The 72,089-nt window shown below is 35.7% G+C and overlaps 3 protein-coding genes, 1 long non-coding RNA gene and 1 other non-coding gene across 9 annotated transcripts in view; 4 read left to right on the top strand and 1 right to left on the bottom strand.

Moving 5' to 3' along the window:
* Positions 1-26,802: 26,802 nt before the first annotated feature.
* On the bottom strand, positions 26,803-34,053 carry LOC104602115 (LOW PSII ACCUMULATION-like protein). Of its 2 annotated transcripts, XM_088899848.1 has the most exons (7): positions 33,689-34,053; positions 30,289-30,861; positions 30,168-30,218; positions 29,614-29,786; positions 27,400-27,451; positions 27,172-27,260; positions 26,894-27,075 (listed from the first exon to the last, which is right to left on the bottom strand). In XM_088899848.1, the coding sequence occupies exons 1-4, from the start codon at positions 33,901-33,903 to the stop codon at positions 29,645-29,647; spliced, it is 981 nt and encodes a 326-aa protein (XP_088755974.1). In that variant the 5' UTR covers positions 33,904-34,053; the 3' UTR covers positions 26,894-27,075; positions 27,172-27,260; positions 27,400-27,451; positions 29,614-29,644. The 2 variants fall into 2 exon arrangements, with proteins under 2 accessions (XP_010263988.1, XP_088755974.1); XM_010265686.3 differs by having other exon boundaries at positions 26,803-27,260.
* A 2,461-nt stretch (positions 34,054-36,514) lies between these two features.
* Positions 36,515-45,607, top strand: LOC109115014 (uncharacterized). 4 transcript variants are annotated; one of them, XR_016083592.1, is made up of 4 exons: positions 36,515-36,550; positions 41,395-41,903; positions 42,214-42,377; positions 44,232-45,596. It is a non-coding gene; the product is annotated as an uncharacterized LOC109115014 (long non-coding RNA). The 4 variants fall into 4 exon arrangements; XR_016083591.1 differs by lacking the exon at positions 36,515-36,550 and adding an exon at positions 37,145-37,531 and having other exon boundaries at positions 44,232-45,597; XR_016083593.1 differs by lacking the exons at positions 36,515-36,550; positions 41,395-41,903 and adding an exon at positions 37,143-37,531 and having other exon boundaries at positions 44,232-45,607.
* A 6,017-nt stretch (positions 45,608-51,624) lies between these two features.
* Positions 51,625-51,697, top strand: TRNAE-CUC (transfer RNA glutamic acid (anticodon CUC)). Its single transcript has one exon. It is a non-coding gene; the product is annotated as a tRNA-Glu (tRNA).
* Positions 51,698-65,272: 13,575 nt separating this feature from the next.
* On the top strand, positions 65,273-66,499 carry LOC104602114 (putative glutathione S-transferase). The gene is made up of 2 exons (XM_010265685.2): positions 65,273-65,612; positions 66,048-66,499. Exons 1-2 carry the CDS (start codon positions 65,304-65,306, stop codon positions 66,399-66,401), a joined length of 663 nt encoding a protein of 220 aa, XP_010263987.1. The 5' UTR covers positions 65,273-65,303; the 3' UTR covers positions 66,402-66,499.
* Positions 66,500-71,768: 5,269 nt separating this feature from the next.
* LOC104602213 (glutathione transferase GST 23-like) overlaps positions 71,769-72,089 on the top strand; it is an 841-nt gene continuing 520 nt past the window's right edge. Inside the window, exon 1 of the mRNA XM_010265826.3 lies at positions 71,769-72,089. This exon is cut by the window's right edge and continues 48 nt beyond it. Coding sequence (XP_010264128.1) covers positions 71,769-72,089 — 321 coding nt within the window.

Genomic DNA, 72,089 nt, shown 5'->3' with positions numbered 1-72,089 from the left:
TTCATGTGCATAAAAATAATTCTTATTTATGATACTTATTTTTTTTGTTTAATATGATGAATATACAATATTAGAGATGCAGCTAAATGTTTCTTTTGCAAAATTTATGTATTTTTTTAGTTTTTTTATTTTTTAAACTTTATTGTTTAGTTATGACATCAAACATTGGCACATTTGAATTAAAAGTTGAATTGTTGATTTGGACCAAATAGGAAATAAATTTCATCTTTTGGTTGGTTTTAAAATTTGTGTTTCATTCAATATAAACAATTCTTGTTTATGACACTTATTTTTGTTTATTATGGTTAATATAAAATATTAGAGAAATGACCCACATGGACTCATCCAATTGACCCTAGATGGTCAAATTGGGTTAGCCACCACTTGGATGGAAGAATGGTTTCACTTTCTTTTTCTTTGTTTTTGTTAATTTTAGAAAATGATAAATTTCGAAAACCTACCTTGAAGTTTTTGACTGTTGTAGAAATCTCCCATGAAGTTTGGTAATTGCAATTGCTTCCCTTGAACTTTCTAATATAATTGCAAGCAAACCCTCTCCATTAGAATCCTCTAACAAGAGGCACACAAATGTCTAAAATACCCATGCAGATATCACTGAGGCTAGTTTTTGCATAGCATAATGCAAACTTTATGCACAACAAAAAAATAAAGTTTAAAATTGCAACTTTTTGAGGGATTCATATGAAGGGAAAACTTATAAAATAAATCAATTTTGGAAAAGAGGTTGGAAGGGTTTGGGGTAGTGATTGATATGAAGGGAAAATTTGGAAAGTAAACATTTTAGTCAAAGTAACAAAATGGTTATTTTGGACATTTTTATGTCTCTTCTTAGAGGATTATAAGAGAACGGGTCTACTTGCAACTATGTTAAAAAGTTCAAAGGAGGTGGTTGCAATTACCAAATTTTAGAAGAAGTTTAAGCAATGGTTAGAAACTTTAAGGGGGGTTTTAGCATTTTATCCTTAAAAAACATGGGTTTCATATTGTTAAAAAAGTATTTGATAAAGATCTAATTATTATAATTTATTAAATAAAAAATACCTTATTAAATACAAAATTCAGTATGAGAGAATGTGAATTAGTTCAAATAAATTTAATGAAAAGAAACTAAAAGCAAAAATGCCATTTTTGCCCCTAGTAAAACATGGACAACCACTCTATTCTTCTCTATTCGAAAAACTTTGTTTTCTATGCAAAAATGTTAGGGGTACTTTTGGAATAAACAACCATGGATTTCTATTCGACAAATTTTGTTTTCCACTCAATTTAGGGGTGTTTTTGGAATAAACAACTATGGAACATTTTCTACTTAGTTTAGGTGACTATGTTACTATATTCAAATGGCAAAACAAATATTACTTAATGAAAGGTCGATTAAGTAAAAATGTTGCAAACTATAAGGGGTGTTTTAGTAAAATGCAAACTATAGCGTAGGTTTAAATAAATTTGTCAAACTATAGGGGGTGTTATAGTAAATGACCCTATAAAATAAAAAGTAAATATACACAAAAAATTTCAACTTCATGTGGATTGAACATGGAAATTTTAAATTACAATTATTATTATTATTATTATTATTATTATTATTATTATTATTATTATTATTATTATTGTTGTTGTTGTTGTTGTTGTTGTTGTTGTTGTTATTATTACTACTACTACTACTACTACTACTACTACTATAACCATTGGTTCATTTGAAAAGTTGGATCACTGACCCAGCATCTAGACAGGAAAATAGTTTTACTTTTAAATCGGTTTTAAATTATATATTTTATCTACATTATATAAATATTGTTTACTTATTACACTAAATTCTTGTTTGGTATAATTAATATATAACATTAGAGATTTATACATTTTTTATAATTTTTGTATTCCTATGATTATTTGTACTTCTTTTACTTTTTAAAGATTTATTATTTAACTATGACATCATTAGTTAATTCAGTTGACCTAAACCAATAACCCACCACCCAAAAAGGACAATAGTTTTCTTTTTTTTCGATAAAGAAAGAAAAATAGCTTGATGTTTAGGTTGACTTTAAATTTTATATTACATTTATATCATTGATAAAATTAATTTTTATATATAATATTTATTTTTGTTCAATATAATGAATGTATAATATTATAGATGTACCCAATATTTTATTTTTTTTATAAATATTTAACTTTAGCTTTGTTCCCAAAATTTTATCTAGTTTTTTAATTTTTGTGATTATTTTTATTTTCTATTAAAATGTATTATTTGACCATGACATCATTTCATTTATAGGTTGATTTTAGATTTGACATTCTATTTTCATCATTAATAAGAATACTTCTTATATTTCATACTTATTTTTGTTTAGTATAATGAATATACAATATTAGAGATATGCCTAATTCTTTTTGTTTTTTATATTTTATATTTAATTTAATTTAATTTTTTATTATTAAAGTATGACATTGTTGATTAACCCATTTAAACCCAAATGATAGAATTGCTTATCCACCACTAGGAGGGAATGAAAATGGTTTTGTTTTCAAATATTTATTTTTATAGTAATAAAGTGAATGTTGTGGATTTAATTAGTGAAATTTAATAATGAGAAAAATATATGTTCAATATATGATGTAATGAGAGAATATAACTTAGATATGAGATTTATAGGAAAATAGTTTTATTTCAAATTGGCTTTAAATTTTATATTCCATTTCCATCAATAAAAAATAATTATTATTTGCCATACTTATTATTGTTTAATATGTCAAATATATGATGTTAAAAGTGTTCCAAAATTTTCTTTAATTTATATTTTTTTTTTGCATTTTATCTATTTGTTGAATTTTATATTATTTAATTATGACAACATTATTTTTTGTATTTATGAGCATCGAGAAATGACTCACTTTGGGCCGGAAATGGAGTCATCACCCATCAGATACAAAATTGGTGGTGATGGGACCTCCGAGAATGATAATAAAATCATTTTGGTTAAATAGTGACTCCAATATCCCGAAGCACTAGCTAAACCAGCCTAGGTAAGACTCGGATGGGAGAGGGAAGGGGTTAGGCCCCCCTCTCCTAGGTCCAATAAGTGGAGCCCACATGGGAACTTAAACAAGCATGATCATAGGTATGCAATTAATCAAGCGATGCAAAAATAAAGCAAGTAAAACACAAGAATAAACTAACACCAAATAAATAAAACTTCCTACATTTTTATTATTTTATATATTTTTATTTTTTATTATTTACATTTCTTTTTTTTTTTAATTTTCCAACTTTTTATCTCCATTTTATTTATCCTTTTATTTATTATTATTATTTTTATTTTTTATTTTCACTTTCTCTTTTTTATTTTTATCGACTTTTTTTTGGTTATTATCTCATGAAACCCTATTTGTTTATTTGTTTTATTTTCACTATTCTACCAAAATCTCCAAAATTGGAAGATAACGAGGTGTCTAGGCTAAGCAGATCAATGTGCAAGAAATATACAAGAGACTTTCCTACTAAATTCAATTTCGAACATGACAGACAACAAACAAGGATTCAAAACATTCTCAGTCTCCTCATTTAAACAGAATTTAATCTTCAAGAACATAAAAGTAACAACTCTAAACCAGACACATATCGGCACTATTAGCAACATTGTTAGAAAAGAAACGAGGACAAACAATGAGACCGGTAATGTTTCATCCTTCACAAGACTTCGGAATACATGTATGTTCTCAAATATCACAGGAGGGATACAAGAAAATCAGGGGATGGGGATTAAAATGAGAAAACAGGGGAGCTCCCTAGATCTCCCTAGATCTCGTCAATCCCATGATAAAACAGGGGAAAAAAGACAAAGAAATGAAAATGAGAAAACCAAAGCAAGGGAGAGTAAGGTGGTAATGAGAATTACCTAAACTGGATTTAGCCTAAACTTGATCGATGCCTTAGAGAATGGGAGCTCTGCTTTGGTCCAAAACCGTATTCCGTTGATTCACTAAGAGGGTTCTTCTATTTCTATCACCACCAGGTAAGGTTCAAAGTATCGGCCGGTATGTGTCGTTCTAAGACCCCTCTGATACGCCCCTACAATGGGTGTATCGGGGTCTGACCGGTTCAGGGTGTGGAGGAGGCCTAAATCGGCTCCCCCGAACTAGTTGCAAAAAAAATAAAAAAAGTACCAAAAGCTATATCGATTCGCCCGATACGCCCATATTGGCATATTGGGCGTATCGATATTTTGAACCTTGCCACCAGGGAGCTTGCCGTTGCTAACGATTCTGGTTAGCCAATGACAAAAATAGAGAAGATAGAGAACACATTGTCCGGTGGTTGGGAAAAGCCACAGTATTGGAATCGCCGCCGCTCAGGTTCCACTCGAATGAAAGAGATGATGAATAGTAGTAGCCTTCAAAATTGCCTGAATGAGGAGCAAAGGGAGAGGGATGCGGTGAAGATAGAGATGATGAATACTCTACCGCGAGGGGCTTTGGTGCAATGAAGGGCTTTGATGCCATAAAAGACTTTAATGCCACAAGGGACTTTGATATTGGTATAATTCAAATGAGGATTTCATGATCTAAATAGATAATTTGCATATCTAATGTGCGTTAGACCATGAAACATTGATACTCTACCGTGAGGGGCTTTAGTGCCATGAACTGCCTCGAGGGGCTTTGGTGCCATGAAGGGCTTTACTACCATAACAGACTTTAATGTCACATGAGACTTTAATGCCGTGAGGAGCTTTGAAACAAATTTGACTTAGATGAATGATTTTTGACTGAAACTTGATGAGGTAATGATCTTTAACTGAAACAATGATGATTTCTATATTCAAGATGTGTTATGCCACAACTAAATTATCCATAAAACATTAATATTTCACCATGAGGGACTTTGGTGCCATGAAGGACTTTGATGCCACGAGGAGATTTGAAGCAAATATAATTCACGATCAAACACTAACTTCTATGTCATAGGGCGGGAAGTAATATGATTATCTGGAAGCTAGATAATTTAAAAAGCATGGTATGATTAATTAGAAAACGCAACTCATTATGTAATGAAATGACTTTCAAATGGAGTTTTTTACTAATTAATTGAGGAAACACAATGCTTTTTTCCTCATAAACAAAATGATGTATAATTAAAAGCCAAATACAATGGAGACGATATGCAAGATTCCATATTCAAATGATTTAAAGCAATGAATACTCAAACATAGCTGAATTGGGGAATTTTCCAGACTTGAAAAAGAGACAAAACTAGTCACATCCACCTCGGAACGGAATGATCATCACATTTCAAATTTGAAAGACATAAACATTGGATGTACAATGGTTGTTGACCAAAGATACATATCAAGAAACACACATTGGAAGGGGGGCTGCCCCAATTTAGACTAATTATGTAGGATAATTCACAAATGAGATAATTGCTAAATTTTACACAAAGAAGATTATGGTTCATTCGAAAGGGTGTTGATTGCAAGTTTTAAAAGAGGGATGAAACTGAATTTATGATCGATATTCTTGTCGCACTTCAAATGATTGATCACCTCACCTTCTTTGTCATCTAACTTTTGATGAAGAGATTTTTCTTTGAATCATTTTGCCTCTAGATTTAGAGGAACACTAGACTCAACTTTTCTCTTCTTCTGTTTTCCTTTTTTTGGCCAACTCATTCAGGTTTGTCTAATGTTAATTACCAATTGGTTGCCCTAGCTTTTCTTTAATGCTTCATTTTCTTTTTTCTCTTTTTTTTTTCAATTATGCACACTTGCCCCAAATTTTCTATTCATTTATTCTTCTCTTTTCCTTTTGTCCTTCCCAATAAACTTGTTGAGATTCACATGCACAATCGGACATATAACATCTACTTCCTAGGAGGGTTTATTTGAAGGAATGATTCCTGTAAAGGCTCAAAGGGATGACTAGCGAAATAAAGAGGGGTTGACAAAAGTAGATAAAGCAATCGACCAAAAGAGGGCCTCCCATCATATCTCCATTAAATACATAAGCCATAGGAAAGAACTACATGCCGAGCCCAATTTGAGTTCCACTAACTTAGGGGTATTTATGTCATTTGACATCTTTAAGACTAGAATATTCTAAGATTACTTAAATGAAAGTGATTATTTTTCCCTTCTTTTATATTCTTTCTTCTTTTTTTCTTCTTGTTTTTCTTAATTTTTTTCTAGCCCTTGGGAAAGAAGCATCCTAGGAATTTGGTTGGTTTAACAAAGAATGACTAATGAAATCAACTCAACGGGCTAACTAGCGGTATTAACAATGGTAAGGGGTTTAAGGTAAACAAAATGACCAATAATGGCCTCCAGTCCTTTTCTTAAGTAATCAGCAGAAGACTAGGTTAATATGATGTCTGCATTCTGTGTTGGCTTAGGAAACAGATCAAATGGAATGCATACCCATCGCAAAGATTTCAACCTTATGACTACCCCAGTTTGAGCTATCAATGATGGACTTATCTACGGACATGCCTGGGAATGGATACTGTTGTTTTGGATTGATAGGGTTACCCTCCTTTCCTTAGACATTTCTATCGATGGACCTTCAATTAACAATCATTTTTCATAGAGTTATGTCTTTGATGCCTATCTTGAGCTTGCAATCCAAGAAAATCATGCTCATGCAATCTTTTTAAGGGAAGCAACCACTTTATCTCTTTCCCATGCTGAAAATCCCCTTATTAGAACTCATTGTTTTATTCAAAGCAAAATGTCGAACAATAAAATGAAACAACTAAGTAAAAACTTTCATTAATACAAAATACGAGCTGCACAATGATCAAGTTCATTTTCAAACTATCAAAGAGTAAAAGAGAACTAGAGAGGAATAACTAAAAATAAGGTCCTAATGATCGGTTGCGTGAGCCACAATGAGCATTTCCATCATATTTCTTCAGATTGGGTTCTTGAGGTGGTCTCCATTTCAATGGTCGGAGATATCCCTTTGAAACAAGAAAAGATAACTAGGCATGAGAGCATGGTAGTTGGGTGAGTACCCTTCTTTCTTTCTTATGGGGTGGCTGGCCATTTTGAATGATTTGGGCCGGAGCAAGGGATAACGTGTGTGATGTCAGCTTAGGTAATGAAGATGCATGAGGCAAAGTTGTTGGAGGTGAGATCAATATGACTAATGGTTTCTTAGAAAATGTAGATTCATTAGGTGAGCATCCTTGAACGACTGGTTTGGAAGATGAGGATGCTAGTTGAGGTGGTGATTTAAAGGTTGTGGAAGTGGGTATGGATTATTGGAGATGTACATAGCGAAATTGACTGAGGTGGGATTGATAGGACAAATGGTTTCTTGGCCATTATGAGCGCATCAAATGAACATCCATGAATTGATGGTTTGTAAGATGAGGATGTTGGTTGAGATGGTGGTATAATGTTTGTGGGTGCATATGTGGATGTTATGAGGATTGGCAAGGATAAGGGTATACCATATGGGGGTATGTGACATGGGTTTGTCCCGGCTTGAGATAATAGCTGATCCATCTTGGAATACAAGGCATCCATCATTTGCTTGAGCTCTTCAAACTCTTAGCGAGTTACAAACCAATCGTTAGCAGGAGTGGATATTTTTCTGAACAAAACACCAGGCTAGAAAAGCTGAACTTATTATGAAAAATGCAAAATGGATGGAAAAGGAGATGGTGAAAAGATAATTTCATGATGAATCCTTCATTAAGCACAAACTGTGTAATTCAATAATTATGTCACTACTACAATTATCATTAGAGAGCATTGGCAGCATGTCCAAGACTTTTGTCTTAACCTCATTCGATTCTTTTCTTTCTTACATTCCCTTTCTTATTTTCATCCTAAGGAGCATCAGATCTCGAAGAATGGATACCACATGCATGAAAAACTATGAAGGGGAAACCTGTGTCTGTGTGTGTGTGTGTGTGTTCCACTGGTTAAGTGAATGAAATCTAAGATAACATTCTATGAATGATATGGCTGAGGTAGGGTAGCACCTATCAAGGGGGCAACCTAGGGTTGTTTAGCAGGTATGAAGAAATCTAAGATCGAAAGGTTAGATTAAAGGAAAGATGATTAATTGCCATTTTATTTGATTAAGAGACCTTATTTTTATTTTATTATCATGGTCGAACCCAAGCACCACTGCCTAGGCTGCCTACGTACCCCTCGTGAGGGATCAGACTAAATGTAGTTCAGGTTTTTTTACAACTTTGGTTATAAACAAGATGAAAATGAACACAAACCACATGATGAAAACCCACAATATGCCGCTAAAGCTAAAAGATGCCACTATCAATAAGATTCTGTATTGCAAGCCAAAGAGGTATACACTGATTAATAGGATGCCCTGGCATCTTATGATAATCATAAGTGGAACCAAACATCTTTCTTGTACCAACCATGGAAGTAACTAAGGAAGTGGCATCGAGAGCGGAATAAGCTTTCTCTTAACCCTTCTATCTAATTAGAAAGGAGAAGTAAGGCCCTTACAACCTGAAGGTTCAACTTGTTGGTAATTACCAATGGCAACTAGTACTTCATTCACTTCCTGGGATGGCAGCGGGTCTATAGTCGAACCACGGATTCTTGATCGAAATTCATGCTCAATTCTCTTCCCGATGGTGACTATGCCCTTAAAATTCTTGAAATCCTGATATTTCATGAATGTAGAGAAATGTGGCTCTAGGGTCCTTAGAAACAATTCGATCATTTCTTGCAAAGGGATGAGAGTCTTCAATTGAGCAGCAACAGATCTCCATCGATATGTGTATTCAATAAAACTTTCTTTAAGCGCTTTCTACATGCCTTTTATTGTCTCTCTTCTTGGAGCCAAGTCTATGCCATAACCAAACTGCTCTAGAAAAGCTGTAGCCACTTGGTTCCAAGTATTCTTCTTATCTACTTCAAGTGATGTAAATCATGCTAAAGTCTCACCCTTCAAACTCCATTGGAAAAGCTGAACAAGGACTCTCTCATCTACTTCAAGCTAAAACATCTCACCACAATATGTGCTTAGATGCACTTCTAGGACAACATTTTCCATCATACTTATCAAACTCTGGGATTTTAACACATTTTGGTTGCTCCAAATTTGGGAGTATGCACAACTCACTGAAATTTGGTGCAGGAGAGGGCTGAATGTTCTTTAATTTCTCCAGACCTTGCTTTAACTTGGCCATATCTTCACATATGGGAACTACACTTAGTAGCAACATTGTGCTCGCTGAATACTGGTATTGATCACCTGTCTCAATGTATGATTCTTTGGGATTATCTGATCTCAATAATAGAATATTCTCTGTGTTGGATGTCTTAACTCTCTTGGAACTGGATGCCATGGTCCTGAAGAAACTCTTTAATTCATAGATGTGATTGGCAGCTTTCCTTTCTATTTGTTTTTGCTCTTTTTTGTTTTTTAATAAAAATTGGACAACTAAAGGGGATGAGGAAACTGCTAAGGGGTACGTAGTGGGAGGTTTTGCCTAAGGCCACTAAGGTGGGACATGCATAATGCAAAATGTATGTGAAAAAGCATGCAATGATAACAAAATATCGAGAAAACAATGGTAAAACCAACCTGCCCTTATTTTGGAACCAGATGGAGTGAACACCAGGGCAGATAAAGAAATATGCATGAATCTGGGAGTGAACCGACCACCTATGTAGAGGGTAGACTATTATGAGTTGGCTGTCTAACCAAAGAGTCCAAGGATATTAATGGAAAGGTGGGTGCTAAGGATATAGATGTGATGGATGTTGGTTTATCAGGTTCTAGTTGCATTAGAATGGGAATGGGCAAAATAGGGATGGCGGCTCATTATTGCTCTATGACTGGAAAAGCCACTAATGCCCCTATAGCTGACTAGGCTGAAGGAAATGTAAAACGAAGCACGATGCAAATGAAATGGACCTCTATCATAAAAGGCATAAAAATTAGGGAAATATTTCCAAAACACACCAAAGAACTGAGGAAAAAACTAGTTTCAGATTAAAACACTTGTATTAAGCAGTTTATTTGGAAAAACTCAAATTATTATTATGATTATCATCATCATTATTATTATTATTATTGTTATTATTATTATTATTATTATTATTATTATTATTATTATTATTATTATTATTATTATTATTATTATTATTATTATTTTAAGAAGGAAAACAGTCATTCAACAACAACTAGCACACATATTTTACTTAAAATCCTATAACAACATATTTTAATTATTTTATTAATCTTTACTTCACCCTTTCATAATATCTTTCTTTGTCATTTTTCTCTTCTCTATCTTCTCTTTTTTTTCTTTCCTTTATTTTCTGTGTTCTTCATTTTTCTTGTCCTCACCTTCTTTTTTTATTTGATTTATTTATTTATTTTCTTTTGATTTTATTTTTATTTTGGGTTTTCTTGTTTCCTAATTAATTATCCAAAGGAAAATGGTTAACTTTTCCTATTTAGATAATTTGGTTTCTTTTTCTTCATTTTTCTTTGTTTTTTTTTTTCTTTTTTTTCTTTTGATCTTTTTTATTTTTTATTTGTTATGAATTTGTACAAGAGGCTTATTGTTATTTTTTGAATTTTTGAATTTTGATGATATATATGTTTTTTGCTTTTTATTTATTTGTGCTATGATTGATCATTCTTAATTATTCAAAAGAAATATGTAGACATTTTCTTAAATGATTATGTTTCTTTCATCTTCCTTTCCTTTTTTTTTTCTTCTTTTTTGTGTTTCTATTTTTTTCTGATTTTTGAATTTGTTATTTGTTATTTTTTATTTTTCATATATTTGTATTTTTTGTTTTCAGTTATAATTTTTTTGCTTTTTATTTTTTTATTTTTTGACACTTTTCTTCATTTTTAGATTTTTTAATTTTTTTTTCTTTACATTTTTTATATATTTATTCTTTTTTCCTTTTTTCTATTTAAAAGCTTCCCCTTTAATTTTCTCTCTTTGAATTTTTTTGGATTTATTATTATACTTTCTTTAATTTTTTTTGAGAATTTTGATTATTTTATATGTTTTATATTTGATTTTTTTCTTTCTCCTTGTTTTTTATTTATGATTTATATTGTTTTTTTACTTTTATTTGATTTTTATTTTTATTTTTGGATTTTGATTGTTTTACATAATTTATGTTTTATTTTTCTTTCTTTTTTTCTTTTGCTTTTGCTTTTCACCTATTTTCCTATTTTTCTTTTCTTTTCTATTTTTGTCATGTTTTTTTGTTGATTGATTTTTTTGTTTGTTTTTTTTTTGAATTTCCAATTTTGTTATTTTTTATTTTGATTTTCACATATTTTCTTTTCACCTCTTGGCATTTTATCTATTTTTGTTTTGTTTTTATAATTTTTTTACTTTATGTTATTATTTTGATGTGGGCCCACAAGGGGTATGCAAGCAAGCAAACAAAGCTGGGTGGCTAATATCCTAAATAACTAGGCTGACACATGGAGTATGATGCATGAGGGGTGGGTTTGATGCCTTGACTCAAAGCTCCAACAAGATCGCCAGCCTTTAAACCTCCACCCATTGGACAAATTGGTTTCTCTGGTTGGTAGTTGGTTTGAAAACTTTCAGCATAGTGTACGGGTACTTCGATCCCGAGGCATAGCCTACTAGTCTCTCCTAATAGGACATGGGGTTCTACAATTTAATGCAAATGGTGTGCAAAATGTGAGTATATCAAGCATGCAAAAAGTAAAGCATGGGAAGCAACAACATAGAATCATCACATACAAGTGTAAATAGCATGATTAACATGCATTGAATGTTAATACACTCACTAAAAACAAATTACACAAGAAAGATATTCACATGCATTGAACTTTCAATCTAGGAAAGTATACTTATTTGGAATGTGAAATTATTAAAAGCAAACCCCCCTTTTATTTCCTTATCATAAACATTTGCATTTATTTTTTTTTTCATTTTTTTGTTTCTTTATATTTCTCATTTTTGTTGTCTTTAATCTTGAATCTTGAACACATTTCAGCTTAAGACACTCCTTATTCAATTTCCAATAAGACCTAAATTGTTTACTCTAAGTGAGTTTTCAAGGCATCTCCATGGTTCACAAGATTACTTTCCTTCAAAGATTTTAAATCCTCTCCCCATTTTTAGCATTTGATCATATTTATCCTCAAAGAATATTATTGTAAATTCTCCCAAACATCTCCACAATAAGAAGATCAATGATTTAATCAACATCAAGAGAACTAAACCTACCCAAGAAGCTAGAAACTCATTCAAATTTCAGCATTCCAAGTCAATAAACATCAAAAGAACAATTCTGAAACCTCTTCTAATGTCTCCCAAGATAAACAAGTTTAAGAATCAAATATTTCAAAGAAGATACTTATCAAAACTAAATTAGCATATGTTTCTCTTTTACTGCTTATTATTAAGAAAAACAAGAATTAAACTACTACCCTAAAACTGATTTATTCTACCTCATAACACACAAAACCCAATGAATCTCATTTGTTGGTATTCTATTCATGATTAATCTAGGAACATCCTATTAAACCCCCACCTACCAACTTAAAGCTAAAAGACCCCACAACTCTTATCTTAACCCCCAACTTGCATACATTATTCAACACTCTTGGATTTAATATGTGTAGCTTATTTCATCACAAAAATCCCATCCTCAAAGTTTATTTCCTTCAAGCATTAATTCCATCAAAATCATATGAGAATATTCATTTCTAGACAAATTTCCTAAGGCAAAATTTCCATCATTTATCATCATGAATAGTAATTTCTCATTACAGGCTTCTCACCAAATACCATCATGCTTATCATATCCTTAATCTTCCAAAGCTCTTCATGAAGCATAACATTTCAGCATTTAGAACAAGTCTAGACCACAAATATCTATCACAAATAAGTTCAAGAAAAATCACATAGAACTCTTCTACTCCATCATAGATATGTTTCCAAAAACTTGTACCTTTCAAACATTATTAGAATTAAAGAGGACCCCGAACCCAGAAATTTCAGCATAGAGCATGCCTCTAAATCAAATACTCTTCACACACTTGAACCCAAAAGACCCCAAAACTCAAACATTTCTGCAATATGATGATTCCAAAAATATGCATTTTCCACAAAATGAGATCAAAAAGAGCCCAAGAAACCCCAGAAATTTCAGCAATGGAAGCTCTTTCAAAATCATCACCCCTTACACTCCTGAAACAATAAGAAACTAACACCCAAAAATTCAGTAATGATCTTGCATTTTTCACATATTGGGGGTCAAGAGAACCTAAAACCCAGAAATTTCTACAATAGGGATGCTTTTAAAATTCACATATTCCACATTCTTGAATCAACAAGAACCTAAAAACCCAAAAGTTTGGGCATTGAAAATGCTTTCAAAACTTCATTTTCACACTCTTGAAATAACAAAGAATCCAAAAACTCAGAAATTTCAGCAATGAGAAAATTTTCAAAACTTCTTTCTCACACTCCCGAATCAACAAGAACTTAAAAACCAAAGGTTTAAGTAATGAGAATTCTTTCAAAACATCATTTTCACACTCTTGAAACAACAAGAATCCAAACTTAGAAACTTGAGCAATGAGAATACTTTCAAAACTTCATTCTCATACTTTTGAAACAACAAGAATCCAAAACTCAAAAATTTAAGTAATGAGAATGCTTTCAAAACTTCGTTCTCACATGTTGAGGATCAAAGAAACATCCAAAATTTAGAAATTTCAGCAATAGAAATGCTTTCAAAACTATCAAATCCACATGTTAACAAGAAAAGCAACCTAAGATCCAAAATTTCAGCAATGACATGCTTATGAAAACAATCATCAAACCCATCATATGAAGACTAAAAACAACCCTATACCCAAAACCTCAACAATGGCATGCTTATAGAGAAACATCAAGATCCATCATGTGTTAAGTTACTAAACCACATGGAAACAAACGGTGTTTCAGCATGAACATGTTATTACAACCATCCAAAACCATTCCATACTAGAGTCAAGAACAATAAGTAATCTGAAATTTAAACATGCAAACAAGTATCCCATCATTCCCCATCATGTCATGGCTTTCAAGAATGTAAATTCACCCAAAATCCCAAACCATTTCATGCCAAATCAAAACTTGGAGGATCCTACATGCTATCAATTTGTATCATTCAAAGAAAATGAAGTGTGAGGAAGAATCTTATCATTTAGATAGCCTCCAACAAGCATTAAATAAAGAAATCCAAGAATACCAAACTGAAATGGAGTCTTTAAGATGTATTTCAGCACTTCCTAGCTCATTCGCATTGCAATTTCCCATGTTACCTTAAGAGCATAGGCATGAAAGCACCCTTGGATGGATAGTGAGATTTAATCCACACGAAAGAAATGTTTGAAGTACAATGTCCAAATCTATTATTTTGCTCCAACTTATTCTACTAACTAAGATTTCCTCCAAGAAACCAATATTAGAAATGAAGAGGAAATAGATTTTATTGGCAAAGGAGAACGAAAAGGAAGCAAACTAACAACTATTGTATGAGGGAAATAAGCATGCATCCATTCTAGCAATTATCCTAAAAACCTACAATTCTCAACCACCCATGAGAAGAATAACAACAACAATGTAGAATACATGAAAAAGAGGCTCAGTTTTTAAATCTACTTTTGTCGATTATATTAACAATCAAACCTTAAAGGGTAGTACCTTTGCTCATTACACACATCATATTCATCATTGTAAAGGTTTTTTTCTCTTTCATTTTTTCTCTTAGAAAAGGGTCCTACTCTTAAAGTAACAAGATATGGTTCAAGAATAAAGTTAGATTGAGGGTCTGTTTGGTTTGTAATCAAAATGGTATTCCCATAATTTGTTTGATTCAAAGGGAATGAGAATTGAAACCAACTAGAATAGAATTTCATTCACAAAGGAGGGAGAGGGAATGGCCAATCTCTCAAATGGGGGAATGCCATTCCACCAATAATGGGAATGAGATTCTGATTCCACCCAACCAAACTGTTGGAATTGGAATGGCCCATTCTAATTTCGATTCCAAATCCCCATATTCCTACAAACCAAACGGGCCCTGAGATACATGACATAAAATTAGCATTTTAATGTAATACAAATTCAAACTTCTAACTTAACAAGTCATATGTTGTGCTTACAATACATTACAAAAATATTATAAAAATCAAGGCTATCAATGGAGTTCTCTAATGTTCAATCCAACACCCAATCCCATTATTTTATATTTGGATTTTATCCATTTATATAATTGGATTCAATCCATTTATATAATTGGATTCAATCCATTTATATAATTGGATTTTATCCATTTATATCAATGGAGTTCTCTAATGTTCAATCCAACACCCAATCCCATTATTTTATATTTGGATTCAATCCATTTATATAATTGGATTGAATTTGAATTTTAGAACTTCTGTTCTTTTTAATAATGGAATTGGTTGCAAAGTTGGCTTGAGTCTAATTAAATTTTATCGTCATCATCATCCAAGCCTCATCCCAACCATATGGGTTGGTTACATGAATCTTCTTATATTCTATTTAATGCCATGTCCATCGTTAAATTATGGGTGTTTAAAATCGTTTCTTACCATTTTAACCCATGTCCTTTTTGGTCCACCCCTAACCATTCTATCCTTTACAATTTGCAATAGATCGCTTCTTCTTATAGGTGTTAAGTTGTTGATGGTCTTTTATGCACGTGATCAAACTCTTAATCTACTTTCTCTCACTTTATCACCTATTGAAGTTATGCTAGGTTCCTTTGAATGACTTCATTTTTTTATCTTATCATTTCTAATTTTTCCACTCACCCAACTTAGAGTATATATTTCTTCTAAACTCATTTTTTCGACATATTGCTTCTTGATTGCCCAACACTCTACTCCATACAACATATCTAGTTTTACAACCATTTTATAGAATTTTTTCTTTGTTTCTTAGTTGTTCACTTATCACATAAAACTTGGGATGCACCCCTTTCATTTTGCCCATTATACTCTAATTTTATGTGTGACATCCTCCTCAATCTCTCCCTTCTTATGAATTATTAACCGAGATACTATAAAAATGTTATATTGAGTTGTTGATAATATATATTATATTCATAATTAATAAATTATATATTAATTATATTCATAACTAATATATAATTATGTATATATATGAATTTTATAATTAATAAATTTAGTATTTTATATTTACATAAATTAATTTGTGAGTTCAGATCCAATCTGACTGGAAACCCCTAGATTAAATTATATGTCAAATCAAATTTAGATTTAAGTTTTTAATAATTGGATCAGATAGGATGTCATTGGATCCAATTAAAATATGTTTGAACCAACTAATCATGTCCTATTATTGTGCTCTATCAAGAACCATATTTTCTATAAAATTATAGTCTTGGAATCGTTTTTCACCACTTCAGACCATGCTTTCTTTAGTTATGGAAGATATAATCCACGAAATCATAAATCTCTTAGGAAGAAACCTCAAAAAAATATAGTCTTGTCATTTCCTCAAAATCTTCGGGAATCAATTGAAGAAATTAAAATCTAGACCTAGGTATATCAGGCTGAAAAATTGTTGTATTCTGAAAGGGGGAAAAACCTTTGGATCTCATTGGAGGAAAATATAAACCAGCTGTGCTGGAAACATCTTACCGGTCACCAAGAAACATTGGGTTTAAATTGAATAGCTCCAATATCACAAGAAGAGTTGGAATTTCATGAGGTTGGGAACTAAAAATTGTCCAAATGTTGGTTATGACCAAATTCACCCTACTTTCCTATTGAATTAATTTATAGATTTACCCCTAATTTTGGCAGCTTTGTCAATGTTAAAGGGGTGAAACGAATCATCTTTGGTCAACATGATGGGGAATGGGATGTCTATTGACCGAAAACAATAGAAGCAAAAACAAGTTTTTTTTTCCGAAACAGTCAAAATGAAAGTTAAAAAAATGGATTTTGAAGTTTATCGTTTTCAAACCAGAAATGAGTGGATAAAATAAAGGGGTAAATCTAGTGTGTTATGTGATAGGTGAATATTACTTAAGCTAAAAGGAAAATTCATGAAACATTTGTAAGGATAATTAGGTAGTTAAGAAACAATATAATACGAAATAACCTAGGAGTAGCTCCAATAGGTAGATGATAAAATGAGAGAAAGTAAATTAAAGTGTTTTGGTCACGTGCATAAAGGGTAAAACACCATCTATAACACATGTAGAAGAAGTGGTCTACTACGAGTTGAAGAGGTTAAAAGAGGTAGAGGTAGATTGTAGATTGAAAAGGATTTAGGTGCAAATAGTAAAATAGGATTCATGTAATGAACCCTATATAGTTGGGACAAGGCTTAAAATTGCAGTTCGGATTAGGTAGGCACAATGTTGTAAGCACATTTAATGAGCACTTAAATTTTTTTTTGACACATGTTCCTTACAATACCCTCAGCCCACCCTTAAAAAAGATTAAAACCCACTTTTGACAGTTGTCAAAATATTTATCAAGTGCTCATTTAACGTGCTTACTTATGTTGAGCCTACTAGGTCCAGTCCCAATAGGATGATAGAAATTCAAAAACATGTTTTGGTTTCAGATTTGAGAACACACACACATATGGGCCAAACTGATCTTAGGGTCTTTTTAAAAACTTCATTCTTCCTTTTTTTCCATCTCTATGGGTGATGAGGCTACACAACGTGGGTAGGTCATCCTGTACACCTATAACTCCCCAACCTAGTGCAAGTGGGATTCGATCTTGTCTCTGCCATAACCAGTTGGAGACCTTACCAACCAACCAATTGGCACCTTCACCATTCTTCCTTGTTGTTCTTAGTTGTTATTGATTGAAATCATTCATGAATACAAGTTCTCTACCTTGCACGAAAGTAAGCATGTTGTCCTGAATGGATATGGTCAAAATTACCCACTAGTAAAATTTTTTGGTTGTTGCTTATTAAAAACAAAAGGTAAACTTCTTAAAGTAACTTGGGTTTTGTAAAATGGACTAAGGTGGCGTTTGATAAATCTGAAAAGTTAAAAAGATATTTTTTGTCTCAAATCTAAAAAGAAGTAAATGTGTTTTTCTACTTTTTAAAGGCTCTAAATCCATAAGTTTGTTTGTGTTCGATCAACCCTTTACCATCTGAAATTCACTGATTTTAATATTTTATCCCTAGAACATACTATTTGGAAATGTTGAATTCAATTTGCATTATCTCATAGAAAATAATTTTCAACCTCAAAATAATATTGAAACAATAAAAACAATAAATAATAAATTAATAATTAATAATTAATAATTAGTATTTAATAAATGAAACAAATAAAATTAAAAAAATAATTAATGTTTAATAAAAATATTAAAATAATTAATAATGTATAATTAGTAAAAATAATTTATAATTAATATTATTATTACTCACCAAACGGTGGAGAGAAGATTTGAAATCCAATTTCATATCTATAATAAGAGGGCATACCAAACGAAAGTGGCATTTGAAAAACAATGTTTTCTGATTCAGACATCTAAAAAGTGCAATCAAACGCCACCTAAGTAATACCCTCTAGTTTCAATAATCCCTTAAAGTACCCCTAGGTTAATGAAAAATTGGACATCATCCATGTTAGTGCATTGTTGCACTCCATTCACATGCCTTTCACTATATCCAAATTTGTTCCCATTATCAACATATCATTACTATACAACTAAATCATGACACATTTTTCATCTACAAACTTGTAGTAGATGCATTTATCAGAATCATTTCTGCTATACCCATTTCTAATCAACATACTATTAAATTTTTCATCCCATTCTTCGGGAGATTGTTTTAAGTCTTACAAAGACTTAATCAATTTACATTGTTCTCCTATCCTAGCACTATAAATCCTTTAGGTTACCTAATACAAATTTCTTCTTTTAATTCCCTATTTACGAAAGTTGATTTTACATCCATTTGGTGAACTACAACAGGGGAATAAGTGTCAAAGAAATCTATATCTTTCTTTTGTACGTACCATTTAGCAATTATTATAGAATTGAATTTATCTATTATACCATCTGGTTTTAACTTTTTCTTAAATGCCCATTTATAGTCTAGTGCCTTAGTTCCAGTGGGAGATCCACAAGTTCCCAAGTGTGATTAGTGATCAAAGAATCTATTTTACTTTTTATGGTTTCTTTCTAGAATATTGCATTAGGGGAGGTTATTGCCTCTTGATATGTTATTAGGTCTTTGTCCAGTAGAAATGTGAAGATTCTGGTACCCATGTTTGTTTCTTTCCTTTGTCTTTTACTTCTCCTTAAGTTTGGTTCTTAACTATTAGAATCAAGGTATTTTAGACTAGGTGAAGTAGGGGTAAGCATTCGGTTTATTCAGTTAAAAACCGAACCCAATAAACTAAAACAAAAAAATAAAAACCAAATTACAAGAAAACCAAAATAATCGAAATCGAAACTTTCAGTTTGATTTTTGGTTATTTTGGTTAAAAATTGAATTTAATTAATATATATAATATTATTTATTACAACCTATAATAAATATTATTATAATATATATTATGAAATTGAATTTCATTATAATACATTATATATAATATATTAATATATAAATATATAGCATATTATATATTAAATGTTATATATTGTATATTATATATTGAATATTATATAATAAATTTTTGTTAATTTGGTTTTCTTAGTGAATTGAATTTCTAACTCTGAAAACCGAAATTCCTAAAAATTGAATTAACCGAACCGAATTACCCAAAATCTAAAAAAACCCAACTTAAAAAACGAAACCGAAATTTCCAGTTCGGTATTTTAGTTTTAACTCAATAATGCTCACCCCTAAGGTGAAGTACTAACTTCTTGAGCAGTTAGTTCCTATTCTTGGTTTCTTTTGCAGACTTGGGGTGGTTCATTTTATTTATTGCTTCATTTTTCAATGGGAAAATATGTTCAAAGAATTCATCATCTCGAGACTCAATAACTGTGTTGTATTCTACAACATTTTATATTGTTTTAATCACAAAGAATCTATAAGTTGCATTGTTTTGTGCATATCCAATAAATACACAGTTACAAGTCTTGGGTCTTAGTTTCTTTCTTTTAGGTTTAGGTATTCCAACATTTGTTAAACAACCCCAAACTTTTAAGTAGTTTAGGTTGGGTTTCTTGTTATTTCAAATTTTAAAAGGTATTTGTCCTTTCTTCTTGGGAGGTATTCTGTTTTAAAGGTGACAAGTCATTAGGATTGCTTCCCCCTACAAGTTCAAAGGTACATCTGAATTAATTAACATGGCATTCATCATTTCTTTTAAAGTTCTATTAAGTCTTTCTGCAACTCCATATGGTTTGGGTTGATAAGGGGCTATAGTTTCATGTATAATTCCATTTTCTGCTTTAGTCATTTTATCAATTCTAAGTCTCTTGATTTTCTTTTCTAAAAGATCTTCTACTTCAGTTTTGTAGGTTATAAAAACTTGTTCAGCCTCATCTTTTGATCTAAGTAAAACAACTTTTGCATACCTACAGTAGTCATCTATGAATGTTATATAATGTTTTTTTTCTTCCTCTAGTTTCATAAAATTTAATATCTCCTAAATCACTATGTAGAAGTTACAGTAATTCATATTCTTTTTGTACACTTCTATGTGATTTTTTGGCGTATTTTTCTTTTACACATACTTGACATTTTTCATTTGTAAAATTAATAGGAATATTGAAAACTCTTAATTTACATAGCCGTTTTATATAATGAGCATTAAAATATCCTAGTCTATCATGTCAAACATCAAAAGACTCAACAATATAAGCAAAAGAAGAAGCACTATTATTCATAATTATATCATAAATATTCAGTACAAACAGTCCACCAACATTATATCATTTTGTAACAAATACATTATTTTTGGTTAACACAACATTGTCTATTTCAAGTGTGAGTTTCAATCCTACTTTGTTGAAGAGTGCACCTAACACCAAATCTCGACTGATTTTTGGCACATGCAACAATTCAGCATTATGATCTTTCTTGAAGTCAATTTTATGAGCACCTTTCCATTGCCTATGACCTTCAAAGTTTGTGAGTTTCTCAAGAAGACTTTCTCTCCCTCAGTTTGAGTTATGTACTCATAAAAAGAGTCGTTGGCCCCACATATGTGCTTAGTAACACCAGTTTCCAACACCCACTCCTTCGGTTTATCAACCAAGTTTACCTCGGTTACCATTGTTGCATTAACATCTTCAGTCACGTTGACTTTTGGTTTCCCAAAGTCCTTTTGTTGATGGCAATCTTTCTTGTAGTGTCTGGGTTTGCTACATACATAACATTTCCCTTTCTTTTGTTGCTTTTTAAACTTTTGGTCATTTTTCACATTTATGCTCTTTTTGAATTTTGTGGTCATTTCCTCCACTAGACTGGTTTTGGAAATATGATTTTTCTCAACTTGATCATTCTTTTTATTGTTTTCTTCTATTTTGATTCAGACCACTACTTGTTCCAAAGTAATGTCCTTTCTCTTATGCTTTATACTTGTTTTGGAATCATTCCATGTATGTGGTAATTTCTCTATGAGAGAACTAACAACAAATTCATCGGGCAATACTATAGGTGTAAAACGGGTGGGCGACTCGCGCAAAGTGCGGGTCGTGTTGTGCCAGCCCACGGGCCATCTCGAGCTGTGCCACCCTTCCCTAGGATAACTAGGGGGGTCAGCCCGGCACGGCCCATGGCCCAAGCCCATGTAGGCCCGTGCCGTGGGCCGGGCTGGTTCGTAGGCGAAGCCTTGGCCCAGGCCGGACCGTGGACCGGGCCAAAGCTATTTTTGCTTATTTATTTAAAAATTTGAAAAAAAAAACTTAAAATTTTAATTTTATATAAGCTTTGATGTATACAATTTCTTATATATACAATAATTAAATAAATTAGTATAATAAAATTGAAAACAATTGTTTATTTTATTAATATATTATATACTATATATTATTATATAATTATAATTTATATAATATATTATATATTATATATAAATGTATTATATATAAAAATATATATAATATATAATATATAGTATATATGGGTCGTGTATGACCGGGTTGCGGGCAGCACGACCTGCTCGGTCATGATGTGTTGGCCCAGCCTGCGGACCTAAAACCCTAGGCCCAACACGACACGAACCATCGTGTAGGGACTGGCACAGCTCGTGTGTTGTCGTGTCAAGCCATGCCAGGCTACAGGTGGCACAACATGATTTACACCTCTCGGCAATACCATGTTGTCCTTTGCTAGTTCCCCTACAAGTGCCTAAAACTCATCTATTTGGGTAGACACGTCCATGTCTTCTTTCATGGTAAAATACAGGAACTTTGCAATAACATATTTTTTGTTTCCAGCATCTTCTATAGCATATTTGTTGTCCAAAGCATTCCAAATTTCATAGGCAAAGTTGTAGGAGTAGTTGACATTATAGAGTTCATTGGGTAGGCAGTTCAAGATATGGTTCTTGCAAAGGTGATTAGCTATGAACTAATGTTTTGCAACAACAAAACGAGTTGGTTCCTCCATATTTATTGGGTTTGGTTCAACTAAAGCAGAGGATACCCTTAACTATTCTAAGGCAAAGAGAAGGCATTGTCTCCGATGCTTGTAGTTGGTTCCACTAAATGGCTCAATTTTGGAGAAATCAATAATTGTTGACAATATTTGATTTCCCATGATAAGGTAGTAGAGATAGGTTCTATAAATGCGGTTTTAAGATTGTTGTAAAAATAGAAGTTAGAAGGCAAAATGGAACTTATTGTTCAATGCTTTCGAAATCCAAAGTGCAAAATTGGAACTGAGAAATGTAGCCAAAATAAGGTTGAGTCATGCCACTTGGTCACTCTCCTTAAAACCGCATTTGCCCCCTACGGTGTAGTTGGGTGAATGCAAATTGGTCTCTAAGATAAAACAACCCACAGGATTTTAGTAAATGTGCAGTCGCTTACCTGACTTGACACACGCATGTGTGAAAAGCACCCCCAACCCCCTCTCATGCATGTGAACATTGTATAGTGCTTTCCTCCTATGGGTCCCTACCCATAGAAACAACAAATCTAGTGATAAGCTTAACCCTAACTCTTTTCCCAAGTAATGTGGGACAAAAGGTCTTCACATGCATTCAATAGGAGAAAAGAGGATAAAGACAAAACCAACAAGACAAACAAAAATAAGTGGGAGGGAGTTAACATTCTTATAATTTGAATCTTTCCTCCAACAAGAGCAAAATCCATATGAAAAAAAGCAAAGAAGAGGTCAAAGTAAGGGGTTGCAGCCAAATAATGCCAGAGAAGCACAACCCAAAAGAATAGGGTGAAGGATAAGAGGTGGAGAGAGGGGGGGGGGGGGGGAATCACTGAGAATGCAAACGCAAAGCAACCCATTCTTGGAATAGGCACAAATTAGAACCAATGAGAATGCAAACGCAAAGCAACGCATTCTTGGAGATCAGGCCAAGAAGGATGGAAAGACAACGACATGCTTGAACCAAGAAGAAAAATAACATAAGCCATTCTCAGATCTTAGACAAAGAATGATAGCATACAGATGAGATAACCACAAACCAATGATTAAAACCAGCAACAACTAAGTAATAAATATTATATATATATATAAACTAAAATAAAAATGTAAGCTTTGTATAAAGCATTTTGATACAGTTATAATGTTATATATTCATCGTATTAAACAAAAATAAATGTGAAAATAATAATTGCTTTTATTAATGATGAAAATGGAATATAGGATTTAAAATCAATCGAAAAAGCAAAATGGTTTTTCTATCCAAGTGGTGGATTAGTGGTTCAACTATCCGTATCAAATGGATCAACACATGATGTTATAATTAAATAATAAAATACATAAAATTATATAAAATGTAGAAAATTGTAGATAAATTTGTGTACATTCTATAATATCATATATTCATCATATAAAGAACGTGTAATAAATGACAATTATTTTCATTAATGATGAAAATGGGATAAAAATTAGGAAGAAAAAATAAAAAGCATTAATGTTTAACACACGATTCCACTAACCATATCAAATGGTTCAATGATTTAATTAGCTAGGTCACCACCGTAAGTAAGTGGTTTAGTGGTAAACAGACCTACAATCTTAAATAATAAAAAATAAAATATATATTTTTTATAAATTTTATAGAAAATTTTGAACATGTATTAATATTATATATTCTTCATATTAAACAAAAAATATGTTTGAAAAATGAGAATTATTGTTAGTAAAGATAGAAATGGCTAAAAATACAAAAAAAAAATGAAATAATGTCTTAAACATAACCCATTTTCCTGGTTAAATAGGTTAGTGGTTCAACCGATAAGAGCCTCATTTGGTTGTTGACCAAGTCAATGATTTTTTGGCAATAAAGTGGTTTAGGTTAAAACATACTCAAAAAAATGTGTCCAATTGACAAACTAATAAACCCAGCTCTATGGTTTAACCACATGCTGTAAACATTGATAGAAACTATAAGAATATTTGAAGTTAAGTCTTTGAGTTGAACGACAATGTATACACCAGTACACTATGATTTGATCACTTTTCTTTGTTTAGTGAATTTTAATAAAAGCACTAAAATATTATTATTGTTATCATCATTTTGAAACTACAATGTGCAATATGCATACACATTTATTAGTTAAAATATAAAAACATGGATTGATAGATACATAAAAAAAAGTCCTTGAAAACATTGCCTTTAAATATTGATACATATCAGCCAAATACAATAATACATGGTCCTAAATGAAAATCCTAAAAAAAGATAACAATAGAGTTCAAAAACATAGGCATTCATCAAGAGAGATGAATTATCAAGTTCCCTTTCGAGACTGGTTGCTTTCTCCTATGACGAGCTTCCTCTTTTTATCTTAAATGAAGATATAAAAAATATAATTAGCACACACTGATATACATGTTGAACCTAAACCAAACATAGCCTCGAAAAATTTGAATAGATTAAGAAATTAATATTCTGTTGGGTTTAGTTTGCTTGGTCCAATCTGGGGTGGGTTGGGAAACACATCAATTATATAACCTTTTGATGGTTCTCTCTCTCTCCATAGGATTTAAACTAGAAGTTTTAATAATTTCTTGTAACTCGGAATACATGTATTGCTATGTTTGGTTTGACAAAAAAATAAGAGAAGTTACAAGCAAATAGCTTCGAAAAGTCTTGATTGACTTCATTTGGCTGAGATTATTAGAAGCCTATTTGGTTTTTTTTTTTGAAACAAGTATAAATAAATAAATAAATAGAAGTGATTTTGGATTTTAAGAAGATTAATTCTTTGTGCTTGTTTATTGATTTGAATTATTATTAGTATTTAGTGATTCGCAGAGTAGGCCAATTTCACCTTTCCTTTTGTCTCTGTCTCACAAATTTCCATTTATCTTTTATTTTTCTTATAAACAAAAATAAAATGATAAATAAGAACTATTTGTATTAGTAATGAAAATGAAATACAACCGGTTTAAAAATGAAAACGTCTTCTTGTTTGGATGGTAGGTCAAAGGTTTAACTTTAACCTTTTAGGTTAAATGAGTCAGCCTATGATATCATATACTTAAATGATTGTAATAAAAATTTGGAAAGATAGAAAGACAAAAACAAAAAAATTAAAAACGCAAAAAATTGTGTGAAAAACATTTGGGCACATCTGTGATATTATATATCGATACAATAAATAAAAATAAGGTGATAAGTAAGCATTCTTTTTTATTAATGAATAAAAATAGAATACAAAATTAAAGCTAACTTGAAAACAAAGTTGTGTTTCCGTCCAGGTGCCAAGTCAATGGTCCAAGTGTTTGGGTAAAATGGGTTGGCCAACAATGTCATAATTAATAATAAAAATACAAAAATAACAAGAAAAAGGTTGACACTTCTCTCTAATATTATACATTTATGACATTATAGAAAGATAAGTATGATATGTTACAATTAAATAATAAAAGTTAAAAAATTGATAAAAATCAAAATTATAGAAAATACAAAAAAAAAATTGTAAAAGATTGTGCATAAATCTCTAATATTATATATTATTATATTTATATACAAATAAATATGATAAATAAAAAATATTTTTATTGATGGTAAAAATAAAAAAAATAGAATATAAAATTTAAATGCACGAACACACCATACCTCGATTACTTGTATTTGATCACAGGTTCTGATATGAACATTATTATTATTATTGTCATCATCTTCATCTAACATTAATGCAATGCACGTGTACACTCTCTTAACAGTTATGTTCTATTTTTAGGAAACTAAAATCTAGAGGGTGCAAAGCCCAAGGATACTTCAGGTATTTTGCCCTAAAATAAACAAATGGCGCACTACCTGAAAAAAACTCCAGATGTGCATGTCTTCTAGGTGGTAAAATGCAACTACTATTTCTTCCGTATTCCAATCACAAGTGAAAAAGATTCTCAACCAACTGTCTGTGAGAAAAGGAACGGATGGATCTTAACAAGATCCCAGTCTGATGACATAAAAGAGACCATGGTGGGTCCTCTGTTCAATCAATCAAACTCTATAAAGGACCCATCCTACGTCTGTTCATTTTGTATCTGTTTAGGACGTCAGGGGTTCTATTTTGACCCTCTGGACTCTCAACAGTGCAGTGCTTCAGGGGTTTTCTGCCCCATATTGAATTGAATTATCTAAAAACAATAAGCTCCATTCAAACACGTACATAACAAATTTTCTCGTTACTAGAATAATAATGAGCCAATAGCAATAGAGTATCTATAAAAAAAAATAGAACAATATCTAGAACTCAAATAAATACACCGTGTTGGTTCAAATAAATACAGTGTAGACAATGTTAAATTTTTTTGTCGGCCAAAGAAAACAGCAAGCTTAAATTAGAAACTAAAAAATCTGTACATCAAGAGCTATCAGAGCATTTTTTAGTAACATTTAAAAATGTTTCTTGAATTGAAGGAAGATAACCTACAAAAAAATTCACATTTAGAGCTTCTCGATCATCGGATCATTTATTTTTCAACATGTACAAGCTTTTTGTCTGATTTCTGGTAAGTTGCTTACTCTGTACAAAGCTTCCATCTTGAATATTCCTGGTCCCCGAATGCTGGTATTCTCTATTGCAATTCATTAATCAAGGGTTCCCTTTTAATCTGTAAAAGAAGCATTTGATTCATTTAACAAAATAAGTCACGTAAATTAATTTGATTCACTCATTTGAAGCAACTTTGCTTCAAATAATTTTCCGTCCATAAAACACCAATATTACAAGTATATGGAGAGTCGGTATACTTTATCCATCAAGTCATACACCATTAGCTAACGATTCTCTTTGTCGACCAATCTGCATACAACGGAGAACACAATTATTCAAGTGCTTGAGATTACAGTGAGAGAGAGAGAGAGAGAGAGAGAGAGAGAGAGAGAGTTCGATAAAACACCACACTCGTGCATACTGGGTCAAACAACATCTATGTAAGCATGTTTTAAACTGACTGGAATGACTCCAGTTGTACCATTCAAGTTCCAGGGTCATGTGGGTTCTTGTTGAGTTGCCGTGTGACCTAATTCAAAGCCATCTGCTGATCTGGCTATCGGTTGTGAACAACCTAAACAGAAGGTTTTGTGGGGTGAGGTTGGGTTGATCAGGACTATCAGGCTACTATGCATCCTAAGGCTGTGTTTGGTGTGAAGGAAAGAGTAGGGAAAGGTAGGGAAATCTTTACAAACCTGGTATAGGTTTTCCTACCTTTCCCTACTTTTTCCTTCAAACCAAACATAGCCTAAATAGAAAGCCCACATGGGGTCTACTAGGCTACTACACGTGACGTTAGCAAGAGGGTAGTGGGGTTGGTAAGGCAATGATGTGACCTAAAGAGAGACATGCCAATGTCTATTTTGCTGTTACACGTCCTAAGCAGAGAGTCATGTGGGATCAATAGGGCTACCACACAATCTAAAACACAAAGATCTACTTCCTGAAATTGGGATAATGGGCCTGATTAAAGGCATATTACTTCATAAAGCAATAAATGCTGAGGATCATCCTAATCAAGCTCACGAGGTGGGGATTTTTTCTTTGGAACCAAATATTGAGAAGAAGACAGAACTTTGAAAGGTGAAGCCAAACAACCAAAGCAAAACAGTAGCTAGTGATTGAAGCTTGAAATGTTGCAGAAAACAAGATGTGAGTCAAGCATCTTTCTAATATAACTCATGGCATTCATGCTAGGCGGCCCCCCACCTCTGGGTGCCTTGTCACCTAGGTGGGTGCCTTAACAACTATGTGGCCCGGTTGTATAAACAAGTGGAGAGAACTTCTGAGTTCATAGTTGCTAGGTTTTTTAAAGAGGTTCTCATTCAAGAATATAGCCATCAGACTCAAGAGTTGGAGTTGTCATGTATTTTTGAGGTTGGTCTGGTTGGTCACCAAAAAACAAAACACTGAGTTACTTGTCTGTGAAATCAACAATTTGTGAGAAATAAGAATTAGATAATGTGGCTACAAGTTTTTTTTATGGTAAAAAGGAAAATTTATTAAAAAATGAAAAAAGCAGATACAACCTAGAGAGGTGTTAAGGCAACACCTCCAAACAAAACTAAGGAGAAACAAGGCACCCAAAGCCCAATACAAAAAAGACCGCCAAACATCTTACAACCCCAACCACCCCAAAAAGAAAAACAGAAAGAAACGAACACCCATCTCTTGAATCAACCTCTTGGAAAAATAGGCTGAGCCCAAGTACCAACACAAAAACTACCACAGGCTTTCAAGCCTCTCCCTCTCACCTGCATCATTACCAACAACTCTCCTCACTCTTCATCAACAAGTTCTATTTCCTTCCCTTCACATTCACCCCCTTCCCCAACTGCTTTCCTCTTGTTATTGTCCTTCCTCTTGTTTTGTTCAAAGTGTTCAATTGCCTTCCTCACCACTGCTTCATCCCCCCAAAAAGAAAAAGGCCAAGAGATTTCCTAACTGCCACCTGTCTGTCTGCTAGTTGATCAATGCCCACTCTTCCCTTCTCAAGGGTTATTTACCTTGTGGAGTTCTTCAGCTTTATCCCCACCCCCCCCCCCGTCTCCCTCTCCCCCTCTCTACTTTCCTCTCCAACCTCAACCTGAACTCGGCTTCCAAAAAAATTTTTTAAAATTCCTTTTCTCTCATCCTTTCTCCCTTTATCAGCAATCTTCTCCTTCATATCCTCCTTCCTGTCAACTCTCCTTTCCTCAAATTCCTCCCTCTCCCAAATGGATGCTTCATCATTTTGATTACTTGAATCAATGTCCGGAAATGAATAGAGCTATTAAAGATGAATGTCATGAAACAAGCCAAGAAATGGAGATATAATGTTAAATGCAATATTCAGAAACAAAGCAGGTATAAGTAATAAGGAATGAAAATAAGAAAAAATGTTATCTTCAATACAAAAGGCCAAAAAAATTACTGGACAAGTCAAGAAATAGGTAGAGCTAATGTAGTTTTTCTTGAAGGGAAATACCAACCTTTCAGTACACAAAACATATGAAATTTCCTTCAGATAACTCTTCCATCCATGCCATCAAGTAGACCAGACCATATTCCCTTTACTGGCGGTAACTGTGCAACAAAGGCATTCCATGGAGGATAACCAACTCCACTTCCACGGACACGACCATCCATCCGTAGAGATATATACCTTCAGAATAAGCATAAAGAACCATAACTTTGTGATATGGAAAGACCCATATATCTAATAAGTAAAATGTTTGTAAGGCATCAGATCCTACAATGGGATCCAACATCTAACACCAACTCAGTAGAACATTTTATTAACAATTCAAGGCACTTGATGGGTACCACCGTACCAGAGGTGATGACTTGCATCTGATATAATTCAAACTACACCCCCTCCAAAGAAACAGAAAAGAGTGAATAGGAAAAAAGAAAAATAAACAAATAAAATAAGGAAGAAAGAACAAACTGTAGAATGAGATGTATTTTATAAACTATATTCATAATTTGTATCCCTGAGGGTTTATAATAACTTAATAAGTAAGCAACCAGTCAGGACACTTACACTGGAGACTCAAGGGAGACATTAGCCAGCTTCTTCTGTTCATCTAACCACCTGCAAGCAGGAGATAAGTTGAAGGGCAGTGAAATAAAATTAACTTTCCAATCTTAGGATAGACTCTTACTGGGACCATTCAGAAACATATACAGGAACCAGCTGCCAAAGCCGCCTCCTTTTAGCGGTTATTTCCTTCATCTCCTTGTTGTCTTCAAATTCAAATCTAGGTGAATCCCCATCAGTAGCAAAAGGCACAACCAGTACACCTCGATCAATAAGGTTTTCAGTAAAAGGTTCACTAAGCCTGAAGGATTCTGCAATGAAAGATGCAGGACCAGCAAGGATGACAAGCCGTGCAATTCCTCTCAAGGAGCTCACAGAGATAACCTTGTTTGGATCCACCTGCAACTTAAGGGTTGAAAGGCTTTCCTCCCTTGAGAGCCTAGCTAGTTGAGCATTCTTAGCTTTGTTCTCCCTAGAATAGAGAAATGCAAAAATAGAGACAGCTCCAATGTCTATTGCAAGTCCTTTGAAGATCTCAGGGGCAGCTGCTGCTTTAGATGAATTTGTCAGGGCAGCAATCAATTGTGTGGTGGCTATTAGGCCTCCCAAAGCACCACTTGCCATGAAAGCAAGATAAAAGAACATACGAACAGAGCGGAAGGGAGAAAGGACTTCACTCCGTATCTTGGCTGTAGAACTAAAGCACAAACAAAGTCATAATTACAAGGAAGCTTCACTTGTAAAAAAAACCTGATATCAAAATCATTAGATCGAGTAACTAAATTAGAGAAGAAAACGTCATTTGATTTAATCAGGTTCAGTAAAATCTCCATTAACTCTTTCACTTTCTGTAGGTTCCATGTGAACAACACAGAGGCCATATTCTAGTTTGCATGCAAATTTGCATTCTATGAATCCAAAAATTACATATATGACATGTAAATCTGTGATAGAACTCAACTAAAAAGTACAAAATAAAGCAACAAGAGAACCATTGATCATAAAAGTGCTTTTGTGCAAACAAACAATCCCCATTAAACAACAGCGGAATTGAACAAATAAGGATATTAATATAACATGAAAATGGAAATTAACATCAGCTAGAAGGATTAAAGAAAATGTCAGTTCAGAAAGGTAAGAAAATCAGATCAAAATGTCTTTCCACCAACCATTAAGCCATGAGAAACCTTCTGCAGAAAGAAAAATTTTCAAGAATTAACTAATTAAAAAGCATAATTCTAATACCTAATAACAACTTTCAATTTTCATAAGAGTAATCAGATGGCTTCAAATGTAGATAGTCAAGCTAGTGTAAAATACAGATATGGAGAATTACAGACAAACAACCACAAACAAACCTATATTCCCAAATAGTCATTAGATATTAAATTTAAGTGGGAGATAGAATTACCATGAGGAAAACCATGAACAAACTTATATTCCCAAATAGTAATTAGATGTTAACTTTAAGTGGGAAAAGGAATTACCATGAGCAAAAAAAGGTTTAAAGGATATTCCATAAAGATCTTCATTTGAAATTAAAGGAAAAGAAGAATCAGTACAAAACAGTAGATCGTGTGTTCATTTACCCTCTAAACCACTAAACAAAATGGGTATAAATAAAGGGTAGCATTTTCCTTACTCGGTAAATCTCTTTTCGTGGAAGTACATTTGTTTAACTCCTAGGAATCAGAACTTATTTGGACAGGAAGTTTAATTATTAACACCTACTAGAGTTCAGCTAACAACATCAACCGCAGCAGTTCCTATGGCCTCATCTATTTTTGTTAGCCATTCCTCTTTGCACATTTGGTTATCTTCCTGTTCTTTATAGTGTAAAAATCCAAATACTAGTAAAAATCAGACTGGTTAGAGAGGCCAGAACAGTGGAGAAAGAGAGGGATGATGTCCTAGTGGAAGGGATTGATGCTGGTTTGCGCAATGAAGAGGTAAGCCCAACTGATCCAAACATAACTGTTGCTTTTGTTGAGTCGATAGATAGAGGGAAGGTAAGTAAAGGGGTAGGAGAAGAAGGGGAAAGGGGAGGTGGGGGAAAGATGATGTGTTTGTTTGGGACAGAAGGGTGTAGTCCACAGAATAGGGTCTATAATAGAAAAAAGAGGCTTTTGGGAATTTCATATGGAGAAGTTGGTGTGAAGGAGGTAGGGGTGGGAGAAGGGGAAGAGATCTTGGAGGGCGGGGGGAGGGAGGAGTCAGAGGTGAAAGGGGTCAGTGCTCAAGGAATTTCTGAGGTTGCTCAAAACGAAGAAGTGGATATCAGTAAGTTGGTGGAAAGAGCTGCGAAGGTGGGTAAATCACTTGGTCTGGTTCTTTTGGGGCGGGGGAGGTTTTGCAAGAATTACATTTGAACAGTTTGAAAAAAAAATAAAAAGAGGAAAAAATAGAAAAAAAAAGGAGAGAATTGAGAAGGATAAGGGCTGAGATGAAGAAGGGGGTAAAGAGGAGTTTTTAGGAGAGAGAGTGGGGGTTGAAGACTTGGGATCTTTTAAGGAAGTTAGGGGGAAGGAGGTTAGAATGAAGTTTTTGAGTTGGGTTGGGTGGGGTTGAGGGAAGGAAGAAGAAGGGAAGTGGCAAGAAATCTGATTTGAAGACACAAATTGAGATGGTTTTGCCCCAGTAGACAAGTCTGGAGAACTTCAATGTGAGAATGAAGGATGAATGACAGGTTATGGATAGTGGAGAGCTAAATGTAGGACAATTAGTTAACAGAGCAAATTCGGGGGGAATTCCTGGGATGTAATTGAGCTTCAAGTTTGTAATGTTGATCTGTTTTGTTGATTAGTATTGTGGTGTATCATCTTGACACCCATAAAGGTTGGAATACTTTTTTTTAAGGAATTTCATTTTTTACTCTAAGAAAATCAGAACGGTAAGCTAAAATTTATTTGAAGATAAGTTTCTGCCTGTCCCTCAGATGTGAACACCAAGAAGCCTAACAAAGCAACATTCAGAAAGATGGAGTCTTCTCTTTAAACAGACTACAGGAGCTATAGTTCTTCCTTTGAGGATAAATGCCAGCCAACGGATGCTAAATTAGGACCAATGAAAGGGGTTCTCTATGTTGAATTTAGTATTCCACAATCATGTATATTACAATTATCAAATGGATGGAATAACTTCTGATTTATATACAATTCAGTTTCCGCCTTCAATGGCAATCAACCTATTAAAATGCAAAGACCACTTTGAAACTGAATCCAGTTGCCATTCTGATTTTTGAAAGTGAATTTGATATTCAGTACTATTAACTTGAATTCTGATTGCAAAAGCACAACACAAGAAAATATTTTTAGTGCAAAATTCGCAATAATAGGAATTGGAGCTTCAACCAATCTCCCAGCAAATTAAGTTCAATTAAACAACAAATTCACACCATCAACAGCAGTGACATAATTTCCATGGAGAACTCATCCTAGAGACCTAAATACTACGCTCGAAATGGTAAAACGAAAGGGGGGGGGGGGGGGGGGGGGGGGAGGAGAATCTGAACCTTAATGCGGTACCTGACTTGGGTGGAAGGAGAAGGCTTATTAGCCGCAGAGCAACTGATGATGGAGATACGTTTCGTCCGTACGGGTGCCTGGCGTAGAATGCGATATGTGCCATGGATGGGGGAGGCTGTATTGCTGTAACCAAGGATTTGGCGGGAAAACCCGAGACTTCTCTGTTGAAAATCAGGGAATCTGATAATGCAGGAAGCTTGCGCCGCAGTAGCCATTGGCGGACTCTATTATGCGACCTCTTGGAGTACCATGAGCTGACAGCGTTCGACTCCGCTGAATTACAGCGACGACACGGTGCACCACCAAAAAGAATAACACGAACGAAGAAAATGGGAGGCTACGTTTTCTTTTCTCTGTGCAGATAGAACAGAGCTTCCGCATTCGCATTCTCCGCCCAGCATGAGTCCACGTCTCCCACACCCACTCAATGTTAATCGGGTGATTTGGGAAAAACACACTTGGCTGTCTACCTTCGACAGCCTCTGCTGTTCAGAAGGCTCTGCCTGTATATTAATAGATTAATAGGATAGTTCATTTGAGTTCCATATTAGTGGGTGCCCTTTAATAATGATGTAAAATAAAATGATCATTGTATAACTTTGTTTAAAAAACAAAAGAATATAAATAAGTGCACTTATTGTCCAAATAAGCACATTTAACCAGGTAAATAACTTATTGTTTACTAAATCAAATTAATAAGTTATAATTTGAGAAAATTTTAGACCAAATCAAATCATACCAAACCATTCTATTAGGCAATTTTATTGGTTTAACTTAATTAAAAGCCTAAATTATATGCATACCTACATAACTAATAAAAAATATAATTTAAATATCAAATTGAAAGGTTAACAAAAGCCACCAATTACTATCATATAAAAAGTCACACCACACTTTCTCAAAACATAAACAATTACTTAGGTATCAAATTACAAGTTAAAAAATTGAAACAAGCGACAACTTATCAAATATTGTTACAACTAATAGTGGCTTGGTTGGTATGATGTCTGTTTTGTAGTAGACTTTGTAATAGAGACCTAGAAAATCAAATCCCACTACCACCATGGGTGGGAGGTTAAAGGAATGGAGGATGGGGTTAACCCTCATTGTGTAGTCCCATGAAACATAACAAAAACAATAATATGCCAGATGTTAAATGAATACATACATACATACAAATATACATATTTTTAAGGATAAATTACAAATTATTACCTCTTCAACTTTCAGATTTTGATAAAGACCCCCTTCTTTGTTAAGTTGAGTCACAATGTTAATTCACCAAATGCTCACCCGAAAAACTTCTATAAAATAGACATTACAATGAGAAAACCAAGAAACTTCTAAGAAAAGTTGGAGTTACAACAAAAACAATATGTAATTAATATCAACTACACTATGTATGTGTGTTGGAACCATGGATGTTTATTTACTAAATGTTTTTTATACTTGATTTGTTTGGAAAACCAAGAAAAACAATAAATGAATCTGTTTATTGACACTTAGGTGCCATTAGACACCACATCAGCAAAATAGTGAATAAAAGCCTACTTGGGGGAAGCACTAAAATGAAGCTTCCCCCAACGGTAGGTGCACACATAAACCGAAAACCTACTTTTGAGAGTCCTTATATGTATGGATTCATATAATGGTGCAAATGCTAAAGTGGCGCCTATGTAGCAGCGTTTATTTAATAAATGTCCACGGTTCCAAAAACACCTTCTATAACAAAAATTGAAAATGCTAAAATAAACACCCAATACTTATTTTAAAAAATCCTTAGAATAAAAAGATTTAAAAAAGTTTAAACAATCAAATGAAAATCTTCTTGGCTGTGTTTGGTTTGAAAGAAAAGGTAGGGAAAGGAAGAGAAACCTGTGCCTTTCCCTACTTTTTCTTTCGAAGCAAACACAGTCTTCCAAAATTAAATAGGGAATGCTAATGGAGGGGTCTTTGTTAGAATATAAAAGTTCAGGGTCTTTATCGCAAATAAAAAGTTCAGGGCCGAGGGCACCCCTATTAATCTATTATCGAGCAAAATCAAATCGTTTTTAAAATCAGACCAGACCATGAGACCAAACCGCTAATTTCGGTTGATTCGGTGCTCTTTGGCGGTCTGAAACCATAATGAACTGCACTGACAGATACCTGGAAGAGAGAACATCTTGTTCTTGGCTTGGAAAAGGGTTCGCCTAGATACCGGAAAAAATGATTCCGAGATCAAATTTGGAATTACCTATCCGATTCGACGATAGGTCATAGATGAGAATTGTCGCCATTTTTTGCGTGGGATTTCCGCTCTTGATTTTAGGATTCAGCTATGTCTCCCACCGCTCCTTTCTTTCTTCTAGGAGACTACTTTTGCACCTTACAACGAATACTGACAGTTGTAGTTCTGATCAGAACACTCTTAACTTCTTATAGGAACTTAAACCCTGATATCTGCCTTGTTTATAGTAATTAGTGCTTTAGATTTATTGTAATATATGTTTTTAGGATTTATTTGAGTTTCTCTAGTATCAAGGTTCAAAGTATCAACACACTCCCATACTCAAAAATTGGGTGTTGAGCATGTAATCACTTTGATACTCCTTTGTTTTAGTACTTTGTTAGTTTAACAATTTGTAGGCATGTATGTGAACATAATTGTTACCATTTAAAACTATAATTAGACCCAACTCAAAACTGATATGTATGGTATGATATGCACTGATACATTGTGATACTTTGAACCTTGCTTGGTATATTCATGCATATCTTAATCTCTAAATAAATGTGATGATTCTCTCTTAAATAAGTGTTTTTTTTTTTTGACTTTTTTGGTTGATGCAGGTAACGACCTTCTCTTTTGTTGTAGGCGAGGTAAGCCACTAGTGTTATTCTTTGATGCACTATTTTTCTTTTTGGTTTTTTGAAATTTTGAATTTGGTTTGTTGGAATTTGTTATTGGTATATGTTAGAATAGGGAGCTTGGTTGTATGTTAACATTATTCAATATCGTTGCACAGAAAATGGCACGTCTTCCAATTTCAAATAGAAGGCAAAGACGAATTCGTAATATTCACATTATGTGCGCAATGGTCATGATGTTGATCGTTTTGTTTAATATCTTCTAATTGTATCTCACAATTAGAAGATATCGGTCAATATCATCAAGTAAATATGAAAGGAGGATGAAATGGATTGAATATATAAACAAACTCATTAGAGAGAGCGATGTGTATTGCGTGAATGAGCTTCGAATGGATAGATGCACTTTTGATATATTATGTGAGATGGTTACAGACATTGGGGGATTGAGGGGCACTAGGAACATGTCGATGCAAGAAATTGTAGCAATTTTTCTTTATATTTTAGCTCATTATCACAAAAATAAGACAATTGGCGCTGATTTCTTGTGGAGTGGAGAAACTGTGAGTCATCGATTTAACTGGTGTCTCCTGGCTGTATTAAGGTTGCATAGAGTGCTGCTTAAAAACCCTGAGCCTATTACCGATGATTGCACAGATGATAGATGGAAATGTTTTAAGGTATCATAATTTGTTATTGTATTGATTGCTATTGTTGCATTTTGTATTTACACAATTTGTTAAATTAAAATTGCTTTTGTATTGTAGAATTATCTTGGGGCCCTAAATAGTATGATGATTCCTGTGACTGTTCCTGCTGAGGACAAACCAAAGTACCGAACAAGAAAGGCAAATATTGCCACCAATGTGTTAGGTGTTTGTTCACTTGACATGCAATTTATTTATGTGTTGCCTGGTTGGGAGGGTTCTGCAGATAATGGTCGTGTGCTTCGAGATACAATCTCTAGGCCCAATGGATTAAAAGTCCCTCAAGGTAAATAGATTTGTTAGTATTGATAAGTTAGCTAAATCTTAACATGTTTTTTTTTTTTGACATCTTTTTTCTTTGTCCCTTGTATGTGTCAAGGTCATTATTATTTGGTGGATACTGGATATTGTAATGTAGAGGGATTTCTTGCCCCATATAAAGGTCAAAGATATCAACTCAATGAGTGGAGGGATGGGCAACAACCACATACTGCAGAGGAGTATTTTAATATGAAACATGCCAAAGGAATGTCATAGAGAGGTGTTTTGAAATGCTTAAGCGACGATGGAAGATCCTTAGTAGTCCGTCATTCTTTCCTATTAAGACTCAAATTCGCCTGTTGTCTTCTTCATAACATTATTAGAAGAAAAATTGGCTACAGATCCCTTAGAGAATGAAGTTGGAGAGGATTATGAAGAGGATGAGGATGAGGAAGAAGATGATGATGTGGAGTACATTGATAATATTATCCCTACTGATCAATGGACCGATTTTAGGAATACTTTAGCTCAACAAATGTTTAACAACTTTAGGAATACTTTTGGCTGATAGGATGTCTACCAATGTTGAGAGTACCCAATTTGAGTGTGGTAGAGGAAAGAACAAATGTAAGTGGTTTGATGATTGAGGATAAAGCATTGACTAAAAGCTTGCAAGAATTGTTTACTGACCCCTAGTTGAAATGCAATGACGATTTTAAAATTGGTTATATGGTGAAGTTATGAGATGTGATTCATTCAAAGATTTCCAATTGTAGTTTTATGATGAGTTTAGGCTTAAGTGGGTTAAGCAAAAATACTTTGCAATTGTTTAGATGTTAAATGAAAGTGGATGTAAATGGGATGATACAAGGAAGGTGATTCAGTGTGAGGACTAATATGACTGTTGATGCAAGTTGTCTACCATTTCTTTATCCCCTAAATTTGCATAAATTGTCTTTGTTTGTTTTAGTTTTTGATGTTGCTTATGTTGTTCAATTTGCTAGTCTTACAAGGATGCAAGTGACCTATATGACATGGAATTCAAATGGTTCTGGGAGCTTGGAGAGATTTATGGCAAAGATAAGGCAATGAGTCAATTGGCTGAAACTTTTGTGGAGGTTATGCAATACATGAAATTGGAGGAGGTAGAATACGATGTTGAACATGATAGTAATGATGAGGATGATTTGGTGTGGACGGCCAATCAATAACACAGTCCAGCAAATTAACCATTGCAGGCACAAGTAGTTTTAATAAGAAGAAGAAGCAACAAACACCTAAAGGAAAGAAGACAAAGAAGTAGAAAGCAATGCAACTACAAAATGGAAGTGCATCAGAACCTCTACATTGAAGGTGATTTTGCAAACACCATAAAATGGTTAGGAAAGCAGGAGGCTGGACCATGGAGACTTATTGGATTCCAAGGGATTTAAATGCTATTGCAAATGGCTTAGCAAAACCAGGTGCTCATTTAAAGGTGTTGTACTGTAATAGGATTTTCTTGTGTAATCTTTAGGGGTTTGACCCCTGTTTGATTTGTTCACCTCCTTGTGTACCCCTCTCTTATTTCAATGAAAATGAAGTTCAATTAAATTTTCTAAAAAAAATGCAACCACAAATTAATTTGGAGGCACAGTTTTCGACTACTACAAATAGATATGAGTCACTTATGTAGGATATTGGCATCCACTGGAGGACTATAGCTACTGTGATGGCTCATGGGGATGAGCGTGAGCAACAATTGACTTGACTGATTGGAGCAACAACATCGAGGGGGAGCTAATAAAAATTGAGGGCTTAACAAGTGGAGATGTGCTTAGAGTAGCTTAACATTCTATTCGTTGAGGCACTAAATTTTAATGTGTTTTCTTAGCTTCCATTTGCAATGAGGAGGCAGTTTGTGCTTGATCTTCTTTATCCCAATTTTGGTGGATCTAGTTCTACCCACTATGTGCTATATATTGTATTGTGCTTGATTCTTATCCTTGGAGTTGGATATGTGGTAGACTTGGTTTCGATAGTTAGCTGTTATGTTATCTTATTATGATTGTGAATTTTATATTGTCCATCGTATTATGTGCCTTTTTCTTCATATTTTCTCTCTCTCTCTCTCTCTATGTATGAATTGAATGCAAAGTTATGTATCCATTTCAAAAGAAGTCGAATTTGAAGTTTTTTTTTTGTTAGGGGAAAAATTGAAATCCTAGTTAATTCTGTTCCAACTTCTAGTTGAACCAATCAACATTAATTGGAATCCCAATTCCCATTTCGACCGTGAACTAATCAAACCCTAAGATTCCAACTTCACATTAGAAAGGAATTGGAGCCTTTGTAAATCTCAGTCCACGCTTCAGTTAATCATATAAAGAAAATACAAAAGATCCCAGGTTCATAACATTTTCTACTCCTTTCTTTTCTAGTATTCCATTATTATTCTTCTTGCACATGGTTCAATGAATTCCTTAACATTAACTGTTGAAGGAAATTTAGTATCCTTTATTCTTCTATTTTGTAATTTGTATTGTTTGTTTCAAATTTTATTTGAGAGAAATAATCCATTTGGTGGATTACTATACTATCTATATTTCTACTCTGTTTTGTTTTTCTTTTTCTATGGTAATTTGGAATTGTTATTTGGCTTGTAGATATACAGAATATTCTTCCTAGAAGATTTAGAAAGGGTTGAGTTTGTCTTTGATAAGATTTTGACAGATTTTATCCTGACATGCATTTTATTATACCACTGTGTTATTTTCCTCATTTCCAATGCCCTACCTCTGTTGTGTATGGTCCTATCTAGCGGAGGGTTATGTTGTTATTCCTGGATGTATCTTTTCATTTGTATAAAATTGTGATATTGGAATTTGAAATTAAATACTGATAAAAATGTTAAGAGATTGATGAATATGCTATCATTTTTTAAATGCAGAAATGGTTGGAGGCCTATATATTTGCTAAAATTAACAATGAAAGAATGTAATAATTTAAGTAGCATCTTGAACTTCTTTTCTCCAAACCAACTTCTTTAGAAGGGCAATACTAGAAAGCATGGGAAGCATAAGGTCTTTGATAAAATGAGATCAAGGTCCTCGCATCAACGAAGGTTGAAATTCTAGTATGGGAAGCATAAGGTCTTTGAAAAAATGAGATCAAGGTCCACGCATCAATGAAAGTTGAAAGTTGGGTTCAATCTTTAGGAGGTTAAGTACATAGAAAGAAAGCTCTGTACCCTAAACCGTTCTGATAGAAGATGTGGAAAGCGAACCTTATTAGTGTTTCTTGTTTGGTTGTTCCCCAACTTTCCTTGATTACCAACACTCTAAACACTATCATTGCGTCTTGTAGGAAGTTTTGTGCCAAGCATCAAATCGTATCCGTGTCTTGACATATCTAGACTCATTTAGTTTGAGACACTGAGTTGTCCTGGTAACATAATTTCTGTAACTTCCTGGGGACTTTTCTTAAAATGGTTATAGATGATTGTACAGAGTGAATTTGGTAACCATCCCAAAAATAGAAATTTAAGGGAGAGTACAATGGAGAAGAGGAAATGAATTAGAGTTCAGTTTCCAAGTGCCAGTTCTAGAGTTAGAGCCTTTCTTATCCTCACCTAGTATTCATTTTAGGGAAATTGTCCAAAACCCACCATCACTTTTTATGAATTCTCTTAAACTCACCATAACTTTTCACAACATCCAAAACTCACCATGTTAGTGAGATAACGGTAACTTGACTAACGGGCATCATTAATTTACTATTTTACCCTTCTTCTGCTGCTAAAATCTTTCTTTTCTATCTTCGTGAGCTCTGGAGGATACCCAGAAAAAGCGGGTCTGGGTCCTGCACTGCTTGGCCTTCTCATTTGAGCCTGAAGTTTCCATCTTTCAGGTGAGCAAAGGATCCAGGTTCTCAGAGGTTTACATGGAGAGTGTAAGCAATGATGCATTCTTGTCATCCAATAATCTCCTCGTGGCTTTCACAGTCATCCCCGGTTTCAAGATTGGCAAGACTGTTATACAGTGTCAGGTGTACCTATCTCCATCTCGAACTCAAGTTAACCACAGGCGGGCAAGCCGATGATGTCGCCGACCGACACCTGACAAAGGTGTATCAGCATTCTAGGAGCATGGGTCCGGTCCACCCGTGAAGATGGTCCAGAGGGGGTTATAATCTGGAACCTGGAGTTTAGAGAGGGAAGGCGAGTTCGGTTGCTCAGGTTGTGGGGAGTGGGCACCCGACCTGGTTTTCTGGTTTCTCTTGTTTTCTATCGAGCAAAAGAAATCTGTTGCCATTTGTGGGAGTGGACATTACTTTCTTAATGCTCCTTTTGGAGATTTTTGTTAACAGCCAAAAACCAGTGACATAAAGAGTTTGCAAGAAGACAGCGCTATAGTTAAGTAAGAGCTTTTGTATGTTTGCCTGTTCAAAACATGTTTTTTTTATTTTTTATTTTTTATGTATATATGCATGTAATTGGTGAAGAAACCATGGAAAAGTTTAATATAATATCTCCTGATTTGGGCCAATTAATGATTAATAATATTCTAGCCAAATAGTTGAGTGTTTCATTGTGAATTCCAAGCTGTGCAGCATTTTCTCAGATGCCTTTAGGAATATTTTTGTGGGGGTTGCCAAGCCCCACTTTGCTGTGGTTTCTTGCCTGTCTCCATGCTGGAGGCCACTAATGTTATACTAGATTAATTGCAGAGAGTGCCGAGTCTCCCCCTGGTTGTTGCAGCTCCTCTGCCCCTACTCTTCATGTAAGTGGTCGTCGGTTCAAGGCCTGAAAGGCAGCTCTGCAACATGTGAGAGAGGTCATGGGTTTAAGGCCACGAGAGCATACATAATTCTACACCTGATTCCTCTGTATGGTAATTTCTTTTTCATTGTATTCATTACTAGAACGGTTTCAGTCTCCAGATCTTAAGAGTTTAGAACTTTTGGTTACAGAACTGTGGTCTTTTTTTTTTTTTTTTTATCTTTTTCAGCAAAGATAATATCACTAAGAAACTGAGTAGATCCATTACAGACTCCATTAACACAGGGAAATCCCTCAAGAGTTGAGCTAACATTCCTCCATTAGTTTTGAGCACATGGACATGAACTTGAAGGCCCTCGATCAGTTGAGCACATGGTCCCTCAATTGATACCGCATGCTCCAGAAGATACACCAGAAAATACAGTAAAAGGGGAATTGGAATGCCAAAACGATATAGAAGCTAACAAGGGGATTGATGAAAACTCGTCTATGCACCCTTCCTTGGACATTGAGAGCAAGAAGACACTTCCTTTGATGTTGGGAGCAAGAAAGACTCCCAGTGAGGAATCTTATATATGAAATAGGGTTGGGCACTTAAAAGGGCATTTCAGTCAAAAAAATGTTTAACAGGCTGACTCACCATTCAAGGGCAGTTTAGTCATGAAATATGCATTTAGGTTGACGTGAACAACTTGGGTCATTGAACTTTAACGGTGTTCTAACGGATGGTGAGTTTTATAAATAAAATCTCACTGACATGGTGAGTTTTGAACGTTTTGAAAAGTTATGGTGAGTTTAAGAGAATTCATAAAAAGTGATGGTGGGTTTTGGACAAATTTTCCTTCATTTTAAGATTGGAGATTTCAAACTCTGAACTGGTTGAGGGTTTCATAATTGTCAAGGTGTCGTCTAAACAACTTGACTTGTAGCAACAAGGCATCAATCTAGGTGAATAGGTAACAAAAATGACGAGGTGGGCGCCTTATTTATTTATTTTTGAAAAAGGTATTAAATAAGAGCAAAAAGCATGTACTACAAGTATCTGTACATAGGGATTTATAAATACTGCCGAAGCACTCCAATATCCCAACACCCTTTTTTACAAAAAAGATTATTAGAAACAATAAGGAATTAAAATTTCTGTCCTTGAACAATCTATTTACTGCTAGCTGAGAGCATTTTTCTCCAAGTTTTCTGAAATACTGTATCCATATGACACTGTTTATTCTTAAAAATCCTTGCATTCCTCTCCTGTCAAATGCACCAAAAAACTGCCAGTTTTCTTCTCTTAGGGAGATCTTCAACTCTCCAGCCCTTCACAAAATCCACCACTGATTCAGGGCAGCAACTTTGCACCTCAAACAAGTTCCCAACATCGTACCAGACGTCAAAGGAGAATCTGCAATGCAGTAACAGATGGTTGACTGATTCATTATGCTCCTGACATAAAACACAAATGTGTTAAATATTATTCATATTGCTATATCTTACTAATATAATATGTGTGTTAATACATTCTATTATATACTAAATATATTTTTTAAAGTTTTACTATTGAAATTTATAAGATTAAAGACTTTTGAGAAGATAAAATGAATAGAATTATAGAGTATTCAAATATTTAATTTAATAAATGAAATTTCTTTGCTGATAAAAAAAGAGAACTATAGAAGTATAAATAGGTTTCTTTTTTTCCTTTTTGTTTTCTTTTCTATCATTATTCCTTTTCTCTTTTTCTATCTTATTTTTTTAAGGTAAAATATAAAAACCTCCCTTATATTTTCATTTTAATAAAAACCTCCCTGTAATTTTGAAAAAAGATACAAATACGAAATACCTCCCTTCCATTGTCTTTTACGATGGAACAGACTTTTAATGCGTTATTTATTTATTTTTTTAAATTACCGAATTTACCTTTCATAAAACAAATTTACTCTTATTTATTTCACTTCAGCTGTTTTGACAGCAATGAAGAAACTGTAGCATCCACTGGAACTTGTTGACCGGAGAACATAGCATCGATCGGAGAAATCTCGTCGGATAGTTGATACATGCAGTAGCTTCAACGATGTATGCGGTGATTGGGTTGTTGGATACTATGCAATCTCATATGAGAGTTGAGGTTTTGAGTGTGGACGGACCTATATCTTTTTCCTCCAGATGGCGAGATGTTTGAGCAGATGAAAAGAGCTTCTTGGATTGAAGCTTCAAAACCATCAGCCTAAGCAAGAGCTGCAGAAAACAAATTTGTCATTAGATCTAATGCGAGGTCTCTAAAGCAGTTCCTGTATAGAAACCCCAGGTCTCGATTCCTCTTGTGTCGCCAATTCGTCTCACACTGAAAATAATTTTTCAGATTGTAGTTTATAAACAAGATAAAATCACACCAATTTCAAAATTCAAGCTTCATCTTTATAACCATAGAAAAGGACTTGGAATTTGGAAGTTGAATGCATATCCTTTTAGGCTTCATCTTCATAACCATGGAAAGACGAACGTATTTTAGAGAGAATATCGGTGCTTGAAGATATGGAATAAGGTTTGTGGGTCACAGAAGTTATGCAAATCTGAGGTTTTTCAGCAGAAACGAATGCCGAAGAGCAATCATCGCCTGAAAATGAAATGAAGTTATGCAAGTCTGAGGTTTTTTCTTTATTGCCTTTAATTTATTCAAAATTTGAGTTGGATGGTTGTATAAAGATAGAGGGTACATGCTAATGGATGTGACTTGCATGTAATATTTATTTTAGCAATTGTCAGATTTGTGGGCTGCATCTTATGGGAAGTGGAAAATTTATGACCTTTTCTGGTACCTTAGTTCAATAATTCATAACAAGGGAGAGATTGAGGAAGATGTCGCTCATAAAATTAGAAGTGGATGGGTGAAATAGAAGAGCATCCAAAGCTTTATGTGATAGGTAATTGCCACTTTGATTAAAAGATAAATTCTATAAAAAGTTGTAAGGCCAACTATGTTATATGGAGCAGAGTTTTGGGCAGTCAAGAAACATGTCCAAAAAAAGAGTGACACATGAATGTGTATTCTGAGATGGATGAGTGGAAAAACTAGAGAGGATAGGATCGGAAATGAAGTCATTCCAAAGAACTTGGAAGTAGTTCCAATAAGTGATAAAATGAGAGAAAGTAAATGTGTTTGCAGATGCTTTGGAACCCAGGTGTTAAGCTGGTTACAGAGAGGAAGTGGTCCTTGGAAGTTTGCTAATGAAAGAAAGGAAATCAAATGGCTAACTAGGGGAATGAACAACCGGTTTCAGTGGGTGAAAAGAACAGCAAATGCGTTTGCAGATGCTTTGGCAAAGCAGGGGGTGGGTAGGGATCAATTGTACTGGGCTGTATTGTGAGATGTTACTTTGCTCTCTTGTAGATTAAGTCTTTTTAACTCTCTCTGTTGCTGTACCTATTTCTTATTAATATCTAATGAAATTTTGTTATTGATAAAAAAAAAAAAAGAATGAGAGAAAGTAGACTAAGGTGGTCTGTTCATGTGCATTGAGGACCAAGGTTCAAAGTAATATATCAAAAACAAAATAAAAAAAAAGACCCAAGGTTCAAAGTATCGATTGGGCGTATCATATAATATCTTTGGGTACCTGATGCACCTGTTTACTGGTGTTTTCAGGAACCCCCTTTTCTATTAAATAATATATATATATAATATATATATATTAAATATATATATATATATTAAATATATATATATATATAAATATATATATATATATTAAATATATATTATTTAATATATATATATATTAAATAATATATATATTATTTAATAGAAAAGGGGGTTCTTATTAAATTATATATATAAAGTTGTAATTAAAACTGAAATTTGAAAAAAACTAAAAAAAAATAAAAGGTTCATCACTTAAAAAAAATAAAAGGTGTATCGATACTTTGAACATTGGGAAGACCATCAACAACATGCATAAGAAGTGATCTTTTGCAAGTTGAAATGGCTAGAAGGGCTAGAGGTAGACCAAAAAAAGACATGGATTGAAATAGTAAGAAATGACTTAAGCGCATATAATTTAACAATGATATGGCATTAAACAGAATGGAATGGTGAAACAGGATTCATGTAGTCAATTGCATATAGTTGGGATAAGGCTTGATCATGATGATGGTGATCTTATGGAAAGTGGAAGCCACTAGAACAATACATCTTACAGCTGCCCAAAAATTGGATCAGGTTTTGATCTGGATCCAGTCTATGTTCTATTAGATAAGACAGTTGGCTTGAAGGCCATCTATGGATAGTGAGGTCAGATAGCCTGCCAAATATCCTACTTTCCTTATGAATTGCTAAAGCATTTAGGAGTCCTCATCTCCCTCTCTCAACTAGTCAATTGCACCATAGAAGTCCCTCCACCTCCACTCGGTACAACCTAGTTAATACATTGGATAAGATCCTTGAAGCAAAGGCATACTCAGATTTGATAGGGTTCCCATAGCTATGATACCTGAATAAACAAAAGGATGTCTCCTCAAATGTCCTCTAGAAGCACCTTCAACTCCAAATCCACACAGATCTGTAAAAGAGCTATCATCAAAGTTGAGCTTAGATGCTCTTTGGGCCGGGGCCCCAGGACATGGAGGTATGGTGTCTGCTTGTCCAAGACACCAAATGGGACTGGCCTCTCACAATATAGCTTCAATTGAGAAGGGGGTGAGAGTGTTGGAAAAACTAGTTTAGAAGCAGGGTTTATTAATGAAGGAGTTAGTTCTACAGAAGAGGTGAAGATTGTGATGAATAGATAAGGATTTGACTGATTTGTCTTCTATCAAGGAAAGCATGTTAACTTCTAATGATGATTTTCAAGTCTATATTGTAGGTAGTTCAATTCAAAGTTTGAATTATAGAATGATGTCCTTAGTAGAGATCCCAATTGATGTTGAGAGGGCTTCTGCTCATGATTCCTAAAATGCGGTGGGGGAAGCTGGAGAGTTTGAGAATGGTGAAAATGCTGACTCTGTTGATGATGTTTTCCAAATAGAGAAAAAAATGAATTTAAATAGGGTGATGGAAAAAGAAGTTTATAGAGGAGTAGGGTTTGTTCTTTTTTGGTGGTCAGGATTTTGTAAGAAAAATATTATTGTAGTTAGAAAGGGAAATAAATTAACCCTTTCCATTCAAATAAATTCTATCAAGTCATCAAGGCATTTTTCTTAATTCAGAAAGTGAGAAGGGGTTTTAAGATGTTCAAAGGAATTTTGATATGCTTTTGTAAAAAATGAAAGACGATTTTAACGGAGTAAAGATGTTATATTGGATGATTGTTGATGATGGTAGATGTTGTCAGGGTTGGTGCTCCAGTAGCAACGTGTTAAAGGACAAGCTTGCATAGGCTTTAAGCTCATCACAAGCCTGTGCCGAGTCCTGAACTCTCCATGGGTGTCTCTGTATGTGCTAAACCAATGCTACATCAGCCCCTTGCTTTAAGATATTGTAGTTGTGGTGATCAGCATGTACCTACATCAGCCCCCTGCTTATCGGTAAGTATTACCGATAAGCATTTGTGTCGTCGGGTTCACTTTGGAGGTCTGTGATAGAGTGATGAGTGCGGGAGACCGTGGGTGTTGTGGCGCCTTGGTTATGTGATTCTTTGTGGCTTACAGCAAACAAGTTCCCTGGTTTTGGGGTGTGTGTTCGCTTTGTTGACTCTGGTGATCGTTCTTGTTCCCGGTTGGTATGCATGGCAGACTGTGTGCATAAAAATTTTAATTTGGGTAGGCTATTAGCCCCCTGCTTATCGGTAAGTGTGAGCTTATCGACAAGCATTCCTACCTTTTGGTCATTGGGGTCGATTATTTTGGTATATTCAGCCCCCTTGTTTTTTGACGGAGTGCTTTCTATCAAGAAGCATTTCAGTATTTTGGTCATTTGGCAAAGTTCTTAGACAAGGGGGTGTTCTATAGCGTGAATGAGAAATTGATGGATGTGAAATAGTTCACACCACACCATTGTGGTAGAGGCCAATCCACACCACACTATAATCCACATAGGTTTGGTTTTATGGCAAAACCTGGAACCTACCCTATAGGGGTCAGTTTTAAGTTTTTGGAACCAAAACCTACATTGTGAAAGTCGGTTCCAGGGTTAGTTCTAGCCTTGATGGTTTCGGGTCGGTTCTAGGATCTACCCATGGAACTTGTTCTTTGTTTACTCTCTCCTTAAAAAAAACATGTTTTTTTTTAAAACTTGATTTTTAATAAATATGATATATATAGTTTAAAACATATATTAACTTTATTGATTAAATTGAATAAGTTAATATGAAAATTATCATTATATGGTTCAAAACATATAATTTAAATTTTGTAAATATTACCTTTTGCATTACTCATTATACATATTCAAATATTAACATGGAAACAAATGATCAAATCACTTAAAGTAACTCAATAGCCAAGGGAGACCATGGCCTTTGTAACCATGAATGCTTGGGTTCAAATGTTCACATCCCTAAAAGTATTTTGGGGTTTATTTCAAGGCAAGTTCGGTTCCAAGATAGGTTCCACCAAGGCCAACAAAGGCCAGTTCATTGGATCGGTTCAGGTAGGATAAACCCCTAACCCTAGAACCAGCCTAGGTGGGGGTCAGTTCCAAGAATTTGGAACCAGACCCTACCCTAAAATAGATCGGATAGGGTCGGTTCAAGGCCAATTCCAGATTGGTTCCATTCGGTTCTGGGTTTCTTACCCATTTCCTCACCTCTAAATCCACAACAATCCTTCACAATTCAAATGACTAACAACCAATTTGCACTCTCCACATATTCACTTATAAGGTGTTGGGATAAGCCCACCTTTGAAAGCTAAAAGCTAGCCCCTAGTATTCAAACCTCCCAAATGATTATATGGACAAGCATGCCATTTGCATCCACCAAATTAAGGGCTTGGTTTTGTTTGTGCTTTCATTTGGGTTTTAGCTGGTTCTAGAATGAAAAACAAGTGGGATTGCATTCCATTAATTTTCATGGAATCAAGAATTAATACATGGTACAAGAACAAGCAGAAATCTCCCCTTTAGACATGCCAATTTCAAAATAGAGGATTTGTGGATGTAAGCATGACATGGTTGTCACATGGTGTGTTTCGCATACCAATAAGGTAGCGATAAGTATCGTCTATATCTCATGGATGGGATCCTTTTGGTTCTATACATGGGTATACAACCGTTGAGTTCATCATGGACCTAGGGGTGGCCATGAGCCGAGCTTTTCACGAGCTATTCAATCTCGACTCGTGAACAGTTCAGATCGACTCGGTTTAAACCGATCTTCAAGCCGAAATCGAGCCTGATATATAACCTTGTTTGCTAATCGAGCCGAGCTCGAGCTAGGTGAAGCTTGGCTCGTGAGGCTCGCAAGCTTAATCAAGCCTAGTATAATAAATAAATAATTTTTATTATATACATGCATACATACATACATAATTTTTATTATATACATGCATATATACATAGATAAATATATAATAAATAATTTTTATTATATATATAATAATATTTTATATATAATATTTTTTGTTTTTATGTATAATAGTAAATAATTTTTATAATTCTTATTTTTTGTATGAAAAATAAAAATATTTTTTATATGTACATTTTTTATTTTTATTTGTATAATAATAAATATTTTTATAATTCTTAATTTTTTGTATGTAAAATAAAAAATATTTTTATATGTATAATTTTTATCTTTTAGAAAAAAAAATTTATTTGTATAATAATAAATAATTTTTATAGTTCTTAATTTTTTGTATGTAAAATAAAAAATATTTTTATATATATAATTTTTATTTTTTAGAAAAAAAACTTGTCTTGTAGTCAAGATCGAATTGAGCTGAGCTCGAACTTGTGAGCTTTGAACAGTGCCAAGCTCGAGCTCAAGTCTCTAGCTCGAGCCTAATACAATTTCAGCGAGCCAAACTCAAATATTCAAGTATTCAGCTCAACTCGACTCAGATCCACCCCTACATAGCCCATCCTCGTCCACAATAATATAAACAGGGACGATCCAGAGAGCATTTTCTCGTCTGTCATTATCTCGTGGTTAGAACTGGTTCAGGGTGTGGACAAAATCGATAAATGATTCGGTGCAACACACCCGCCTCAAAACACTTTTTTTACTGTTTGAAACCCATTCTTAAATTGTTTATTATATTATTTTTAATAATTTTTAAAATTATTATTTATAAGTATAATTAATGATTTAATTTGTTTAATTGCTTAATATTTCATGACGAGCACTTCATAGTTAGATTTGTTAACGTTCTAATGGCACGTATATGATATAGTTATTTGTGCATAAAAGAAATAGAGTAAATTAAGAGATGAGAATTTACATAGCTTTAAAAAATTGGATATGATTCAAAGCCGCTTGTGAAAACGGTTGACTGTATGTAAGGGAAAAATACAAGAGCAACAACTAGTGAGTCCATTACAAATGCATCAGGTCCAAACCAATCCAAAGAATATTTGGGACCATTTTGGACCGTTCAATATGTTCAAATTTGTTTTAATTTAGATTAATTCTAATCCAAAAGTGGTCCATTCACACCTATATTCCTATCTTTTATCAATGGACTAGATATTGGTCCAATCCAATCCAATCCAATATAAATTTATTATGGATAGACCAGGTCCAATCCAATCCAATAAATACTTTGGACCATTAAATATGGACTGGTCCAATTCAATATGTCTAGGTGGTCCGTCAAACCCGCTAAATTAATTTTTATTTGCATGGGTCTAATCCAAAACCGGTCCATCGACACCACTACCCCTGATGTGGTTGAAATTTGAAAAAAACGAGTGATGTTTAATAGTGTCCCTTTATATTTTATTTGTTTTAGGGTCTGGAGCTGCTAAATTTTGTGGTGTACAAGCAATCGGAATGATGAGTAAGGCTTGGTTCGGTTGATCTAATTGCTTAATTCATAATTGTTGATATGCAGTACTGATTAATATATTAATTTATAAATTAGTAGTAATTTAATAATTACTAATTATTTGTTATTTATTAATTTATTAATACGTTTATTATTTTTAACCATTTTCTATAATTTGTTAATCTATAATAATCAAATGTTCTTCTCCTCATTGACAAACTTTTTTAACTGTCATTTCACAGAACCAGCATTCATACTTTGGAACAACATTCTCTATATTCAAATATCAGAAAAAATAGAAAATTATAAGTTTTTACAGTGCTTTTGTTTTTTTGCTTTTCAAACATCAGTACAACCAAACTGCACTTAACTGAATTTTGCACACAAGTTTTGTACACTGATAATATACTGATTAATTTTATATCATAAATTACATGTGTACCTCCGTTGTAGTCTAGTTGGTTAGGATACTCGGCTCTCACCCGAGAGACCCGGGTTCGAGTCCCGGCAACGGAATAAGTATACTTTTAGCAATAAGGATTTTTTGTTTTGATAACTTGGACAGTTGAGTCGAATTCACAAGATTGACGATGGATCACTGTCAACATGTTTTGCTTGCAAGTTTCCTCCCAAGAAGGTGTTGATATTCCAAGGGGGGTCCTCTCTACCACGCAACCATTGACAACTAAGTTCGACCTCTCTCTATGATGATTCTTGATCTCCTCAACTTCGGTGTGTCAGTTGATGAGTCTCCAATGCAGCCCACACCTCACCTTCATTGAGAGTCCGGCTTCACACTATTCGCGCAAAAGGAGTTTGTGTAAAATGTTTGAAGCATGCAAGGGAGTTTAACGAGTTTAACGTTGTTAGCTTGCAAACAAAATCTACTTTTTCGAATCTGATCCTCTCCTCTTCTCTATCTCCTTTCGCTCGAGTGTCGCACGTTTTCTTCTCCCTCCCTCTCTACAACCATTACCAGCGACGACAGGTTTGGATGGTAGCTACAACCGGCAACCATTTTACACGCGTCCTCCACTCTCGTCCACTCTGCTCAATTGATTCTCTCTCTCTCTTAGTTTCCTCATTAAAATTACAAACTGCTTCTCTTCTTACTACTCTGTTCTAGTTGTTTGATTAAATCCTAGTTTTCTTCTATATTTCTGTTATCTCAAATGGATCTAGTTCATGTTTTCCCGATGAGATTGTCCGTGAATGCTTAATATGCGTTCCTTACAGCCAGTTCTCCAATGTCTCGACTGTCTGCAAAGGTTGGGAAGAAGAGGTGGAGTCGGTGCAGTTTCACCAAAGGATTAAGCCGAGCCATCGTTGCCCTTACGTACGCAAGCTGAACAGAATCAAGCGTCCCCTACGCTAAAGTAGGTACCTCTTCGTTGTATGCCTCCAGGCATAATGTAGGTACTTTGACCTCGGCTGGGATTACCGCTTCCGTGCCATAGGTGAGGTTGAAGGGGGTTTCACCTATGGCGGTCTCCACGGTAGTTCGGAAGGCCCATAATACATTGGGTAGCTCGTCTACCCAGAGTCCTTTAGCTCGGACTAAGTGGGATTTTAGTCCACGGAGTTTTGCTCTATTTGTGACTTCCGCCTATCCATTTGCTTGGGGGTGTGCCACTGAAGTGAAATTTTGCTATATCCCCATCTCGGCGCACCAGTTCTAAAACTTGATGTCTTCGAATTACTTACCGTTATCGGAGATGAGCACCCGAGGTAGTCCGAAGCGGCATACTATACTCCTCCAAAAGAAGTTTTGTACACTTTGTGCTGTGATTGTTGCTAGGGGTTCCGCCTCCACCCACTTTGTGAAGTAATCCACTGCTACCACTAAGAATCTCCTCTGTCATCTCGCTGGAGGGAATGGTCCAAGAATGTCGATTCCTCACTATGCGAAGGGCCATGGGCTAGTGAGGTACTTCAGGTCGGCAGCAGGTTGGTGATGGATATTGGCGTGCCTCTGGCATTTATCGCACTTCTTGACAAGCTCGAGTGCATCTACCTTCATCGTGGGCCAGTAATACCCTTGTTGCAGTGCTTTCTGGGTGAGAGCCTTGCCCCCCAAGTGTCTGTCACACAGGCCTTCATGAGTATCACAGAGAACGAGCTCAGCCTCTGAAGGTCGCAAGCAGCGCAAGTAGGGGAGCGTGTAGGATCTCCGGTACAACCGTCTGTTTATCATGACGTACTTGGCTACCTGTTGCTCTACCTTCTGGCCGCGTTGCGATCTGCAGGGAGGGCTCTATGAAGCAGGTAGCTCGCGAGTGGGTCAATCCAGCTCGGCTCTGTTTGTGTAACAGGAGCGACCTCTTCTGCCCTCCCGAGAATGCTGGGCCGAGGTAGGTTCTCCATGTACACGGTCCTCATGGTATTGCTGCTCGTGCTGGCTAACCGGGATAAGGCATTAGCCTCAGCATTCTCGGACCTTGGAATCTGCTTGATGAAGTATGATTGGAAGCTGCGTAGAACTTCCTTGACCTTGGCTAGATAAGTAGCCATGGTGGGGTTGCGAGCTTCGTAATCGCAAGTGACCTGGTTGACCACGAGCTAGGAGTCGCTGCAGATGACGTGTTTCACTTGTACCTTGTTCGCTAAAGTGAGCCCGGCTATCTGTGCTTCGTACTTTGCTTCGTTATTAGATGCCGCGAACTCGAACCGAAGTGCGTACTCCAGCTTCACCCCGCTTGGCCCGTACAGAATAATGCCGGCTCCGCTTCCTTGTTGATTGGATGAGCCGTCTACATGGAGGATCTAGGGCTCCTCATCCCAGGTTGGCCTTGCTCTAACTGAGACCGGTACCGCACTGGTCGAAGCTTCCTCTCTATGCTCGAGCTCAATCAATTCGGGGACTGCGGTGCTGAAGGTGCATTATGCAACGAAGTCGGCCAAGGCTTGAGCCTTAATCGCCGTTCGAGGCTCATACTGGATGTCGTACTCGCTGAGTTCAATGATCCACTTTGTCAGTCTGCCAGATACCTCGGGCTTGAGTAAAACTTGCCTCAAAGGTTTGTTGGTGAGAACGACGACTGTGTGGGCTTGAAAGTACGGACGAAGCTTCCGAGCTGCTATGACCAGTGCATATGCCAACTTCTCAATCTCTGGGTACCTGGTTTCGGCGTCCTGCAAAACCTTACATAGTAGATAGGTCGTTGGACCCGATCTACTTCCTTTATCACTACAGAGCTGACCACCTCATCGCTTGCGGAGAGGTACAACTTTAAAACATCACCCTCCTCGGGTCGGGTCAGTACCGGGATGCTAAATAGGTATTTCTTCAGCTTGTCGAAGGCGAGCTGGCATTCTTCAGTCCACTCAAAGTCCTTACTTTTCTTAATCGCCTTCAAAAAAGGCAGGCAGCGATCTGCCGATTTGGACATGAAGCGGCTCAGAGCAGCTATACGACCATTTAGCTTCTGAACCTCCTTCAGTTTACAAGGCGGCCTCATATCCAAGATGGCTTTTATTTTTTCGGGGTTGGCTTCGATGCCACGTCGGTTAACTATGTAACCTAGGAACTTACCCGAGGTGACACCGAAGACACACTTATTAGGGTTTAGCTTCATATTGTACTTACGTAGAATTTCAAAAACACATCGTAAGTCACTTATTAAATAGTTTGAAAACTGGGTCTTAACGACCATATCGTCTACATAGCATTCAACTTTATTGCCTATCAATGACTCAAACAGTCTGTTTATAAGTCTTTGGAAGGTCACCCGGGCATTTTTTAGCACAAAGGGCATGACCTTGTAACAGTATAGCCCTAGTTCGGTTATGAACGCCATTTTTTCTTCGTCGATAGGGTCCATCCGGATCTAGTTGTATCCTGAATAAGCATCCAGGAAACTTAGCAACTCGTGCCATGAGGTTGCATCCACTAGACGGTCGATCTTAGGGTGTGGGAAATTTTTCAGGCAAGCTCGATTCAGGTCGGTATAATTGATGCACATGCGCCATTTACCGCTGGCCTTTTTCACCAGAACTAGGTTGGCCACCCAGCTCGGGTAATGGACCTCCCTGATGAAATCGACTGCAAGGAGTTTCCCAACCTCCTCGTTGATTATCCTCCAATGCTCCGGGGCGAGGTTGCGTTTCTTTTGTTTAACAGGCCTGACTACAGATCGGTATTTAACTTGTGAGTTATTATCTTTGCATCTATACCGAGCATTTCTGTCGCAGACCATGCGAATATATCTAAATTCTCAATCAAAAAACTTACCAGCTGTGAACGAAGAGGTTCCTTGATCGACGCCCCGATCTGGAGAGTTCTAGTTAGATCTACTATTGAAACAGGGACTGGACTATCTCTCCTGTTGGTGTAGACCGCTCCTCAGTGTACCCTGTTAGTCGCTCTAGCTCGACGTCACCCGCTAGCTTGGCTTTCCCTTTGAGAGTGGCAACGTAGCATTTGCGGGACTCGAGCTGGTCGCCTCGCACTACCCTTACTCCGAAGTCCATGGGGAACTTCATAGCCAAGTAATAGGTGGATACCACTGCGCAAAGCGCGTGGGTGATAGGCCGACCTATTATGGTGTTGTAAGGGGAGGGAGTCGTGACTACCAGGAAAGTGTGCTCGAATCTTGATATACTAGGCTAGGTGCCGACCTCCACAGGTACTGAAATTCACCCTAGGGGCCTGACCTCTTCTCTGCTGAAGCCTACTAGAGGAGTACTTGTTGGCTTAAAATCGCCTTCCTGGAGCTGGAGCTTGTCAAACGTGTCTTTAAATAGGATGTCCACTGAACTGCTGGAGTCGACTAGGACACACTTCACCTCGAAGTCGTTGACCCTCATCTTTGTAACTAGTGCATCGTCATGGGGGTACTGGACCCCACGTGCATCGTCTTTTGTGAAGAATATTGGGTCTCCAAGCCTAGGTCGCTTTGGTGGATTATGTTCTTCTTGTTCCAATTCGTGAACCGAGGCCTTCCCTACTGCTAAGGTGCAGCTTGCGACAATGGATCCGCCAGTAATCATGTTGATCATTCCACGGATCGGCCTCTCCTAAGGAAACTGTCTTAGTAGCTGCTCATTATGTCTGCTACTGGACTCAGGAGCATCTCTCCTTTGCTCCCCCTGCCGATCTGTCTGGTTCTTATTGTCCTTTTGTACAAAATTTTTTAAGTATCCGCGATGGATGAGTTCTTCTATCTCGTCGCGGAGGTTTCTACAATTTTCGGTACTATGATCGTGGTTTCTATGGAAATGACAGTATACATTTTTATTCCTTGTGGCGGGGTCTCCCCTCAACCGAGGTGGCCACTTTACATAAGGGGCGTCTTTGATCGTCATGAAGATTTCTCCCTGCTTTGCATTGAGGGGTGTGAAGTTCATCCTTTGAACCGGGGGAGTTCGGGAACATAGATCTGACTTGTTCCTTCCCCTGGTTGGGGACATGCTTTTCCTCCTTTCGCTGCCACCATTGTTCGAACTGTTGTCTTCCCTTTTTCTTTTCTCCGTCGAACCTTCAGTCTTTTGATTCATTTCCTCTTCGGTCCTGATGAACTGATCGGTGAGCTTGGGGAATTCGGTGATGTCTTTAGGCTTGTTTGTCACCATGTGCCACTTGAATTCCCTGTGGGTGATACCTTTCTTTGCTGCCATGAGTCTTACATCGGGATCTAAGTCTGGGATCAGCAAACAGGTGTCGTTGAAGCGTTTGATGTAGCTTCGAATCGACTCTCCTTCCCTCTGGACTATGTTGAGGAGGCTTTCTTATGACCTCGGACACTTCTTACTGGTGATGAAGTGCGAGGTGAACATTTGCATGAGCTGCGCCCAACTCTTAATTGTCACGGGCGCAAGGTTTCTGTACCATGTGCATGCTACCCCTTTGAAGGTCATAGAGAAGGCATCACACATGCAAGCTTCGTCGGCCCCAGCGAGGTGCATTTGAGACTGGAAAGAGTTTACATGATCATTTGGGTCGAACGACCCATCATACTTATCCAGCGGAGGCACCTTGAAGTCCTTCGGCATCGGAGTGGCTAGGAGCTTGGAGGACAAAGGAGATGGCCCAGAGAGGAGGGGAGCGGTTTTTGTGACTTCCGAGCTCACCTCTACCTTGCCTTTAGGCTGCTCGGGTCGGCTAGGTCCTGCGAGCTGGCTTGGAGCTACTGCTCAGTGTACCTTAGCACGTCGCTTTTGCTACTTCTTGACTGGTTCCACATCGGTGCTGCTGACTTCCATGTTGTCTGGTAGTGTCTTGGCTTGAAGTGATTCAGACTGCTGACGGTGGCTACTGTGGAAAGAAAGGCCTCGTCTGGAGTCTACGACCAGGACCTCGAACCGGTTCCCTGTAAGTGAACCTTCAGGTTGCGAGGGCCAGGGTGGACTAGCTCTGGTGGGTTGAGTATCTCCCGACCTGTTCACTTGCTGCAAGGCGGGAGGAGCAACTTGCCTTTCCCTCCTATTGTGGGATGAGACCTGGGAAGTCTCTCCCCGGTGAGGAGGACGACTGTTTTGATGGCGAGGCTTGTTCAGCGGTGTGATTGGACACTGAGGTGGAGCTGGCTACTGATTCTACTGCAGCGGTAGGAACTGCTGCTGGTAGATGTGGTGCAGAACCTGCTGTTGGTAATGTTGAAATTGTTGGACCTGTTTTATTTGAGCTTGAATAGCCCGCACACAGTGTACTGGGTCATCCAGTTGGTTCTACCCAATTGCCGGAGGAATTACAGAGGGTTCATCAAAGGTTGCACCCATCATAGGAAGGAGTGGGGCATTCACCGATGCTATGATCCGAGGCACAGTGAACTGTCCAATACACATGGTTGAACTATCCAATACACAAGGTTGGAACTTGAGGTTGCCCCCGGAGATGTTCATGTCAGCGTTTTGCCCGGCGTTGCTGGAGGATGCCATGGATTCTGAGCTTGATATTTTTGAATGGAGACAAGGGCTTTTAGTAGCACTTCCCACAGACAACACCAAATGATGTAGTGCAATTCTGCTGCTCCCTACAGGAGATGATCTGGCTACCGGCAACGATGGGCTCGATGAACTTGCAAGAGATGAATCAGAGAACCCGGGGTTGTTTACTTGGCGAGGTCGCTCCGATGCTTAAGTTAGCACTTGGTTTGCGAGATGAAAATGATATTAGATTGTGAGAGAGCTAGAGAGCAGAGATTACGCGTCTCCTCACCCCTAGGGGTCGAAGCCTTTATATACTGGAGTCCTTGTGGGTTCGGTTGAGTAGTTCTAGAATTCTCGCTGCGACAGGATCCGTTTTCGTGTTAGTTGGGGATAGCGCTACTAACCGGTAAAGCTGACCATTTCCGCCTGAATTGGGGAGTGGGGAGATAATATTAGCCGTTACAAGGTATGATCCCGTAAGACGCAGAGTATGGTGACGAGATCCCCAGGGTTTCCATGCGGTGGTCGGTCAGGATTGCCTGAGCTCGTGCTCTTTAGATCCAACCTGATATGAATGCCGAAGTGCCTTGGGACCGAGGTGGTCCTGATGTGACCTTGCATTGAGGTATACTCGTCCTGAGGTAGACTTGTCACGAGGTGGACTTGTCCCGAGGTGGTCTGGTTATCCGAGCTCGGTCCGTTGTGGACTTGGCATGTCAGGCTGAGCTGTTGTCCTACTAGTTAGGTCGCGTCCACGTGCCCCCTTATCATGAGGTCGGGCCAAATCCCCCAACATCAATTTTATTATCATAATAATTATTATAATTAAAATTTTTATTGTAAAAATTTAAAGATGAATCAAAATGTAATATTTACTTAAAGATTAATATTATTTTTAATTAGTAATGGTGATGATTATTTTATTATATTTTTATTAATATTCAGTATTTAATTACTGAGTATTGTTGCTATAATAGAACTAAATTATGGTAATTTACATAACTTTAATGCACAATCAGTATTTGAAGTTTACTATTTAGTTATCAAAAATTAAATTAAAAAAACTAATATGGGTCTTACATCTTTGTAATTGACAATCAATTCTGACCTATTTATTTGAAAGCCACTATTAATTTATGTTTTTTTAATTTGATTTAAGATATTAAATGAGATCTTATTGGTAAACAATAACCCACTTTATTTGGTATTTACTATTTATCTAATAAATTTATTTTGAATTATTTATTTTTAAAAGTTAAATTAGGTTGCTTCCTAAAAGTTAATTCAAGTTTGTAATTTATAAAGTATTTTTTTTTGAAAAAATCATTTTAAAAAAATGTAGGTTATGGCAATCTTTTAATGGGTCCCACCATTTGTATTTAATATACTATGGATAAACATGTGCTAAGCTAATAAATAACTCTATATTGATAATGTTTAGGAGTGAAACTACCCACTTTTTGAATCTTATTTCTTGAATTAATAGGATGCCATGTGTCTAAATGGCGGTAGTGGGTTGTGGGCTTTAGCAGGAATTTCTCAAAAATTGCCACATGTCTATCTTTCCAAAAAATGAGAATGCCACTTGTTTGAATGGTGGTAGTGGATTGTGGACTTTAACAGTAATCTCTCAGAAAAATGCAACATGTCTAGTTTTCTACAAAAATGAGAACGCCACGTGTCTGAATGGTGGGGGCTGTAGCCTGAAAACCTTCCTTTAATATATACTAGTGAATGACCTCGTATTAAGTACAAGGAATCAATAATATTAAATTTACATAATGAAACCAATAATGTTAAATTTATAATTATTAATATTTTAAATAACTATTAAATTTTTAGAAAATATTTATTTCAAAAAATAGCTTTTTAATAATTATTAAAATATGGATAGTTTTCTTTTGTTATGATACATAGGGGGTTAATGATTAACAGAGATTTATAGAATGTAGGAAGAAGTGGTTGTGGATAATCACTTTTGCATTTTCTGCATTTTTTAGGAATGGATTTAAATTGGTGGTAGAGGGTTGTGGGCTTTAGTAGCAACTTCTAAGAAAATGCCACGTGTCTAGCTTTCCAGAAAAATGAGAAGGCCATGTGTTTGAATGGTGGGGGGCTGTAGCTTGGTAGTGGGCTGTGGACTTTAGCAGGAATTTCTCATAAATTACCACTTGTCTAGCTTTCTAGAAAATGAGAAGGCCACTTGTCTGAATGGTGGTAGTGGGTTGTGGGCTTTAGCAACAACTTCTCAGAAAATGCCATGTGTCTAGATTTGAAAAAGCCACGTACTTGAATGATGGGAGTTGTAGTTTGAAAACCTTCCTTTAGTATATATATTAGATATATTAGATTTCCTAGAAACTCCGATCCCACCTAGGCTCCGTTCACTTTTTGGTAAGTTACTTACCCAGGTAAATGCGGTTACCTGGGTAAGTTTTTCCTGGGAAACACTTACCCGGGTAAGCGCATTTACCCATGTTCTTTTATTTCTCATATAAATAAGACAATGGCCATTTTAGCCGTAAAATCCATTATTAAAAAGGGTACTTTTGTCCCATTCAAGTGTTGGCAACTTTCCCCCTAGGTGGAAAAGTTATCTACACACCTAGGAGATGAGTATCACTAGGAAAATAAATTTTCCTTGATCCCCATATAAATCTGAAAAAAGAATATAGGATTCTTGGTCAATGAAAATCAAAATCCCATTGACCAACTTTCCCCCTTTTCAAAATCCCAAAAAAGAACACTCCCCTAGTTGTATTGCGAGAGTGTGACTTAGGTTTACCCTCGAAACAAAGAGTAATGTAGCTCTTTGTAAGGAAAAACAGCTTACATTTTTAAAAATTTTAGTGTTCCTATTTTTCCAATGTTCCACAACATTACGCAAACATTTTCAGCTATCAATTAGTCTTTATTGATTTTACTCGAGTTCATCACACATATCCACCGGTCCTTTATATCCTCATTCACATTAGGTTTGGGTATGTTAGTGTCACATTGTCCCAAAGTTGGCTTACCTCCCTACAATGGAGGAAAAGGTGATTGGCATCCTCGACCTCATTACAGAAGGGACACATTGCATCGGTTCTGACCCTCCAGGTTTTAAGTTTCGCCCTCGTTACCAAATTGCCTTTTAAAACCATATACAAAAAATATTTGATTCTTGGAGGGCAAATTATTTTCCAAATCTTCCCAAAAGGGCTACTGTTGCCCTCTCTATCATTTTCCATCTCTCATGTAGGCCAATTTTATTGAAAAAATCCCTTTTGGGTTTATTCTCCAAGTCAATTTGTCTTCCTCCTTTGTTGAGGGGATCAGAGGATGGGAATGGCCCGGATCTTTTTTCCATTAGTCATCCTTTTGGCTATGTTTGGTTTAAAGGAAATTGTAGGGAAAGGATGGAAAAGGTAAAGAAACTTTTACAAACTTTGTATAAGTTTCCCCGTCTTTTTCTTCCTTTCCCTACCTTTTCCTTCAAACCAAACTTAACGCGTCCCTAACCTCAAGGATCTCCCTCCAAGCCCGTGTTTTTTTTGCTTTTTTGGGGCGACATTTCAAATATCCTCACGTTTTAAATATTTACTTCTAACTATTTGGCTGGGTAAGGATTTTTCACCCTAACTTAGCAATGCAGGCAGTTAGGGGTGAGAAAAAAAAATGAAAAACCAAACCAATCGAAACGGAACCAAAAAATTAGTTAATCGAACCAGTCGCTTTAGTTTCGGTTAACCATTTAAAAAAACTGGTGGTTAACCGAACCGACCGATATATCTAATAATATATATTTATATAATATAATATTTTTTTTTGAAATTCGATTAAAAGAGTTTGACATTCTGAGAGATTGCCGTCATTGCCAGTTTGATAGTGCCAAACTACCAGTCTAAGTGTCTGACAGTTCGGCATTGCTAGTTTGAAACTTTGAATTGAAAGTTGGGCAGTACGACAGTCTCCAACTCTCCATTGCCCATCGGTTTACTTTACTCTTCATATTCTCCAATGAAACAATACATAGACTCATAGAGAAGCCACCCCTACCTCTTCTTTTTCTTCTAATTTTCTCTTCCTTGACTTCCTTATCTTCTCCCTAGTATCGCCTCCATAGTTCAACGCTCCAATCTTTGGGTATTTCTGTGTATTCATGGACGATTACAGATCCAGGTCGTACGGGGATGGGAGGATGCAGATGCAGAGCTTCTACTCTTCTTATTTCCCAATCCCCATTCCAGACGGCTGTGCGGCCTGTGCCAACCACTAGCACGGAGCAGCCACAGCACCAAGCGGCAATGCCGGTTTCTGCCTTGCCGGCAATCAAGCACCAACGGCAGCACCAAGCCCATCGAACAGACTTCCGTCTCTCTTCTCTCTCTCTCACCTCTCCTCTCTACATCTTCGCCAGACTTCCGATAGCAACCATCGGCACCAACCAGTGCCGGCACCGACAACAACCACCATCTTCATGAAGAATGAAAAAAGAAATGAAAAATCCACCATCTTAATGAAAAATCCGGCACTGCAGCAAACCGCCGAGTCACCGAAAATTTTAGTTTTTCTTATTTTAAGTGCATAAAAAAACCAAAAAACCGAATCGCGGTTAATCGGTTGCATCGGTTTGGTTTCAGTTTGGATATTTAAAAAACTGATCAGATTGGTTTGGTTTGAAAAAATACCCCATAGTTCAGTTAACCGTACCGTGAGCACCCCTATAGACAATATTTACCTAATGTAAATTTCTAACTAGCAGAGGAGCCTCTGCTTCACAAGGGCTGGATTGGAATTGTAACATTGCTATTTGCTACATTACAAAAGGTAATAGTTTCTTAATAAGAAACTTGCAATTATAAGTACTCAAGTCTTGAATTCATACAAAGACTTAAAAGAGATCATCATGTGCTCGTTTTTTAAATATTGCTTCAGCAAAGCATCTCATATAAAAGAACATGATCATACAGTGATAGTTCTGAGTTCTACTTCATAGCTGTCATATGTTTCACATCGAGAACTCCCAGTTGACTCGGATGGTAGGACCATTCAACTTGAGAACTGTCCAAGCAACTGGTTCCGTTTTACCCTAAACCTGGTCCCTAAACAAAAATCGTTGAATCAATCAACGACCAGTTGACCCGGGCAGTTGAACCGTCGACCCGCTCAATGATTTTTGGCCATTTTTTTATTTTTAATTATTTTTATTTTTAAATTTTTGTTGTCAGAACGGGCCATCCGTTTGAACCAGATGGTCGAACCATCAACCTAGAAACCGGTAGCCAGAACGGTTCCATTTCCAGGTCATTTTTTTTGGATGTCAATAATTAGACGAAATAACTTTGTAATCATAGTCATGGGAAGGGTGAACATTGCAAGGGATTCCAAAACCTTGAAAGATAAATCCAAAGTGACCTTAAACATAGAAAAAGATGGCGGTAAATCCACCACACTAGAAAAACCAAGGAAAAAGCAGAAAATTGAGTCCAAACTTTTGCTTTGAGATGGAGCTAAACATACATGCAATCAAAGAAAGAGACAAAGCAGATCATCTTGTAAGAAAATAAAAAAAATTGCACAAGAAAACCTAAAGAAAAAACAAAAGGGAAGAAATAAAATGGTGGTAAACCCTAGACCGTTTTGGAGGATCTTGAAGAAGAAAACCAAACACAAAAAAAAAAAAACAAAACAAAAGCAGAAAATGAAAAAAAAAGGAACATATCGCATACGCTTGAATAAAGACCATAGTAGAAGAAACCTTTGAATAGTGAAAATCCAAAAGCATAAAAAACCATGGTTTTCGAACCGCCGTTGACCCAGATGGATGGACATTTTGGCCCGAGAACCATTCAGGCAACTGGTTCCGTTTTATCTCAATCCCTATCACTGGACAAAAACCGTTGAATCGGTCAACAACCCATTGACTTGGGCAGTCGAGCTGTCAACCCGTTGACTCGTTCAATGGTTTTTGGCCATTTTTTATTTTTCTTTTTAATTGGGAACCATCCAAACAACTAGTTCCGTTTTATCCCTATCCCAGTCCCTGGCCAAAAATCGTTGAATCGGTCAACGACCCACTGACCCAGGTAGTCCGTCAACCCGTTCAATGGTTTTTGGCCGTTTTTTTTTTATTTTTTAATTTTTGTTGTCAGAACGAGCAATCCGGTCGAACTGTCAACCTAAAAACCGGTGGCTAGAACAATTCCATTTTTAGGTCGTATGAGTCACACGCTCGAATGACATAACACGTATTATACTTCTTAATGAACCTCAAACACTCAATTTTTTGCCTATAATTTTTGTTGTTAGAATAAGTCGCCTGTTCGAACCGGACAGTCGAATCATCGATTTTTATTCTTTTTAATTGGGAACCATCCAGACAACTGGTTCTGTTTTACCCCAATTCCGGTCCCTGGCCAAAAATTGTTGAATCAGTCAATGACCCATTGACCCGTTCAATGGTTTTTGGCCTTTTTTTTAATTTTTGTTGTCAGAACGAGTCGTCCGTTTGAACTGGATGATTGAATTGTCGATCCAAAAATCGATGGCCAGAACGATTCCATAATTTTTGTTGTTAGAATTGAACAATGAAACCATTATTCTAAAAACCAGTGGCAAATAAGATATATAAGATTCCTTACATTTATTTCTTATAATTTGAGAATTTTCAATAAAAAATCTTTTATATATATATGATAAGATTTGTGTAAGGCTATGAAAGAACAATGGAAAGACTACGGAATTAAAATATGACCTGAACTGATAAAAGAGTTATTCAAAACTTATCATTTGATAAAAAAACATAGCTCTTTATAAAACACAATGGCAGGATTAAGGCTGAGTTGACTTGATTTTATCTGATGTAGATAGTGGGCCTCAACGAAAAAAATACATATAGTTGTTCCTTGGATAATGTGTTAAAGATAAGGCATATGTACATAGAAAATGGTAATCCATAAATTACATAAATTACAGTTTACGTGTAGAAGATGTAAGAACCCACCTGCCCCACCCACTGTTTCCAAAGTCAATATTCAACAGAGAAAAACCTCTGCCATAAAATTTATATAGAGGCCTGGAGCTAGCCACTTTAGTTTATTACGTTGTCCTTCCTCAGCTGATGGATAATTTATCAAACTATTAAGCATTAAACAAAGAACATATTGAACAAGTTCAAACAAAGAAGCTTGGAGCCCAAGCAAGAAAACCCCATATATCACTATAAAACAACCTGATAGTGGAGGATCATCCATATCCACCTTCAGTTCTTAAAATGGGAGAAGTGAAGTTGTTTGGAGCTTGGCCAAGTCCATTTCTTTACAGAGTCATATGGGCTCTGAAACTAAAGGGTATAGAATATGAGTACATAGAAGAAGATCTCACCAACAAGAGTGATTTGCTTTTGAAATATAACCCAGTTCACAAGAAGATCCCTGTGCTTGTTCATGATGGAAAACCAATTGCAGAGTCCGTGGTTATCCTTGAATACATCGATGAGACATGGCCAGAGAATCCATTGCTACCCAAAGATGCACACCAGAGAGCTGTAGCTCGATTTTGGGCAAAATTTGCCGAGGATAAGGTAATTTTATGTCTCACAATTTTGAAGAATTTACACTGAATCCATTAACTCGAGCCCACCCAAATGCATCCCTAGCCTGCATGTGGTAGGGATACTATCATTGTCTTGGATAGAAAATTCAGATTTTCTACTCACTTTCTCACAATACAAGATGGCGGTGTGTGGCTGCAATTCATGACAGGTAGAATGTATGTAGAAAGTAGTTGGTAGGAAATCCAATTTGCACATGCATTACTCAATATTTAATTGGTCTAGCTATTAATTGGGGTCTTGGAAGGGGTAGACTGGATATGTATGGCCCAATATAGCTTTTAGCATTTTTTGTAAAAAGTGGCCGCTCTCACACTCGAATCGACGTTCGATCTTATTCTAAATGATGTGTAATGCATATCTTTGACAAATAGTCAGATTAATTTATATTCTTTGTATATATAGGGCCCATGTATCTGGTCACTCTTCAGCACTTGTGGTGAAGAACAAGATAAGGCCAAGAAAGAAAGCTTGGAAATGCTGAGAACCATAGAAGAGCATTGCCTTGGAGAAAAGAAATTTTTTGGTGGTGACACCATTGGATTAGTTGACTTGGCCTATGGAGGGATTGCTCACTGGTTGGTAGTGATGGAAGATGTCCTAGACGTGAAGTTGGTGGAAGCTCATACTTTTCCACGCTTGCATTCATGGATTCACAATTTAAAGGAAGTTGCTGTCATCAAAGAAAACCTGCCGGATCGTGAGAAGCTGTTTCTCTTTCTCAAACACAAGAGGGAGATGCTTCTAGCATCTGCCTAGCTAACTACTATAACTATGTCATATGGGTTCTATGTATTTTCTCTGTAGTCAATGTTTATGGCTTCGAATAATGAATTCCATGGATGCATCTGGTGCGAGATTCGATTGTGCGCTTAGCCAAGGTCTGAAATTAATCAAATTGACCACAAACTGAAACTGGTTAATTAGAGGGAGGGGATCATTAATAAAGTAGTGTTTGGGCGGAAATACTTGGCACCAACACTATCTGTTAGATGGTATTTTGCACAAAGCGCATGTAAGAAGGAAAACTAAGTATATGTTTGGCATTGATGCTGCAGATGCAACACCGTTTTCTGAGAAAACGTTTCAGAAAATAGTGCTGCCGATGTGTGGGTTGAAAGCACATTTTTATGGGAAAATGGTGCCTTGTTTTTGTTTGGAAACGTTGTTGCTAGGTAGGACGTTTGCTGGAGAAACAACAACATTTTCTGTTTGATATTAATGCTCCAGGAAATGTTTTCAGCACTGGTACCCATTATCCAGTGCCATCTCACTGCCACCTGACGTTCATGTTGGCAGCAACGAGCTACAGCTCCAAGAAATGCCATATTTGGCGTTGCTCCAAGCCATGCCTTCCTGATTTTCAAGGCATGGCATGGAGCACCATCTTTTCTGAAAAAACAGTTCCAAATAAATGCCCGTTTCCCGAAGCACTGTTTTTTCCGACATAGCACTGATGTAATACCGTTTTCTTGAGCAACAGCAACGATGCCAAACAGAAGCTAAATATTGTCTATAACAATAGTCAAATATTTTCTATAGACATTTTCATGACAAATACGGGAAATATTCCAAATGCACAGGAGATGTGTGTATAGGATGCATGTGGGATGCGTTCAGTGGGGAGACCATTTGAATTCCGGAAAAACTTTGGCTGTTGGGGGCTGGCAGCCTATACTGGTGAGAACATTTTTTGGAATGCCACGTTACCATAGAGTGGGGTAATATAGTAATTGAACCCTATTTATTTTTTAACCATAAACATACACATGGGCGTGAATTGGTGAACGTGTCCAGCCTAAACACGCTCTCAACAGCTTATTAGGCTGTTGGCCCTCAACAACCAAAGTTAACTATCTTGAATTCCTGGTTACATGGCAAATTTTGATTGGCCACTCCCGGTTTCTCACTGTTTTAATAATCAATCCTCTAGGCTAGCTTTTCAACTCCTGGTTTCTTACTGTTTTAGGTGGTGTTTGAGACCATTGCCGTTTTTTGAGAAAATAGTGCCATGTAAGAGACATCAGATTTTGAGAAAATGGCAAAAAATGCATCTGCATATGCTGTTTGGTTAGCCATTTTCTTAAAAAATTAGTAAAAAAAATGTTTTGCCATTTTTTCAAATACCTGTTCATCTTATAAAGCGCCATTTTGGTGCGGCTCCTACGTAGTGCCATTTTCTCAGAAAATAGCAATAGAACCAAACAACACCATGAAAAATGTTTTCTCAAAAACCACAGACAATGACATTTTTGAAAAAAATGCAATGGTCCCAAACGCCCCTTAATTGTTTTGATTAGGGCTGAACAATGGTGATTAATCTAATAAAACCAGGGTTCAGGATTACAAGTTAGGCATTTGGGCTGAGTTAAGTCAGGATGAGGTCAACCTTAGCCCTTTTATTTTATTTTTTATTTTTATTTTTTGGTTTAGAAGGATGTTCTCACTTCTTGGAATACGGTTGATCAATTAAAATCAGAATCATTTACTTATACACCCCTGTGGTTTCATGTATTTACTAATACCTATTCTATACTACAGTGTGCATATTACTCAAACAGATCTTAGGTATATTAAATAAATGGGCCTTTTGGACTTTTTCTCTAAAAGGATCCATACATAATTCATTCTCGTTAATTTTTATATTTATGAAGTGTTAATTCCCATAGTTCATTCTCCAAGCATCCTCTGCTTTCTCTCTAGTCTTGTGGTGCGGTAAATTTTGGTCAATATATCTGGCCACCAATTCCATTCACCATTCTAGATAGGGGTGAGCAGAATTCGGTTAAAACGAAAAAAGAAAATTAAAATTTTGGTTTCTGTTTTTAGAATCAGAAATTCAGTTAACTGAATAAACTGAAGTAATCCAACTTTCAATATATAATGTATAATATATTATATTATTTATATATTAATATATAATATAATGAAATTTCCTAATATGTATTATAATATATAATATATAATATTATATATTGTATATCCATTATTAAACTTCGGTTTTAACTTAAATAACCTAAAATTTTGGTTTCGATTATTTTGGTTTTTTTATAATTCAGTTTTGGCTTTGGTTTTTATTTTTTATTTTTTTTTAATTCAATTTTAAAAGATTCGATTTATTTGGTTTGAGTTTTAACCGAATAAACCGAACACCCACCCCTAATTCTAAAAATAAACAGGTTGAACTTGACTTTTCATTTTGATCGGGAGATTCATTTTGTTCAAGACAAAATGCAATATCACCTCCTTGAAATCAGTTTTCTCACCACTGTTAACCAAGCTGCTGATATCTAGGGGTGCTCACGGTTTGGGTAACTGAACCGTGGGCCTTTTCTGTGAATTGAACTGGTAGTACCGGTTTTTGGAAAACCGGTAACCTGAATCGAACCAAAACCAGTCGGTTAACCGGTTGACCGGTTTGGTTTATCGGTTTTTTGGTTTTTTTGACTTTAGTATTTATTATAAAAATATATATAAATATAATAAAAAATTATAAATATATATAAAATATTATATTTTAAATAATATATAATATGTTATAAATATATATTTATATATATAATGCGTATTTATTAATTTATAATATATAAAATATACATAAATACATAGAAAAAAAGTATACCGATCGATTTGGTTAACCGTCGATTTTTTAAATTGGTTAACCGAAACTGAACTAATACCTTCAGTTTTTTAAAAACACCAAACCAAAATCGAACCGACTGGTTTGATTAACCGATTTTTCGGTTCGGTTTCGGTCGATTCGGTTTTTCGGAATTTTTTGCTCACCCCTACTGATATCTTCACACACTGAGTTCTCTTGCAACAGGCTATTGGGCTTATCTCTTGTAATCTCTTTATAAGTAGTCTTGAACAATATACAATACACATCGAGTTCTGTTTGAATCAATTGAGTTTACTCATTGTGACCAGATCTGGCCGGTAGGCATATTCAGTTATAGCAAATTGGGAAATACATAACCATTTTTCTTGATTTCGGATCTCCTACCTACAGGACACTACAGCCGATCAGATTGACAATATTTTCCTTGTCATTCATAAGGAGATGTTCCCAATACATGGTGGTAGTGTCTAATGTGTAGGAATGTGGAAAGAGTTTATGGGTAGGAGATTGAGAGTGATTTTGCGCCCCAGAGGTATTTAATAAGAAATAGGTGTCAACATACTGATGACCATGTTTTTGTTCAGAGTGCTAAGGTTACAAGTCGGGTTATTCGATCTGAAGAATTTCAACTACATCAGGCTTGATTTAGGGCTAATAAATTTATAACCCGACCTGACCCAACCCGACCCAAATTGCATTGCTAGTGCTCATTGAATAAAAAAAATTGTAATAATAAATAAATAAATAATATATTATGTAAGAGTGGTCCACTCTCATCACTGGTGGCGTATCTATGCTTCCATAATGAATCCATACGTGTATAAACTAAGAACAAATTAATAAAAACATGGATTTTATTAGATTATTATTCATTAATATAATCTCCTTGAATTAAGGTGATCTAAGCATCTCGTTAATTATTCTAAAAAAGAGAAAAAAAAAAGTTCAAACAAACTTTGATTCCCATGTTCATGACTATTTTAAAATTATTACTGGGTGTCATCTTTTTCTGTGAATTGGACGACTTAGAGAGGCTCAATTTGAAGGTTGCAGTGTTTGAAGCCTGGCCACCCATTGAAGCAGCCTTGGAACAAAAATAAAAACAGCCCTCCAATTAATCTTTATGAACTTGACAGGCTCCATCCAAGTCTGCAACCACACACAGAACCCGTGCATAAGCCACTTGATCATCAAGATGAAGATTCCAATCTCCAATTGGCTTCTACAAAACCTCTTTACAATATCTAGCTTTATGGAAAGGACTGTGGAGTCAAATCCCTGAATCACTTTCTACTGGTCTATTGATCTTGGGCTTGTAATTCCATTAGATATCCTTAATCAAGTAATTTCCAGTCGATACCTTACCATTGGCTTCTTGCCCACGCAAGAAGACTACATGTCGATCAAAATAAATAATATCCAGGAGGTAGAGACTTCTGCATATCCATCTTAGCATGGAAGCTGTTTGGATGCGGTGTAAAACCCGGTTCACTGTATTTTTACACTCTGATTCAGTTTTGCGACCGTTTGGATGCGGTCCAGTTTTTCAGCCTTACCTTAGATGGGGTGTAAAAGTTCAACGAATATCGGTGTAAAATCTCACCTTAGACCTTTTACTTCGATAATTGATGTATAAAATACGATTTTTTCGATGTAAAACTCGACCCGAAGTAACCTCGATGTAAAAGCAACAGCTCTTCCTCCTCTGGCACTGTCAAGTTTACTTCACCGTCGAGTTTCGTTTCCACTCCCTCTTTCTCTCCCTCTCCCTTCCCCTCTCTACCTTCTTCTTCTTCTCTCTCACTGTTTGTTCTCCTTATGACAGGTTTCTCTTCTTCTTCTTCTTCTTCTTCTTCTCACTGTCTGTTCTCCTTGTGACAGGTTCCAACGCAGAACACAGGATGCTCCCAGGCATCTCATCGTTCCCATCTCGCAACGAACAAGAAAAAGGTACACACTGAGCCAGATGTAGACGTTGTACTTCAGATCTGAGGGAATGATGTCAACTCATTTCAGATCTAAAGACAACCCAAAATATATTTGTTTTTCTTAGATCTGAGATTTCTTGGAGCTTAGAGGTAGAGCAGATAGTTAAAAATATGTTTGGGAAAAGAGCTCAGCAAGACAGCTACTTTTGATTTCAGAATAGATGGTTAATTGTCTTTGGCTAGTGTTATTCTTCTTTTTAGGCAGTGCTGTTAAAAATTTCCCTGTAATTTTCTATTATAATAAAGCTTGATTGAGTACAAGAAATGTGTTTCTTATCTTACATGTGTTAATGTGCCTGGTGTAGTGGCGAGTGATTGTTGGGCCTAGGCCCATATTGTCAAGGGTGAGCAACCTCATGAGATGTTTGCACGTGTGTTTTGATGTTGAAATTGACACCAACAACCGTTATCAATTATGTGTGTAGTTTTACACTCATATTAATGCCAAACACAACTAGAAATTACCCTCGTAATTTATACTGATCTTCCAAACAAACATCAGTGTAAAACTAAAACATGACTGGTTCATCTTTTGCGCTGACCTGGTGGGCCATTTTTCCAAATATATCGGTGTACTTTTGCATTTACACCGCATCCAAACGAAACCTTGGGAGTTACACAAGCCCTTTTCTTTACAGAGTGATATGGGCTCTAAAACTGAAGGGTGTACCATATGCATATCTCTCAAACAAGAGTGATTTGCTCTTACAGTATAACTCAGTGCATAAGAAGATACCAGTTCTTGTTCATGGTGGAAAACCAATTGCAGAGTCCATTGTCATTGTCGAATACATCGAGGAGACATGGCCAGACAATCCACTTCTTCCGAAAGATCCT

This window comes from Nelumbo nucifera, chromosome 3, assembly GCF_055504915.1.
Source record: "Nelumbo nucifera cultivar China Antique chromosome 3, China Antique-T2T, whole genome shotgun sequence".
Classification (NCBI taxonomy): Eukaryota; Viridiplantae; Streptophyta; class Magnoliopsida; order Proteales; family Nelumbonaceae; genus Nelumbo; species Nelumbo nucifera.
This window is presented reverse-complemented; position numbering and strand designations above follow the sequence as displayed.

Coding starts and splice junctions, on each gene's coding strand:
- LOC104602115 (XM_010265686.3), bottom strand. CDS start 33,903: ATGGCTACTGCGGCGCAAGCTTCCTGCATTATCAGATTCCCTGATTTT. Junction 30,862..33,688: donor TCTCCTTCCACCCAAGTCAG/GTACCGCATTAA, acceptor TTTGTGCTTTAG/TTCTACAGCCAAGATACGGA. Junction 30,219..30,288: donor TATGTTTCTGAATGGTCCCA/GTAAGAGTCTAT, acceptor TCCTGCTTGCAG/GTGGTTAGATGAACAGAAGA.
- LOC104602114 (XM_010265685.2), top strand. CDS start 65,304: ATGGGAGAAGTGAAGTTGTTTGGAGCTTGGCCAAGTCCATTTCTTTAC. Junction 65,613..66,047: donor CAAAATTTGCCGAGGATAAG/GTAATTTTATGT, acceptor TTGTATATATAG/GGCCCATGTATCTGGTCACT.